The sequence below is a fragment of the Heloderma suspectum genome, chromosome Z, assembly GCF_057233095.1.
Source record: "Heloderma suspectum isolate Gila_16-S chromosome Z, 16-S_ref, whole genome shotgun sequence".
Taxonomy (NCBI): Eukaryota; Metazoa; Chordata; class Lepidosauria; order Squamata; family Helodermatidae; genus Heloderma; species Heloderma suspectum.
The window spans coordinates 20,239,635-20,311,044 of NC_139476.1; the positions used below are offsets into that span (position 1 = coordinate 20,239,635).

Consider the following 71,410-nt stretch of genomic DNA (forward strand, 5'->3'; position numbering starts at 1 on the left):
CTGTTGCGGCCGTTGGGGTGGTCTGGGTCTTGGTGTCGAGATCTGGGGTTGGGGTATAGCGTGTCATTGGTTGGGAGTTGGGGCTCCGGGTTTGAGGGTAAGGGGGTCGGGGATTGGCAGGCAGGGCTTCTGTGTCTTGGCTCCAGAGTTGGGGGGTCTGGGCTTTGGGGATAGAGGGTCTAGTTTTGGTGGGTGGTGGTTCTGGGGTAGGGGTTTTGGGATCCATGGATGGGGAATGGGGGGCTGGTGTTGGGGGCTGGTGGCTGGTGTTGGCTTGTGGAGTTCTGGGGTTCAGAGATGCAGTGTGTGGTGTTTGTGGGTAGGTGGTCCAGGGTTGGGGTATTGGAGGGGGGTTCTGTGGTTGGTGGGGGTTGGGGGTTGGGCTTCTGAGGATGGGGGATGCGGGTCTGGGGTTTGGGCTTGTTGTATCTGGGATTGGGGAATGCGCTGTCCTTTGTTGGGGTTGGGGGCTTCGTTGTTGGGGTTCCGGAGTTCTGTGTTTGTGGTGGCTTCTGCCTCTAGGATTGATGATTAGGGGGTCCAGGGTTTTGGTTGGGGTCCGTGTTTTCCTTTTGTGGTGTCCGTGATTGGTCCTTGGTGTTCCGGGGTCCGGGGATGGGGTGTCCGGGGTCTGGGGTCCAGGGTTGGGATAGGGATTGTATGGCCCTGGATTAGTGGATTGGCGTCCAGGGTTGAAGTTCGTTAGGTCTGGGTTAGTGGATGGTGGGTCAGGGTTCAGGGGTTGGGGGTCCCAGGGTGGGTATTGGGGGTCCTGGCTCCTGGATTGAGGGTCGTGGGGTCCAGGGTTGGGGGATCACATTCTGTGGCTGAAGGGTTGGGCATCTGGGATTGGGTGGGCTCCGGTTTTGGAGGCTGGGTTGTCCAGTGGGAGCAGGTGGAGGGCCTGGGGCTTGTTTGTGCGGTTCCCACGGTAGGGGAACCTACCATGGGTCTGGGGATCTGTGTTCATGGTTCAGCAGGTGGTATGAGTGAAGTTGGTTGTTGGGTATCGAGTGTGGGTCTGGGGTTGAGATCCTGTGGTTGGGGGAATCTGGGGTTGGATGGTGGGTATCCTGGATATGCAGGTGGGGTCTGAGGTTATGGGGTGGGGGTTTAGGGTTTTCAGGATTGGGGGTCCATGGTTGGGGGATGGAGAACCCTGGTGGGAGTCAGGGGCTCTGGGGTTTGGTGATTGGGGCTGGGCAGGTGTGGGGTCCTGGGTTGGGGGATGGGGATCCAGTTTGGGCAGGTAGTGAGTCTGGCATTGGGGTTTGAGGAACCAGGTTTGGGGGATTGGGCGTCCAGAGGTGGGGGTTCAGGGCTCCTCGGTTGGTGGGTGTTGGGTCTGGGGTTCAGCATTGAGGGCCAGGGAAGTGGTGTGCGTGGTCAGGGGTTGGGCGTTGGGCGTCTGAGGGTGGAGTGCCTGTCTGGCATTTGGATGTTGGGTTTCTGGGGTCCAGGGTGGGGGTGCTGTGGGGTTCCTGCTTTGGCAGATGGGGGGTCTGTTCCTGGGGGTTCAGGGTTCTGGGGTTGTGGAATTGGGGGTCCAGGTTTTGGGGATCGGGGATCCAGGGTTGTTGTGGTGGGGGTGCAGGGTTGAAGGTTGGGGGCACTGTTCTGAAGTTCTGTTTTGGGGTGTCCGGGGTTGGGAGTGGTGGGTCATGGTGTTGGGGGTTGGGTTTTCAGGGATTGGTGGGTAGAGGTTCCAGGGTGGGTGGATTGGGGGTCTGGACTTCACACATGTGGCTCTGGTGGTTGGATGGGGAATCTGGGATTCAGGGGTGGGGGGTCTGGGTTTGGATTTTGAGGGGCTTGGGGGGGTTCTTGTTTCTGTGTTTGGGGGTTGGTGGGTTCAGGTTTGGGGGTTTGGTGGTCTGAGGTTGGGGATTGGGGTGTCTGATGTTTCTTTGTGGGGGTCCATTTTTTGGAGTTGGGCCTGGGGTTGGGGCTTGGGGGGTCTAGGGTTGGTGGGTGAGGTGTCCAGGGTTTGGTGGTGTACTGGTGGGGTGTCCAGGTTGTGGGGTTGCTTGTCTAGGGATGGGGGTCCAAGATTTGTGGGTGGGGGGTCTGGGTTTGGGATCTGTGGTCTTGGTTGGGATTGGGGGTTCCAGGGTTGGAGTGGTGGGGTTCTGGTTTGGACGATGTGGTGTAATCCTCTGGGGTTGAGGTTTGGGGGCCTGGGGGTGGGGTATTCCATCTCCACAATTGCAACTTAGAGTTTCTGGGGTTTGCCAGTGGTGTATCCAGTTTTTGAAGTTTCGAGTCCATTGGGTGGGCGGTCTGGAGTTGGGTGTTGTGGTAGCCAAATTTGGCGGTTGTGTTGTCGGGATTTGGCAGACAGGGGACTTGGGCTTTAGGTTTGGGGGTCTGGGGATGAGGGTTGGGGGTCCAAATTTTGGTGTGGGGGCTCTGAATTTGGGGGTTGTGTTGTCCAGGTTTAGTGGGTGGGTGGACCAGGCTTGCTGCTTGGGTTGCCTGGGGTTGGGTTTGGTATTCCAAGGGTAGGGGGTTGGGGATCCAGGTTTGGTTGTTGTGTTGTATTGCTTTGGGGGCTCCGGGACTGGGGATTGGGGGTTTGGGGGTTGGTAGGTTGGGGGTCCTGTGTCTGTGGTTGACGGTTGGTGGGGTCTAATTTTGGAGGATGGAGGGACTTGTTTTGTTGGGTATAGAATCATAGAATAGTAGGGTTGGAAGGGGCTTACAAGGCCATCGAGTCCAACCGCCTGCTCAATGCTGGAATCCAAGTCAGAGCATCCCTGACAGATGGCTGTCCAGCCTCATCTTGAAGGCCTCCGGTGTGGGAGAGCCCACCACCTCCCTAGGGAACTGGTTCCACTGCTGTATTTCTCTAACAATCAGGAAGTTTCTCCTGGAGTTCAGCTGGAAACTGGCTTCCTGCAGCTTGAGCCCATTCTTCCGTGTCCTGCACTCTGGGGTGATGGAGAAGAGATCCTGGCCTTCCTCTCTGGGACAACCTTTCAAGGACTTGAAGAGCGCTATCCTGTCTCCCCTCAGTCTTCTCTTCTCAAGGCTAAACAGGCCCAGTTCTTTCAGTCTCTCTTCATAGGGCTTTGTTTCCAGTCCCCTGATCATCTTTGTTGCCCTCCTCTGAACCCTCTCCAGTTTGTCTGCATCCTTCTTCAAGTGTGGTGCCCAGAACTGGACACAGTACTCCAGATGAGGCTGAACCAGTGCTGAGTAGAGGGGAACTAGTACTTCCCGGGATTTGGAAGCTATGCTTCTATGAATGCGGCCCCAAAGAGCATTGGCCTTTTTTGCAGCCACATCACATGGTTGGCTCATCTTCAGCTTGTGATCGACAACAAGGCCAAGATCCTTCTTGCTTGTAGTGTGGTTGAGCCACGTATCCCCCATCTTGTAACTGTGCATTTGGTTTCTTTTTCCTAGGTGCAGAACTTGGCATTGATCCCTATTCAATGTCATTCTGTTGTTTTCTGTGCAGCACTCCAGTCTATCCAGATCACTTTGAATTTTGTTTCTCTCTTCCAAAGTATTAGCTATCCCGCCCAATTTTGTGTCATCTGCAAATTGGATCAGCATTCCCTGCACCTCCTCCTCCAAGTCAATAATAAAACTGTGGAAGAGCACTGGGCCCAGGACTGAGCCCTGCGGTACCCCGCTCATTACCTCTCCCCAGTTTGAGAAGGTCCCATTGAGAAGCACTCTTGGAGCCCGATTCTGTAGCCAACTGTGGATCCACCGGATCATTGTTTCTTCTAGCCCACTTTGCGCTAGTTCGCTCATCAGGGGGCACTTTGTCGAAAGCTCTGCTGAAGCTGAGGTACATTATGCCCACAGCATTCCCACGGTTCACAAGGGAGGTGACTTGATCAAAAAAGAGATCAGATTAATCTGGCAGGACTTGTTCTTGACAAATCCATGTTGGCTTCGAGTCATCACGGCTTTGTTTTCAAGGTGCTTGCAGATGGATTGCTTTATCATCTGCTCCAGAATTTCCCCAGGGATTGATGTCAGATTGACTGGTTCATAGTTCCCAGGTTCCTCCTTTTTACCCTTTTTGAAGATGGGGACAACGTTAGCCCTCCTCCAATCAACTGGCACTTCCCCCGTCCTCCATGATTTCTCAAAGAGAATAGACAGCGGTTCTGAGCGTTCTTCTGCCAGTTCCTTTATTACTCTGGGATGCAGGTCATCTGGCCCTGGAGATTGGAACTCATTCCAAGTCATTCGGTGTTCCTTGACCATATGCCTGTCGATCTCAAGCTGCAATCCTGCCCCTTCAGCCTGTACTTCGCCTTTGCCAGGGGGGTCATAGACCCTCTTTTGGGAGAAGACTGAGCCAAAGTAGGAATTGAGCACCTCTGCCTTTTTCTTGTCATCTGTTATCATTTTGCCATCCTTATTTAGTAGTTGAACCATCATTTCTTTCCTCTGCCTTTTACTATGCACGCATCTGAAGAAAGCCTTTTTGTTGTTCTTCGCCTCCCTCGCTAACCTCAGCTCGTTCTCAGCTTTAGCCTTCCTGACGCCATCCCTGCAATTCTGTGCCACCTCCCTGTACTCTTCCTTTGTTGCTTGGCCTTCCTACCCCTTCCTATATGTGTCCTTTTTTTCAGGTCATTTCTAAGCTTCTTGTGAACCCACATTGGCTTCTTCTGTTGTCTTCCAACTTTTCTTCTTGTTGGAGTTGGTTGTAATTGAGCCTTGAGAATGACCTTTCTTTAAAACTCCCACCCATCTTGGACTCCTTTTCTCATTAGAGTCGCTTGCTATGGGACCTTACTTATTATTGTTCAGAGTTTATTAAAATGGGCTTTCCCAAAATCCAGGGTACGCATTTGGCTACACTCGGCTTCTGCTTCCTTTAGAACCATTCCCTGGCTGGAGAGATTGTCGTGGAATGTAACGAAGGCTCAGTCACCATGTCTTACACTTTACTGGCTTATACCTTATCAGCTTCAGCACGGCTTTCCTGGCTAGGAAATTGCCTGACAGCTTTAACGAAGCCAAGTTGATCACCTTCAGCATGCTGGTATTTTGCAGCGTTTGGATCTCTTTTGTGCTAGCCGATCTGAGCAAAGGCAAAACTGAAGTACTTTGGCCACATCATGAGAAGACAGGACACCCTGGAGAAGATGCTGATGCTAGGGACAGTGGAAAGCCAAAGGAAGAGGGGCCGACCAAGGGCCAGATGGATGGATGATATTCTGGGGGTGGCGGACTCGACCTTGGGGGAGCTGGGGGTGGCGACGGCCAACAGGAAGCTCTGGCGTGGGCTGGTCCATGAAGTCATGAAGAGTCGGAAGCGACTGACCGAATAAACAACAACCACCTGAGCACTAAGGGGAAATCCATGGTGGCTGTGGAGATCTTCTGTATCCTGGCCTCTGGGGCTGGTCTCCTGGGCTGCATCTTCCTTCCAAAATGCTACGTTATTGTGCTGAGATCTGATCTCAACAACAGAGATCAGTTCATAAGGAAAAAGAATGAGGGGGCTTTACACTTTGCCGTCTTCCCCGCTTAGTCAGTTGCCGATTGAACATTGGATTCTGATTTCCTAGCAAATCTGTCTATAGAGCGGAGCTGGATGAATGATTCAAGAGTTATCCCCTTTCCTGAAATGTCCTCCAAGCAAAAAGACAAACATGTGGAGGACGATATCATCAACAACATCCTTCTCATCAGCCTTGGGTTATGAGAAATCTCGGTGCCCATTCCTGGTCCAGAAGTTTGCCCTCCTAGTTCTCTGACAATCATAGAATCATGACCTCCAAGGTCCCTCCTGAGCCTATCTAGTCCAAACCCCACTCAATACAGGCTCTGCAATGATGTGTGCAGGGAATGCATCCCTCACATTTGGCTGTCCAGCTTCTGCTTCCGAACCTCCAGTGAAGGTGAGCCCACCAGCTCTGGAAGTAGTCGCTTCCGTTGCTGAACAAAGGACAACTGACACGAGAGTCAGTTGAAGCCCTACCCTGATGTAACAGAAGTTCTTAAAAAAACCCGGAAGAACCTGATGTCTTCATTTTTGTTTTAAAGGCAAAGATGTGTTCATTCAAGCAGGCCAAAGCTGCTGGTGGCAGTGACATTGAGAATCCTGACTTGGATTCCTGAATTGAGCAGGGGGTTGGACTCGATGGCCTTGCAGGCCCCTTCCAGCCCTACTCTTCTATGATTCTATAGGGATGCCCTGACTTGGATTCCTGCATTGAGCAGGGGGTTGGACTCGATGGCCTTGCAGGCCCCTTTCAACCCTACTATTCTCTGATTCTATGAAGGGAGCCTCACTGGCAGAGCGGACCCAGTGAGGTGGTCTTTCCCAAGTGCGTTCAAAAACCAGGAATCAGCAGTGTGTGTGTGTGTGTGTGTGTGTGTTGAGATTGCAAGATTGCAAGACTGCAAGTCTGGCTGACTGAGCTTGATGCTTCGGGGACACTATCTATGTTGCACAAAATGCTAGTTTCGCCCCCTGGAGGCTAGTCCAATTTGCCCCAAAGAGGAGAGTCAACTTCAGGCTGGGTCCAACTCGATTTTATTGTTTGCAAACAGTTCGACAAAGGAGCTCACGCTCAAAGCAGAGTCGACCCTGGGCAACCTCCGCGCTACAGTTTTATCACTTAGCTTGCATTCCTCAGCCAGCGTGTTACTTTTGATTGGTTGCCAGCGGTTTGCTTAGCAACCTTATCTTAGGGTTACTGTCTGCTCATTCCAGGCATGCGCAGCTCTTACAGTACTATGTGCTGCTTAAGACACATACAATGGCTTTTAGGTTACATTTTTACTACAATTCCCCCCTCAAAAGGCTTTTCTCAAATTTATACTCTCTTTGGTCCAGCGGTGGACTACGCACTTAAAGGCGCAAACTATTATTGCTGTGGCATTGACGGTTTTCTCTAAACAGCAAGTGAGGCCTGGGACGCCTTTGTTCTAGCTACTAGAATGCTGACAACAAAAACACTTTTTTTTTTGAACTTTTGGAACTCAGTATTGTTCCGTTCATCAGGAACCCTTGAGACGAGAGCACCCTCTTTCTGTAGAGCTACTTGAGTCCTTTCAGGGGTTCATTATTCCAACGGTGACCTTCAGGTGGGTCAGCTTCCGGTGTGACCCTCTCTGGTGCAGGTGATGCCTTTATTCAGTGTGATGAATCCACTTCTTTTCTTTGGCGACTTTCATAGCAATGGGAGTGGTAAGTAGGATCTGAAACAGACCCTTCTGCTTCTTGGTAGGTGGTTCATCTTTCTAGGACTGGATTAGCACCCAATCGCTGGGATTGAGATTATGCACTGGAGCGTCTAAAGGCCAGGATTGGTGCGGTGTCGCAAACCTGTGAAAACAAAACAGACTGCAAAGCAGTAACATAACCTTGAATCTTAAAACTTTTACTTTTAAATTCACATTTAAGCTATCAGCCATAGGTAATATTCGAGGTGGGCACTTATGGAACGTTTAAAAGGTGTCAATTTAATACTTCCCTTGGGGGCGCACCATACTCGAGTCAAGGTGATTGGCAAGGCCTGTGGCCTTTCAACTTAATCTTTCAACAAATTCTAATGAGCATTGTCTTTAAGGTGCGGTTCATCTTCTCAACTTGACTTGTAGATTGAGGTTTCCAAGGGGGGTGTAGCTTCTAGTTAGTTTGTTATGCCTGGGCCACTACTTGCGTCACTTGTCCAACAAAATGGGGCCCCTGATTTGATTCACTCTCTTTAGGTAACAAGAGCTTAGGGATTACTTTTTAACAGGATCTTGGCTACTGTCTGAGCGGTGCAGTCAATTGCTTTTATCATTACTAGCAGGTACCGATAGCCATGAGTCTGGGGCAACTCTGAAAAGTCAATTTGAAATCTCTGAAAAGGATAGTAAGCACATGGGCGACTTCTCATTTGAGCTGGGGGCTCAAACATCTTTGAATCATTTTTGAGGCACAAAGGGCAATCAGCCACTGTTCTCAGGTCTTGGTCTAACCTGAAGGAGGTGCTATTTGCCTCGGGCGCACCTAAAATTGGGGTGTTAAAGGGGGACGATCCCTTTATTAGCTAACCATAATTTTTGAACTTTTCAATGAGCGGCTTCAAGCCTGCACAGGTGGCTTTTTTCAGAGGATACTGCCTCACGCACACAGGGCTCTCCCTTTTTAAAGAAGATTTTAACTGGTGTCATGCGTTTGCTTGGGCAGGGGTTCTGTCTGCCCACACACATGGATCAACATTCTCTAAAATCTCAGTCTCTTTGGCCTCTGACACAATCTTGATTGCTTGAAAGGCCATTTGATAATTTGAGCCCTGCATTGCTGGCAGCTGTACTACAATCTGATTATCACTGAAGAAGATTTTAGCTTGCAGTTTTGTTAACAAGTCCCGCTCCATGAGGGCAACCAGGTATGCAGATGAAACTACAAAGGCATGTTCCAGTATGTTATTTCCAGTCTTCGTGAGGAGGGGCTTACACAGGGATCATAGAAAATGTGGCTCCAGTATCTACTAGGGCTTTACAGTCCTCGCCGCCAACCCTTACTTTTACCTTGGGATTCTCCCGAGCATTTGTTCGTAGGGTGGTGGCCCTTCAGCTAGACTCCCCCCCACTGGAGGACCCTGCCAGCATTTGGCAGCCTTCAGGGTGAGTCTCTTTTCTTTTTTCTTTCAGCTCTGGACAATCTTTCTTTTAATGTCTCTTCTCTCGGCAATACGCACATTTATTGAGCCTCGGTCGGCCCTTTCCTTTTCTGCCCCCCCCCCTCTGGTCGCTTCTGTGCTCTCAAGCTGCTGTTTATATCTCCGCCCATGGTGGCTGCCAGCATTGCCTTTTCCTTTTTCCAGGAATGGCACTTTTTTATGTGCTCTCATGTGCACCATAGCTCTAAAAACTTCATGATCTGGGGTCTGATAAGGCTAAAGCAGGCGGTGATATTAAGGCTTGCTTCAATTTAAGAAAAGCCTTTTTTTATTTTAATTGTCCACTTCTAGTGGGTAATATTTTTGTTAAAGCTTCATACGGGGGCTTCACCCCTTTTTATGGCTACTATAGCCTCCCTCTTGTAACAGGCACACTTATCTTTTGGCTTGCCTGTTCTGCAAATCATGTTTTAAATTCTCTGTGCCATGCACCAGTTTTAACTCTTTGTTTTCTCTGCAAGTTAGGCTGTTTGCCATTGCTTCGACAGAGACTTGCTTGCTTAGATCTTACTAATTTCAACGACACAAATTTGGAATAAGCTTTCTTTCTTTTTTTAAGCCTTTTTGTCTGTTACTTTCTTCTGCCTTCTTTTATACCTTTTTCATATCATTAAAATCTAACACCATGACTGGAAAACATTTGTTTTGTATAGTAGGGCATGGTGGAGCAGATCTAACCATTATACTGCTCCTCTGACTGCATGGTCAGGGCCCATCAAAATCAAGGGAAGGGCGTTCTCATATGTGGAAAGAGTTCCAAGCCACCATTTTTGCATCGGCAACTCCACACTGCATGAGTTTTGGCAGAGTGTCAGGTTTGCCTCTGAGCAAATGGAACGTCAGAACAGTTCAGATTTTGAGAAAGAGCTGGAACACATGGGGCAGGAACTTTCTTAGGCTTCAGAAACACAGCTGGGCTTAGAAGTATCACGGGAGAGTGGGGGACTCTCTCTCTCTCACCTCTTAAGTTAAGAGAATTTGCTGCCCCCTTTTTAAAGGGAAACTAACTTTCGTAGTTTCTCTTTGAACTTTTTGAAGGCTGTTTCCTTTGTAGTCTATGAATCTCTAGAAATTTGTGTCTGTATGCTTCATTTGGGTAAATGAAATCAAAGCCTTGGAAATCATAGAATCATAGAATAGTAGGGTTGGAAGGGGCTTACAAGGCCATCGAGTCCAACCCCTTGCTTACTGCAGGAATCCAAATCAGAGCATCCCTGACAGATGGCTGTCTAGCCTCGTCTTGAATGCCTCCAGGGTGGGAGAGCCCACCACCTCCCCAGGTAATTGGTTCCATTGTCTATTGCTCTAACAGTTAGGACGTTTCTCCTGATGTTCAGCCGGAATCCAGCTTCCTGTCACTTGAGCCCATTATTCCGTGTCCTGCACTCTGGGATTATTGAGAAGAGATCCTGGCCATCCTCTCTGGGACAACCTTTTAAGTACTTGAAGAGTGCTATCAGATCTCCTCTCAGTCTTCTCTTTTCAAGGCTAAATATACCCAGTTCTTTCAGTCAAATGCAGCTTTTTATCTGAGTGTTGAAATCACAAATCAAACTGTACACTGAGCTGATCACAAACAAACACACAATCTACAACAACGGGAGTTTAAGGCTATGACAAGCCTCACAGTACTTTTTACGGCAAGTCTTTAACTGGCCAAAGTTCCAGTCCATGTGCAGAGTGCCTCTAACAAAGAAGGCTTTGGGCCATAAAGAAGGGATGCGTTTTAACAAAAGCTCTGTGTCTCTTCATCAGTTCGAATGGGGAAGGTGTAACCTTACACCTCTTCTAGATTCCTCCACAGATAAGAACAGAGCAGTGCTGCTCAGCTTTCCAGCTGTGATGCTTTTTTTTTTTTTTTTGCAAATCTCACTCTTTTGTCAGGTCCTCACAGACACTTTCCAGCCTCTCTGCTTGCTAAGGCTAAACCAGCCGCGGCGAAGGGGGGTTAGGCAAGTCCCCCTTGGCTCTGCTCTGAGCAGGCTGACAGAGATAAGCTTACACAGACCCTGATATTTTAAGAACTTGCTCTGTCTTTGTTTCTTGATTTTGCCACAGTCTTTAAGTCATCAAACAAATCTCTTTCTTCAGAAGTTGCAAGTTTTTCAACTGCTTTTGCTTCTTCTAACAAACTTGGATACGGGGGCAGACAAACTGTCTCTGGCGGGCCCCCTCCCTCCCCCAACAACCTCTCCTCCCAACCTAACAGACCGAATCAGACAGGGGGGAGCTCAGGGCACCTTGGGCAGGGTCTCCCAGTCTTCAAGCTCCTTCCGTGGGGCTTGAATCGGGGGGAACAGGGGCTTTGGGCTTCACCTCGGAGCATACCATCATGACTTTACAATATTGAACTTTATATTCAACCTTTTCTCGCCTTCAGTGGATTTTGGTTGGCACTCATCCAAATACTGATAACCTCACCTTCCCTGAGGCAAATTTATCTCTTACTACTTGATTCAGACACCACCCGGGGTCTCTTGCCCCTGTGGTCCTTTGCCAGTAACACATTTACACATTTACACTTCTGTAACTAAGGGGGATTCTTTCCGCACCAATTCAACCACCCATCAATATAGGCGAATTGATCCCATTGCCCATTATTCACCACATTTTTATATACAGCATTTACAAGATTTACACCAAAGGATCCTATGTCTGGCCAACTAATTCCAAATGCTGGCCATTCCAATTGACAGAGTGTAACCAGCTTGCCTTTCGACATCTTAGTACACGGAGTCTGACAAACCTCAGACGCTTGACTTTGCTAAAGTTCTTTAGCATGCATCCCAAGGGAGTGGCAGAGCTTTCTAAACGGGAGCTACCCGCCTCCATTGTGCCTACCTCTATTTGAAACCATACACGGAGCCTGACAAACCTCCGACACTTACACGGAGTCTGACAAACCTCAGACGTTTACACAGAGTCTGACAAACCTCAGACGCTCCGAAGGCAACTCAAACAGAAAGACAGAAGGGAAATCAAGTACTTACTCTGCCCCACACCCTAGTGCCGTCTCTTCAGACCCATTCAGCCTGGTTGACTCAATCAATGGAGTCCACGCCTTTAACCTCCTGGGTGTCCTGACCCCCGTTCTCTGGTGCTGTGGCAGACCTCAAAGGCGGTCCGGCGCGCCCCACAGGCACCTTCGCCGGTTCTGTCGTTTGACCCCAGGGTGGTCCAAGGGACTCCTGACTGCTCGCCAGATTGTTGCACAAAATGCTAGTTTCGCCCCCTGGAGGCTAGTCCAATTTGCCCCAAAGAGGAGAGTCAACTTCAGGCTGGGTCCAACTCGATTTTATTGTTTGCAAACAGTTCGACAAAGGAGCTCACGCTCAAAGCAGAGTCGACCCTGGGCAACCTCCGCGCTACAGTTTTATCACTTAGCTTGCATTCCTCAGCCAGCGTGTTACTTTTGATTGGTTGCCAGCGGTTTGCTTAGCAACCTTATCTTAGGGTTACTGTCTGCTCATTCCAGGCATGCGCAGCTCTTACAGTACTATGTGCTGCTTAAGACACATACAATGGCTTTTAGGTTACATTTTTACTACATCTAGGCTGCTATACCACCCTGCCTGAATGGTATGTCAGCTGACCCCTGCCAGGGCCAATCTCTGCCCACCAGACTCTCGAAAATGAACTGTCAGAACAGGCTAGCAGATGGACTGTTCAACTAACCCCTGAAACATTAATCTCTCCTGCAATATAAACAGATATGTGGTGAAGCTCATGCACACAATTCACATACTGTGGCAACGGAAACTACCAGGGAGCATCACTCTGCCCCACCCGGCTCCTCCCTTTCCACAGTCTGGCCTGACGAATATTGAAAGACACTCAGACTCCATCTTGGATTCAGGTGCAATGCTCCACACAGGCCCAAGGCCAGAACCTGACAGCTCAGGTCCAATCTCTGAGACCATCGGCCCCAGAGAGAGGCAAAAAGTGGCACAGGCGTCTTTCTCCTCCCTCCATGATGCGAAGGGAGCTCGGCGCTCAGGGACTGTGGTTAGTTTGCTACCCCCTGGAATTGTAAAAATGACAGTAATTCTCGAGGAACCCCCCATGGATTTCCATCCAGCAAGTCAATAACAAAGACATCCAGGAGACAGCACGCTCAATATAAAGACGCGCTGGAACCTTCCGTGTGGGGCTGGGGTGGGATCTGATCACTTGGGCGCTGAGCATTTCTTGTGGAGATCTAATCCCCATGCCGGGGACTGAATAGTCGACTGTCTTTCAGGTCCTGTGTGTTGCTCACCTAGCAGGGAAAGTCTCTCTGTGCCACTGATGGTTCGGCTTCATCTGCTGCTGTTTTGGATGGTGCCTTCGGCCACCCAGAGGATGCTGAGGACCACCTGCCTCTTGACCAGGGCCAATGAACTGCACGCCTGTTCCAGCCCAGGAGACCTCGTTGTCGGTGGGAATTTACCGGTTGGCGTGAATTATTATGAGGAGACACAGGACTTCCGTAGTTTAACCCCTCCAGACATGCGCACAATTTATCTGTAAGTTTCCACAAGAGGGATCTGGGACAGATGCTTGCCGCTTTGTTTTCAGATTCAAGGGTTCCTTCCAGGCCTATCCAAATTCGCCTCCAATGTGTAAAGAGAGCCAGAGACTTGAGGGATCTACTCTGGCTTCAAAGCAACTTAGTCCGCTGACTTATACTGAGTCATACAATGGAACCAATGACCTAGGGAGGCGGTGGGCTCTCCCACACTGGAGGCCTTCAAGACGAGGCTGGACAGCCATCTGTCAGGGATGCTCTGACTTGGATTCCTGCATTGAGCAGGGGGTTGGACTCGATGGCCTTGTAGGCCCCTTCCAGCCCTACTATTCTATTATTCTATAGGGATGCCCTGACTTGGATTCCTGCATTGAGCAGGGGGTTGGACTCGATGGCCTTGTAGGCCCCTTCCAGCCCTACTATTCTATGATTCTATACTGAGTTATACTCTGGGCATTTCTACCCGAGCTTTTCTTGTGCACTTCTGATGGCCACTCAGGGTTTCTTGTTGGTCCTTGATATGACGTCATCAACCCCTAGGGCCCCTCCCATGCTTTCTTGCCATTACAGTGGCATGATGCCCATCGGGGATCGCGCAATAAGAGATTTTATCGCTCCTTGGAGCATGATAAATTTCTGGTGAATTAGGGGAACCCTGCTTTATCGCAGTGCCATCCAGTGGCTGCGTCATGAAACATATGGAATGTGCCCCCAAAGACACAAAAAACCTCGAAACCACCACATGCAAAGGAGGCGATCTTAATCCTGCAAGGAATCTGGAAGCAGAAGCCCCGGTCCGGGAGCGGGATTTGAACCTCATGTGGAGAAGCTCTGAGCCTCCTGTGGGCAGCTGGATGGCCAGTGTGTTAACAGAATGCTGAACTAGATGGACCTTGGTCTGATCCAGCAGGGCTCTTCCTATGTTCTTATGTAGACCCTTGGTCCCAATGTATTGTCAACACTGATGGGCAGCAGCAGCTCTCCAGGATTTCGGGGGGAGGTTTGCCTGCCTTTTGGGGAGAAGCCAGGGATCGATCCTGGGACCTCCTGCACGCCAAGAAGGCAAAACATATTCTCTGTTGCACAGCGCTATGGTCCCCTTCGGAGCCAGAGCATCGTTCCTCCCCCCCCCCCCCGGGACGACTCAGTGGTGCAATGGTAGTCTTGCAGGAACCCTGAGAACTCTCCTTTCCGGAGACAGAGAGAGCCAAGCCCTCCTGTCCCTTCTCCTGCTGCAGGGCGAGATGTGTGGGAAGGGTTGTGTGTGTGTGTGTGTGAGAGAGAGTTGGGACACGTGGACAGCATCCCCGTGGTGCCTCAGGCCTTCTGCAGGGTGGGCATAAGGTTGTGTAGGACGCATGATGTGTGTTGGTTTTCGAGCCCAGAAATAACGCCTCTGCTAACCAAAGGCTGACATGAGGAACGGTGCCTCAGTAGTGTATTTATTGCCAGGAATGAGCTTTCACCCCCCCACACACACACGGACACCCTTCAGACCTACTGAAATATCCCTTGCGTTCAACAATGGCGGACTGCTGAATTGAATGCGCAGCCTCAGAAGCTGCCTTCAGGCCAGCCGGACCTCATTCAGCCTCTCCAGCACTGAGTGATGGAGCTGCCCCGTGGGAAGGGTCCTGTCAGTTACTTTTTAACAAATCCTGCCTTATTGTGGTTGTAGTCGTGCCTTTTGGTCTTCCCCAGAAGCCCCACAAAGCAAAAGAAGGCAACGTCCCCAGCAACAGCTCCAAACCAACTCCCAGCTGCAAGAGACCCAGCAGAACTGCACTAAACAGCGAGATAACATTGTACGATATGTGTAAACCTATATCATAAATGGAGCACATCGAGTTATGAAGGGAGAGAATATTCCCAGTGCCTATATACCATTTATAACCACCTTAGGGATGTCATATCGCTCATGATCACATCAGTCGTACCGGTCCACGGAAGCCCGGTCTCTTCCCGTTTCGACGACTCATAGTCTTCATCAGGAGCTCCTACGGACAACTCCGAAGGTATGTCACAAACTCTGAGAGCAAACGCTGAGAAGTGATGTCCTCACAAGATCGTTTCACTTCCTGAATAAATGGGTTTTCAGTGGTGTCCTGGTCAACGACCCCTTCATGGATCACTGCCTTGTTGTGGCGAAGGGGCTTGCGTAACTCAGTGAAGCCATAAGCTATGCCGTGCAGGGCCACCCAAGACGGACAGGTCATGGTGGAGAAGTGATGTTCTCACAAGATCTTTCACTTCCTGAATAAATGGGTTTTCAGTGGTGTCCTGGTCAACGACCCCTTCATGGATCACTGCCTTGTTGTGGCGAAGGGGCTTGCGTAACTCAGTGAAGCCATAAGCTATGCCGTGCAGGGCCACCCAAGACGGACAGGTCATGGTGGAGAAGTGATGTTCTCACAAGATCTTTCACTTCCTGAATAAATGGGTTTTCAGTGGTGTCCTGGTCAACGACCCCTTCATGGATCACTGCCTTGTTGTGGCGAAGGGGCTTGCGTAACTCAGTGAAGCCATAAGCTATGCCGTGCAGGGCCACCCAAGACGGACAGGTCATGGTGGAGAAGTGATGTTCTCACAAGATCTTTCACTTCCTGAATAAATGGGTTTTCAGTGGTGTCCTGGTCAATGACCCCTTCATGGATCACTGCCTTGTTGTGGCAAAGGGGCTTGCGTAACTCAGTGAAGCCATAAGCTATGCCGTGTGGGGCCACCCAAGACGGACAGGCCATGGCGGAGAGTTCTGACAAAATGTGGTCCGCTGGAGAAGGAAATGGCAACCCACTCCAGTATTCCTGCCAAGAAAACCCCACGGAACGTATCACAAGGCTAAAAGAGATGACGCCGGAAGTTGAGCCCCTCAAGTCGGAAGGCATCCAATATCATAGAATCATAGAATAGTAGGGTTGGAAGGGGCCTACAAGGCCATCGAGTCCAACCCCCTGCTCATTTACCCAATATACTACTGGGGAAGAGCTAGGAATGGTGGAGAATTCTGCCACGGATTCCAGTGAGGCTGAATGCATTGGCATTCGGCCCCCCGGAATCCGTGGTGGAATGGCCTCCTGCCCCCCCCTGCCCTGCGGAACCCCCTAGGACGAAGCTTACCTGCAGCGGATGTGGCGGATGCAGCGGCGAGGTGGCGGCGGAAGGTGTGGCAGCAGGCGGCAGCAGAAGGTGTGGCGGTGGGGGCAGCAGGGGTGGCAGGGGCGGCGGCTGGTCTCCTGGCCGGCTGCTGCTGGGTGCAGCGAATGCAAATGGCAGCAGCTATGGTGGCCGCCATTTGCATTTGCTATTTTTAGCCATTCTAGCCTACGTAAATATTTATGTAGGCTAGAACGGCTAAAAATAGCCAACGCAAATGGCGGCTGCCGTAGCTGCCACCATTTGGGTACGCTTTTTTTTTACTTTGCTGTGGTAGGCTACGTAAATATTTACGTAGCCTATCACGGCAAAGTAAAAAAAACACGCATACCCTTCTGTTTCCTTCTCCAGTGGACCACATTTTGTCAGAACTCTCTGCCATGACCTGTCCGTCTTGGGTGGCCCTGCACGGCGTAGCTTATGGCTTCACTGAGTTGCGCAAGCCCCTTCGCCACAGCAAGGCAGTGATCCATGAAGGGGACCAGGACACCACTGAAAACCCATTTATTCAGGAAGTGAAATGATCTTGTAAGGACATCAGTTCTCGGTGTTGGCTCTCAGAGTTTGCGATGTACCTTCGGAGTTGTCCGTAGGAGCTCCTGATGAAGACTATGAGTCGTCGAAACGGGAAGAGACCGGGCTTCCGTGGACCGGTACGACTGATGTGATCATGAGGGATATGGTTGTTATGACATCCATAAGGTGGTTATAAATGGTATATAGGCACTGGGAATATTCTCTCCCTTTATAACTTGATGTGTACAATCAAGTGCTCCATTTATCATATAGGTTTATAAATATTGTACAACATTATCTCGCTATCATGGTTAAGTACAGGGAGGCAAACGGCGGTGGCTACAGCCGCCACCATTTGTGTCCCTGCTGCCCAGCAGCCGGATGTCCGGCTGCGGGTGGAGCCGGTCGGCGGCTCCACAGAATCCCTGCAGAGCAGAGCTGCCTGGGCAGGATTCCGGGGGGAGGGACGGAGCGCCTCCTCCCCTGTCGAGGATCCCGGGGGGAGGGACGGAGCGCCTCCCCCTCCACCGCGAAGCAGATCTGCGAAATGGTAAGTGACTTTCATACATCCCTAGGAAGAGCAGAGGGTATTTGCAAGTAGCGCCAGAAAGAGTGAAGTGGCTGGGCCAAAGCCGAAAGGACACTCAGCTGTGGATGTGTCTGGTCGTGAAAAGAAAATCCGATGCTGTAAAGAACAATATTGTTTCGGAACCTGGAATGTCAGATCAACGAATCAAGGTAAGCTGGAGGTGGTCAAACATGAGATGGCAAGATTGAACATCGACATCTTGGGAATCAGCGAACTAAAATGGACAAGCATGGGTGAATTTAATGCAGGTGACTATCATATCTACTACTGCGGGCAAGAATCCCCTAGAAGAAATGGAGTAGCACTCCTAGTCAACAAAAGGGTGGGAAAAGCAGTACTGGGGTACAATCTCGAAAACGACAGAATGATCTCAGTACGAATCCAAGGCAAACCATTCAACATCACAGTAATTCAAGTCTATGCCCCAACCACTGAGGCCGAAGAAGCTGAGGTTGATCAGTTCTATGAAGACCTACAACACCTTCTAGAACTAACACCAAAAAAAGATGTCCTCTTCATCATAGGGGATTGGAATGCTAAAGTAGGAAGTCAAGAAATCACCGGGATAACAGGCAGGCATGGCCTTGGTGTACAAAATGAAGCAGGACAAAGGCTAATAGAGTTTTGCCAAGAGAACACGCTGATCATAGCAAACACGCTTTTCCAACAGCACAAGAGGCGACTCTACACATGGACATCATCAGATGGTCAATATTGAAATCAGATTGATGATGTCCTTTGCAGCTAAAGATGGAGAAGTTCCATACAGTCAGTAAAAACAAGACCTGGAGCTGACTGTGGCTCAGATCATGAGCTGCTTCTTGCAAAATTTCAGCTGAAATTGAAGAACGTAGGGAAAACCACTAAACCATTCAGGTATGACCTCAATCATATCCCTGATGAATAGACAGTGGAGGTGAGGAATAGATTTCAGGGATTAGACCTGATAGACAGATTGCCTGAGGAACTATGGACGGAGGTCCGTAACATTGTTCAGGAGGCAGCAACTCAATCCGTCCCAAAGAAAAAGAAATGCAAGAAAGCCAAGTGGCTGTCTGAGGAGGCTTTACAAGTAGCTGAGGAAAGAAGGGAAGCGAAAAGCAAGGGAGAAAGGGGAAGATATACCCAACTGAATGCAGAGTTCCAGAGAATAGCAAGGAGAGACAAAAAGGCCTTCTTAAATAAATAATGCAAAGAAATTGAAGAAAACAACAGAATGGGAAAGACTAGAGATCTTTTCAAGAAAATCGGAGATCTCAAGGGAACGTTTTGTGCAAAGACGGGCATGATAAAGGACAAAGAAGGCAGGGACCAAACAGAAGCAGATGAGATTAAGAAGAGGTGGCAAGAATACACAGAAGAACTATACAGGAAAGATCTTAGTGTCCCTGATAGCCATGATAGTGCGGTCACTGAACTTGAGCCGGACATCCTCGAGAGTGAAGTCAAGTGGGCCTTAGGAAGCATTAGTAACAACAAAGCTAGCGGAGATGACAGTATTCCAGCCGAGCTATTTAAAATCCTAAAAGATGATGCTGTTGAAGTGCTGCATTCAATATGCCAACAAATTTGGAACACTCAACAATGGCCACAAGACTGGAAAAGGTCAGTTTACATTCCAATGCCAAAAAAGGGCAATGCCAAAGAGTGCTCAAACTACCATACAATTGCGCTCATTTCACATGCCAGCAAGGTTATGCTCAAAATCCTACAAGTTAGGCTTCAGCAGCATGCGAACCGAGAACTAATGGAAGTAAAAGCTGGGTTTCGAAGAGGCAGAGGAACTAGCGATCAAATCGCCAACATTCGCTGTATCATGGCGAAAGCAAGAGAATTCCAGAAAAACGTCTATTCCTGCTTCATTGACTATGCTAAAGCCTTTGATTGTGTGGATCACAACAAACTGTGGCAAATTCTTAAAGTGATGGGAGTACCAGACCACCTTACCTGTCTCCTCAGAAACCTGTACGAGGGTCAAGAAGCAACAGTAAGAACCGGACATGGAACAACCGATTGGTTCCAAATTGGGAAAGGAGTACGACAAGGCTGTATATTGTCGCCCTGCTTATTTAATTTATATGCAAAGTTCATCATGAGAAACGCCGGGTTGGATGAATCACAGGTCGGAATTAAGACTGCCGGGAGAATTCTCAACAACCTCCGATAGGCAGATGATACCACCCTAATGGCAGAAAGCGAAGAGAATCTAAAGAGCCTCTTGTTCAGGGTGAAAGTGGAGAGTGCAAAAGCTGTTTTGAAACTCAACGTTAAAAAAACGAAGATCATGGCATCTGGCCCCATCACTTCCTGGCATGTAGAAGGTGAAGAAATGAAAGCAGTGACATATTTTATTTTCTTGGGCTCCAAGATCACCGCAGATGGTGACTGTAGCCATGAAATTAAAAGACGCTTGCTCCTTGGGAGGAAAGCTATGGCAAACCTAGACAGCATAGTAAGAGCATAGTAAGAAGCAGAGACATCACCTTGCCGACAACGATTCGTATAATCAAAGCTATGGTTTTCCTGGTAGCAACGTATGGCTGTGAGAGCTGGACTATAAGGAAGGCTGAGCGCCGAAGAATTGATGCCTTCGAACTGTGGTGCTGGAGAAGACTCTTATGAGTCCCCTGGACTGCAAGGAGGTTAGATCACTCCATCCTAAAGGAAATCAACCCTGACTGCTCCTTGGAAGGACAGATACTGAAGCTGAAGCTCAAATATTTTGGCCACCTAATGTGGCGAGAAAACTCCCTGGAAAAGACCCTGATGCTGGGAAAGACTGAAGGCAAAAGGAGAAGGGGATGGCAGAGGATGAGGTGGCTAGACAGCATCACCAATGCAATGAATATGGACTTGAGCACACTCTGGGAGAGAGCGGAGGACAGGAAGGCCTGGTGTGCTATGGTCCATGGGGTCACGAAGAGTCGGACACGACTTAGCGACTGAACAACAACAACAACTGGCCAACGCGGCAAAGTAGCCAATTATAGGTACATCGTGAGTGAGGTGTTTAGATCAGCTGAGCTAAATGGCTTTCGCATCCTAAACACGTTCTTGGGAGAGCGCGAGTTGGAGAAAACCGGGATTTCTACATTCAATAAAACATTGAGTTGTACTCTGGAAGAATGATCCAACCCATGATTCTTATCCTTTTTAATTGCCTTCCTTTTTTATTAATGTTGTTACTACTGTCATTATAATGAGACTTTGATCAGTAACATTTTTGGCTGGCTAAATCCTGTTCTATGTTAACTGAAGGGCAATAGACGGTTCTTGGGAATGAATTGCACACTTGCTTCCTTGCTATACGACTGATCATAGAATAGTCATAGAATAGTAGGGTTGGAAGGGGCCTACAAGGCCATCGAGTCCAACCCCATCATATCATATGATGATATGATACTGAAATGTGAGGTTGATTACCTATGCTGTACTGAACTGTAATACTGGCAATGTTATAGGTATAATTTTTAAGTAGAATGAGATTTGACGTTTGTGTGTACTGGAGTTTAAATGTAATCCTTTTAAGTATCTATCTATCTATCTATCTATCTATCTATCTATTCCTTTTCCTTTTTTTCTTTCTTCTTCCCTTTCCTTCTTCTGAGTTTCCTTTTTTGTTATTGCTGTGTCCTCTTAAGAATACCCTATTGTTGGAAACTGTAGATAATGAGTAGATGGTTGGTATTGTTCATGTCATTTATAAAGATAAAAAATAGAATCATAGAATAGTAGGGTTGGAAGGGGCCTACAAGGCCATCGAGTCCAACCCCAATAGAATAGAAAGTTTCAAAAAAACATCTACCCACAATTTATTTATTTATTCATTCATTCATTCATTCATTCATTTCATTTCTATACCGCCCAATAGCTGAAGCTCCCTGGGTGGTTCAGTTCCTGCTATCTTTGGCGATGTTGCTTAATTTTTCACCTCTGAAGAAGTGTAAGTGTCAGGAAGTAAAAACTAATAATACTTATGCCGAAGTTTCCACCGTTCATTTCATACTGGAAAGGGTGGTCAACACAGCTCCTGAAAAAGACAATTTTTTGTCGCAATGTATGTTCCGTTGGAGGGATGCGTTGTTACGCTATTGATACGTTTGATACGATGTACGTGACTTGGAATTGATTGATATGTGTGAGATGGTCTGTATGCATTGGAGATATTTACTGCCTCCGTAATTTGGTGTGCATGGCCAGTTGTGCCCCGTTCGTCATATTCCTGTCTACAAACTTCCAGACATGTATTTATTGGCTGTGATATATTGCTCAAGTGCCGTTTCATAAGGTCCCTTCCCCCTTTTTGTTGAGATGTCGTTGGGGATCCTGTCCTTCCTGTTTGGCAGTCTTTCCTGCAAGCCCTACCTGGAAGGATTTGCATCCAGAAGGATGATGGAACAGAAATAATTAAAAGAAGTCATAAATACATCATCAGTGTGCTGAATGAGGTCTCTGATCCAGCAGGGCTTTTCTGAGGTTCCTATGAAATGCAGCTAGGAAGACCTTGTGTCCCGTTATGTGTCGACGGAACAATCTCAATTTGCCTGCGAATCCTCGGTGTGGATCGCTTTGCTCTAGAAGGTTTCATCTTTCATGAAGGAAGGTTGAACCATCTGGACTATTTCACCCTCCACTCCTTGTCTGTTCTGTTGGGCTCTTCACTCACATCCCAATGTCACTCCCATCGTTGCAGGATGATATTCAAGCACTACCCGCAAGTCCTGGCCTTGGCATTCACCATCCAGGAGATCAACAAGGATCCAGATCTCCTACCCAACCACACCCTTGGCTTCCGCGTCTATGACCACAGCGACATCGCCAGATGGATCTACCTGAACAGTCTGTCTCTGCTCTCCACACGGCGGCAAATGTTCCCTAATTACAAATGTCACAGACACGATCAACTGCTCTCCGTTATCGGGGGTCTTGACTCCAAATCCTCAAGGGAGATGGCATCCTTAATGGGCATCTTCAAGATCCCACAGGTAAGGGGATTCACTTGGGGATAGATGTGGGGACCTACACATCTCAAAATCAGTACGATGGAAAGGCCCATCTCTGACAACAGATTTTCCCATGCAGTGGCTGTGTTGCCTTGATTCTGGATGGCAGGAGAAGGGGGCTTCTGACCTCGGCTAACCTGCCATCTGATAACTTTCATGGTAGCCAGGAGTCCCATCTGCCGATTGCAAGAGCACTCCCAGCCAGCAATGGGTCTGTGAGGCCAGAAAAAGTTCTGGATTGGGAGAAATAGCCTTGCAACCCCTTGGAGACTCACAAACAGACAAGGTGCAAGAAGATGCCTTGATCTTGTTGCAATTGGAGCCTGAACCCCACAACAATATCAGCATTGTCAGTGTTTTGTGCACTGGGACACATTTGCAAATGAAAGCGCTGACGTTTCCGCCTTAGGAGGACAAGGGAAGGAGTTTGGAGAAATATACGGGGTTTCTGAATAAGGCCCACTAATGTTGTGACACATTTTCCATTGTGTGTGTCCGAATGGATTTTGACACACAATGGAACTGTTTTGACCAGACTCTTGTATTTGGGGATGGACCCTCCATCCCCAATACGCTTACCAAGAGTCCCATGTATTCACTATAGAGACAAGGGCCTGTTCATGGCTATGGCTAGAAAGTGTGTCAGGGTTCCCTGCATAGCAGCTCTGACTTTTGGGGTGACATCCACACTAGTGGGGAACCTGAAAGGCATCGTAGAGCTTCATTTGATATTTCAGCACCGAGGTTGGAAATGGATGTCTTCCTTCTGGGTAGCTCTTCATGCATAGGAAGTCCACCGTAGTAGTCCATGGAATGTTATGCCGTGAAAAATGTGTCTTCAAAGTGCCAGAACATTTTGCTGCTACAGACTAACAGGGAATTCCTTCCTTTTAGCTCAGTTATGGTTTGGGTGACCCTGTTCAGGGAGAACCAACAGAATTTCCTTCCTTCTCCCGGATCGATGCGAATGAAATCGCTCAATATGTGGGCTTGGTCCGGCTGCTCCTGCATTTCCACTGGAACTGGATTGGGCTGGTTGCCTTAACTGATGAGAGTGGTGAGAATTTCATCCAGATGCTGACCCCAATGCTCAAGCAGGAGGACATCTGTGTGGCCTTCACGGAAATGTTCAAGCCAACAGACCCCGTCCTTATACAACAAGCACTCTCTGGATCTATTCCTAGTTCTTGGTTTGAGCCGAAGGTGATTATTGTCTTTGGGGACAGCAGTGTTTTACACATCTTAAGAATCTTCTTGGTATGTCATGAAGAAGAGGCCGAGACCCCGTTTAGGAAGGTTTGAATCCTGACATCCCATTGGGAAAATTCTGCTAAAGGACGAAATTTAAACCGGGGCAAACTCTTCCATGGTGTTTTGCACTTCAGAGTCCACAGAAGGGATGTGCCAGTATTCAAGCATTTTCTCTGGGCTTTAGATCCACTCCAGTCACACGGAGACATCTTCCTCCATAAATGGTGGGAATACACATTTCGATGTCAGTTTCTGAAATCAGGCGAAATCTCTCTGAGGGGATGGAGGAACTGTACTGGGAAGGAGAACATACAGGACCTGCTGGGCCCAAGGTCTGAAACAACCATGTCCAGTCGCAGCTACAGCATCTACAATGCCGTCTATTCCATGGCACACACATTGCATTCTGTGTCCTCACTTGGATCCAAGCATGCAAGGACAAGGGAGGGCAAGAAGCTTCTGAATGTTCAACCATGGCAGGTAACGTCCTCCTTCAGAGTTGGCAATCTTATTAAAGGTTCCTCAGTGGTCTGATCCTGGAAGCCAAGGGTGAGCCTGGGAGAAGGGCTGTTGGTCCAGTCTCCAGTAGAGGCATTCCCCATAGATATTGTCCATGCCCATCTTTTCCCTTAAGGAGACCTACTAAGTGAGTCAAAAGCAGTGGAGACTTCTGGAGCTCCTGTGGTAAGCATGTATTTAGAACTGTGGATACTCAGGGAGAAGAATCAAGCCAGCCCAAATATGTAGCATTCTTCTCCCCCACTCACCAGAAACAAACCACAGGAAGCTCCCCCCGCCCCCGTTCATTCTTGCCAGGCAGGATGAGAAGCCCTCCGGTGTTGTCCACCTTGATGGTACCAGCTGCCTACCTCTGGCACACAGGCAAAGATATGAGGGTGGTTTGTCGCAAGTAGACGCCAAAGAAGAAAGCCCAAACCACTGGGCAAGGATCATAGAATCATAGAATAGTAGGGTTGGAAGGGGCCTACAAGGCCATCAAATACAAGGATATTTGAGCAGTTAGTGCCCAATGAACCTAATTCATCTTCAGTGTTAAACTAAACAATGGAGTCGAGGAAAAAAGACATCTCCTAACTTGGTGCCAGTGATGATACCTTAGAAGACACCAGAACCCGCTCAACTTTACCACATTTCCTAAATGTCTCGTCCATTTCAGATTCTTGCCTCTTTGAGGAACATCCAGTTTAACAACAGCGCTGGAGATGAAGTCTCTTTCTATAAGAAGGCCGAGAGATACGATATTGTGAACTGGATTTTCTTCCCAAATGAATCCTTTGCTCACATGAAAGTTGGGCAGGTGGATCTGGACGCTCCCCTTGGGGAAGACTTTGCCATTCACTCGGATGCAATCGTGTGGGCTACAGAGGTGAGGTTGAAGAGAATGTCTTGGGGGAACTAAAGAATGTAGTAGTGCTGTCACTGGAGAACAGAAGGTGTCTTTCTAGATGAGATCAAAGAGGGGTCCTTCTCCAGTGAGAGAACCATCTTTGCATGCAAAAGTCCCAGGTTCAGTCCTTGGCATCTCCAAGTAGGGCTGGGAAAGGGCCCCTGCCTGACACCCTGGAGAGGCACCTCCATTCAGTGTAGACGAAGGGTCTGACCCAGTAAAAGGCAGCTTCCCATGTTTTCGTTTCTCTGTGATAATATATATATTTATATCAGTGTCAGTTATGATGGTTCTAAGTAACCCGCAGACATCCAGAAAAGATGCAGAATTTCCAAATTGGTGATCCTATCCATTGTGTAATGGGAAATTCTATTGTGTAACTCCTTTAAGTCCTTTTTTAGGGCAATATCTAGAATCCTCGAATCATAGAATAGTAGGGTTGGAAGGGGCCCACAAGGCCATCGAGTCCAACCCCCTGCTCAGTGCAGGAATCCAAGTCAGAGCATCCCTGACAGATGGCTGTCCAGCCATTGAACGCCTCCAGTGTGGGAGAGCCCCCCACCTCCCTAGGTCATTGGTTCCATTGTCGTATTGCTCTAATAGTCAGGACGTTTTTCCTGATGATCAGCCGGAATCTGGCTTCCTGTCACTTGAGCCCATGATTCCATGTCCTGCAGTCTGGGACGATCCAGAAGAGATCCTGGCCTTCCTCTCTGTGACAACCTTTCAAGTCCTTGAAGAGCGCTATCTTATCTCCCCTCCATCTTCTCTTCTCAAGGCTAAACATGCCCAGTTCTTTCAGTCTCTCCTCGTAGGGCTTTGTTTCCAATCCCCTGATCATCTTCGTTGCCTCCTCTGAACCCTCTCCAGTTTGTCCACATGCTTCTTCAAGTGTGGTGCCCAGAACTGGACGCAGTACTCCAGATGAGGCCTAACCAGTGCTGAGTAGAGGAGAACTAGTACTTCTTGGGATTTGGAAGCGATGCTTCTATTAATGCAGCCCAAAAGAACATTGGCCATTTTTGCAGCCACATCTATCACTTGTACAACCTCAGGTATTTCTCTCTTCCCGTTCAGGTGTCTCCTTTTGCGAGGTGCGTGGAGAGGTGCTCTCCAGGACATCAGAGAAAAGTTCCAGAGGGGAAGCCAGTTTGCTGCTATGGATGTGACCGTTGTCCAGAAGGGACGATTTCTAACTGGACAGGTAGCTCGAGCATTCAGAGCCTTGTAAAAGTGCAGAGCAAACTGGGGTCCCCATGCAGTGGGAAGATCATGGAGAAGAGTTGGCCATTTAGCCTATGAACATTTTCTCCAATTTTTGGAGAACATTTTAGATCACAGAATTCGACGGCTTACTAGTTTGCAAGCTGTTCTTCAAATTCCTGAAGAAACCTCTTTAAATAAATGAGTCTGTTTCCCGCCTCCCAGCTGAGCAGAGCAGAGCAGAGCAAGCTGCTCCAGCTGGTCCAGGGACTACAGAAGCAGGCAAGCTCCCAGAGAGCGAGCGGACAGGGGGAGCAAACAGGAGTTGGCCAGGGGAGTTCGGCAGGGGAGGTCAAGGGGGAGGCCCCTAACATTTTTTTTTTTAAACTAACTTTTTCCCATTTATTTGTCTTGTAACACACACTTCCACACCAGTGGGACTCTGCTTTTAACCTCTACTGAGTAGAGGAGCAGGCACAGGCTAGTCTAGAACAATCACAAAGCTAGACACAAAAAGGGAAACGGGGCTATGGAAGGACAAGACTCTCCAGTGGTGGTGACCTGCAAGGTGTGTGCCATGTTTGTTTTCTTGCCTGAGAACAACATGGCCTACACCTGCAACAAGTGCAAGTTGATCACGCTGCTGGAGGAAAAATTAAGTGGACTGGAGCGGCGACTGTCAACCCTCCGGGGAATAAGAGAACACGAAGAGTTCTTGGACAGAATGGGGGAACTACAGCAGCAAAGGGCAGACCAGAAGCTTGAAGAGCAACAGCAAGAGGAGGCAGAAGTGGGAAATGCTGAGGAGAAGAAAAATGGAGTAGAGGATACTCCTTGGAAAACGGTGACAGTTAGGAGAAGAAGAACTAGACGCCACTCTGCACCAGTGGAAGCGGTGGAGCTGTGGAACCGATTCCAGGTACTTGCAGATGAGACTGGAGGACAGCCTGCAGAGGAAGAATCACAGGGGAACCTGCATGAGAGTGAGCAAGAGGCTAAAGGTCAGTCAAACAGAGGCGATGAAACCCAGGCCTACAAGAAGAAGAAGAGAAGAGTGGTAGTAGTGGGAGACTCCTTGCTGCGTGGGATCGAGACCCAAGTATGTCGCGAAGACCCGTGGACTCGCCAGGTATGTTGTCTCCCGGGAGGACAGATTAGAGACGTGACTGAAAGGTTGCCTGCACTCATAAAGCCCACTGACAGGTCTCCCTTTCTTCTCATCCATGTGGGAACAAATGATACCGCCAAGCGGAGCTACGAAGAGATCACGTCAGACTTTGAAGCTTTGGGAAGGAAACTCAAGAACTTTGGGGCCCAGATAGTTTTCTCATCCATCCTTCCAGTAGTTAGAAGAGGGATAGAAAGGGAACGAAAAATACTCCGGGTGAATGACTGGCTACGAAGGTGGTGCCGACGAGAGAGATTTGGATTCTGGGACCACGGGCTATACTTCCTGGAAGATGGGCTGTTGGCTAGGGATGGGTTGCACCTCACAAAGGCTGGGAAGAATGTGTTTGGCCACAGCATGAAGAACTTCATCAGGAGGGCTTTAAACTGAATCCTACGGGGAAGGGAGATGTAATGTTGGGGGTAACAATGGACGTAGGCGCATGCACTGCAATGGAGAGAACAGCACTGATAGCGCCCAATAATAGTCTTCAGACACATGTAGGAAGAAAGCCAGACTATGAAGCACATGGTCTTCGATGTCTATATACTAATGCCCAGAGTATGGGAAACAAACAGAACGAACTTGAACTCTTAATACAGGAGGGAAATTATGACTTGATAGGTATAACTGAGACTTGGTGGGATGACTCTCATGACTGGAATACAGCAGTTGAAGGATATAACTTGTTCAAAAAGAACAGGAGGAACAGAAAGGGAGGCGGGGTTGCACTGTATGTGAAAAATACATATCTCTGCACAGAAATACAGGAGGAGGAGCTTGGTAGCCCCATCGAGAGCATCTGGGTTGAAATAAATGGAGCAAAGAATAAAAGGAACCTGGTGGTCGGAGTCTACTACCGGCCACCCAATCAAGGAGAAGCCAAGGATGAAACTTTTGAAAAGCAAATAGCCAATGTTTTAAGGAATCATGATGTAGTAGTAATGGGGGACTTCAATTTCCCCGATATTTGTTGGGAGACAAATTCTGCAAAACATGGCCCCTCCAGGAAATTCCTGACTTGTGTGGCGGATAACTTCCTCCTACAGAAAGTAGAGGAAGGAACTAGAGGATCGGCTATCCTTGACTTGATCCTAACCAACAGAGATGACTTAGTGGATAAAGTAGCAGTTACAGGAACTCTGGGGGAAAGCGACCATGTTGTACTTGAGTTCTTGGTTCTAAGGGAAGCAAAAGCCGAGTGTACTCAAACGCGTACCCTGGATTTTAGGAAAGCTGATTTTAATAAACTCAGAACAATGATCAGTAAGGTCCCATGGCAAACAATGCTAGCGAGAAAAGGAGTCCAAGATGGGTGGGAACTTTTAAAAAAGGAAATTCTCAAGGCACAATCACAAACAATTCCAACAAGAAGAAAAGGTGGAAGACAACAGAAGAAGCCAATGTGGCTTCACAAAAAGCTTAGGGATGACCTGAAAACAAAAAAGGACACATATAGGAAGTGGAAAGAAGGCCAAGTAACAAAGGAAGAGTACAGGCAGGTAGCACAGAATTGCAGGGATGGCGTCAGGAAGGCTAAAGCGGAGAACGAGCTGAGGTTAGCGAGGGATGCTAAAAACAACAAAAAGGCTTTCTTCAGCTACGTGCATAGTAAAAGGCAGAGGAAAGAAATGGTTGTTCAGCTATTAAATAAGGATGGCAAAATGATAACAGATGACAAAGAAAAGGCAGAGGTGCTCAATTCCTACTTTGGCTCAGTCTTCTCCCAAAAGAGGGTCTCTGACCCCCCTGGCAAAGGCGAAGTACAGGCTGAAGGGGCAGGATTGCAGCTTGAGATCGACAGGCATATGGTCAAGGAACACCTCATTACTTTGAATGAGTTCAAATCTCCAGGGCCAGATGAACTGCATCCTAGAGTAATAAAGGAACTGGCAGAAGAACTCTCAGAACCGCTGTCTATTCTCTTTGAGAAATCATGGAGGACCGGGGAAGTGCCAGATGACTGGAGGAGGGCTAACGTTGTCCCTATCTTCAAAAAGGGCAAAAAGGAGGAACCTGGGAACTACAGACCAGTCAGTCTGACATCAATCCCTGGGAAAATTCTGGAGCAGATCATAAAGCAATCCATCTGGAAGCACCTTGACAACAATGCCGTGATGACTCGAGGCCAACATGGATTTGTCAAGAACAAGTCCTGCCAGACAAATCTGATCTCATTTTTTGATCAAGTCACCTCCCTTGTAGACCGTGGGAATGCTGTAGACATCATATACCTCGACTTCAGCAAAGCTTTCGACAAAGTGCCCCATGATATCCTGATGAGCAAACTAGCTCGAAGTGGGCTAGATGAAACAACGATCATGTGGATCCACAGTTGGCTACAGAATCGGACTCAAAGAGTGCTTATCAATGGGACCTTCTCAAGCTGGGGAGAGGTAACGAGTGGGGTACCGCAGGGCTCAGTCCTGGGCCCAGTGCTCTTCCACATTTTTATTAATGACTTGGAGGAGGAGGTGCAGGGAATGCTGATCAAATTTGCAGATGACACAAAATTGGGAGGGATAGCTAATACTTTGGAAGACAGAAACAAAATTCAAAGTGATCTGGATAGACTGGAGTGCTGGGCAGAAAACAACAGAATGGCATTTAATAGGGACAAATGCCAAGTTCTGCACCTAGGAAAAAGAAACCAAATGCACAGTTACAAGATGGGGGATACATGGCTCAACCACACTCCGAGCGAGAAGGATCTTGGAATTGTCGTCGATCACAAGCTGAATATGAGCCAACAATGTGATGTGGCTGCAAAAAAGGCAAATGCTATTTTGGGCTGCATTAATAGAAGCATCGCTTCCAAATCCCGGGAAGTACTAGTTCCCCTCTACTCAGCACTGGTTAGGCCTCATCTGGAGTACTGTGTCCAGTTCTGGGCACCACACTTTAAGAAGGATGCAGACAAGCTGGAGAGGGTTCAAAGGAGGGCAACAAAGATGATCAGGGGACTGGAAACAAAGCCCTATGAAGAGAGACTGAAAGAACTGGGCATGTTTAGCCTTGAGAAGAGAAGACTGAGGGGAGATATGATAGCACTCTTCAAGTACTTGAAAGGTTGTCACAGAGAAGAAGGCCAGGATCTCTTCTTGATCATCCCAGAGTGCAGGACACGGAATAATGGGCTCAAGTTACAGGAAGCCAGATTCCGGCTGAACATCAGGAAAAACTTCCTGAGTGTCAGAGCAATACGGCAATGGAACCAATTACCTGGGGAGGTGGTGGGCTCTCCCACACTGGAGGCCTTTAAGACGAGGCTGGACAGCCATTTGTCAGGGATGCTCTGACTTGGATTCCTGCATTGAGCAGGGGGTTGGACTCGATGGCCTTGTAGGCCCCTTCCAACCCTACTATTCTATGATTCTATGATTCTATAACGAAAAGAATAATTGCATTCGTAGATTTTGCACTGGCTCACCTTTCCACGCGTCATTTCGCAAGCACCATTTTCCCAACCTCTGTGATTTTGGCATGAGACGTGAAGCTGAACACTGACCAGTTGTTGTGGCACATGGAGCTTGGTACTCCGACGTCAACGAAATTGCTGTTTAATCTGTAGTGATTTTTTTTACCGATTCCCTAGTCTCTGCACCCACACATCTCCTCTGAAGAAAGTGTGCAATCTGAAGGAAATGACAGACATTTATTCATTTGTTTATAGCTGTGAGTTGCCTTAGGAGGGCTTCTTCCCTGAAAGACGGCCAATATTTTTAATAATTATAATTATAATTATACTTTTCCCCATTGAGAAGGCACTGCAGGTGACAGACTGTTATGAGATTCTTACACTTGCCTGTGTTTAATTTTAGTTACAGAATTTAGGTGTTTCTTCCTTACAAAATATTGGACATGGATCTGGTACAGCGAGTATCCTATGCAGGTGAAAAGGGGCCTGTTGTACCTTTCCTGGCTCTGGTCTCATGCAATATGTTGCTGAAGCCTAAAGAGAAAATACTGAAAAGGAAATTGCACCCTTAGGTATAGACCAAGCTAGGGAATGGATATCTCCATCTCCTTCTTTGTGGGCTGCATTGTCCCCACATAAACAACATCTATGTCATGTTTGAGAGACCTTTGCTTGTTCCAGATGCAGATCACTGTGACCCATGCCCAGAAGATCAACATCCGAACTGCAACCAAGACCGCTGTTTCCCCAAGACGATCCATTTCCTTTCCTATCACGAGACATTGGGGTTCATCTTAGCTTCTCTGGCTCTTTTCCTCTCTCTGTTTACAGCTCTGGTGTTGGCGACCTTCATTGTACACTGTGACACGCCAATCGTCAAAGCCAACAACCGAGACCTCACCTATGTCCTCCTCCTTTCTCTCCTGCTGTGTTTCTTCTGCTCCTTTCTGTTCATCGGTCGCCCCACGAAGGTCACGTGTCTTCTGCGTCAAACCGCTTTTGGCATCATCTTCTCTGTTGCTGTTTCTTCTGTGTTGGCAAAAACGGTCACCGTGGTTCTGGTCTTCATGGCCACCCAGCCAGGAAACATGGCCAGAAAACTCTTGGGGAGACAAGTGACAAACTCCATTGTGCTGGTCTGTCCTCTCATCCAAGCTGTGATCTGTACTGTCTGGCTGGGGACCTCTCCTCCATTCCCAAACTTAGACTTCCATTCCCTGGTGGGAGAGGTCATAGTGGGCTGCAATGAAGGCTCAGTCACCATGCTTTACACTGTCTTGGGCTACATGGGTTTCCTGGCCCTCAGTAGCTTCACGGTGGCTTTCCTAGCGAGGAAGTTGCCTGACAGCTTCAACGAAGCCACGTTTATCACCTTCAGCATGCTGGTGTTTTGCAGCGTGTGGGTCTCCTTTGTGCCCACCTACCTAAGCACCAAGGGGAAGTCCATGATGGCCGTGGAGGTCTTCTCCATCTTGGCCTCTGGGGCTGGTCTCCTGGGCTGCATCTTTCTCCCCAAATGCTACATTATTCTCCTGAGGCCCCATCTCAATTGTAAACATAGTCTGTTAAGGATAATGGATCTTTGATTATAATACCGTACAAGGGGAAACAGGTCCTTGCCAATTGATTGCCCTGTCCATCACAATTCACAACGCTATTCATCCTTACAGGAGCTATTGTGATCCTAACTTGTTTGTTTGTTTGTTTATTTATTTCATTTCTATACCGCCCAATAGCCGAAGCTTTATCAATAAGGCTGAGAACTTCATCTTTTGTCGCCACTCTTTGCCTCAGTTCCTCAGACACCCTTCCTCCAAACATCAGGTCAGGCACAGGGATCTGTCCTATATCTTCTGCAGTGAAGATGGAGGAGAAGAATTCATTCAGCTTCTCTGCCATCTCCTTGTCCTCCTTCAGTCCTCCTTCAACTCCGTTGTCATCCAATGGTCCAATGCCTCCCTAGACAAAATACTGAGGCAGATATAGCAACGTTGGAAGCTGCCTTCTAGCAAGTCCATCTAGCTCAAAAATGTCTCCCCTGACAAGCAGCTGCTCTCCAGGGTTTGAGACAAGGGTCTTTCCCAGCCATAGCTGGAGATGTTGGGCATTGAACCTGGGACTTTCAGCATGCAAAACAGGTGCTCTGTCACTGAGTGATGGCCCCATGAAAGGGAAAAGAAGAGATCCCCGTCCATTTGTGTATGTATTTATGTTATTCAATTGATGAGTCACCTTATAGCTGAAGCTCTCAGGGCGACAGGCATAATAAAAGCAAATATAACAAATCCTGTTCCCAAGGGACAGGATTTCCACATCATTCATTTCTCTGATGGCCCCAGAAGATTCAGTTCAATCCCACCTCTGCGGCCCACACCATCGCTTGTGAGCTAAGGTGGCAATCTTGGCCTGGGGGAGCCGTTTGCCCAGGTTTCCTAGGAGCAAATGGTTGTCCGTCAGCCTGGCTTTCCCAGGAGCAAATGGTTCATTTGGGAAGAAGAGCCAGTTCAGGATATCATCTCTCTTGCCATTTCCCATGGAAGTGACCTCACCTCCAGCGCTGCTGTGAAACCGGACATTCCTCAAGAAGGCAAGGATCTGAAATAGGAAAGCAGCTGAGCAGAGAGGGTGGCGGGTTGCGGCTGTGAGTGGGGTCTGGTGCCTTCTAACATCTTGTGATGGTCATCAAGGAAGGAGATGGTCTTGCAACAGACGGCCCGTGAACAGCATGCAGTCCACGCCACCACGAAGCTTAGTCAAAAGCCTCCGATGCTTCTTCCTGGGGCAATAACCATGTCAAGAAGCTTCCCCACTGGTTATTGGAGGTACGGGGGACAGCTGGCATCGACTTGCGACTCTCTCACATCTTTGGGTGGGGGCTGGAGGAGGTTCCCTCATACCAGCACAGAGACCAAGCTCTGCCATTTCCAGCTGGCTGGCAGGAAGGAGCGTGGGGAGTGCGCATCATTGGGCTCTGCGAGGGGGGCAGGGACACATCCTCTTTCATCGACGAGGACTGGGGCCTTGCTGGATCCCTCCCTCCTTATCAGCCATAGCCGTGAAGACAGAAGTAATACAGGAGCGCTATAACTCCCCACGACTCTTTCCTGACATCCCATTGCCCTTCAAGGGAAATCAGAGCCATGGAAGAATATCGTTGGGGAACGTCTTTGTTGGACGACGCTGGTTTGTTGGGTTGGGTCCCATTTTTATCCCTGTGCTGTTATGTTCCTAATTGTGGTTCTGATGCATTCGAAATGATTCTTTTAATTATGTTTCTATTCTAAATACTGTCTTTCCTTGGGAGTAGCAGCCTTGAGCACCATGTCCTGGTAGAAAGGTCGGGGATGAATTCAATCTATAAATGCTATGTATCCTAACCCCTTGAACCAACCCGAAGGTCTTTCTCCACCCGCCTTTCCTTCAACCTGCTTCTCTTCGCTTAAGCTCCCTCACCCCGCATACCAGGGGGCTGGCAGTGGTGCAGCAGGTAATTTTCGTCCCTGGTCCTGATGGCCTTACAGGGGTCCATCTTTACACCGCCATGGGCATTTCTTCAGCTCCGAAGCACACAATTCACGTTTCCTTCCTTCCCCACTGCCACTGCATGATTTCCAGCTCCTTCGACATCCCTGATATGTTACAGCAGAGCTTGGGAAGCTCTTCCAGGCCAAGCGCCAAATTCCGTTTCAGAGAAGCCCTTGGGGGCCTCACACCCATGGCCAATCGGGGCAAAATGGCGGCCATTTTTGCCAAAGTGGCAAAACAGAACAGAGTATCGACATTTTTTTTTCTTTTTAGCTTAAAGCCTTAAGTGATGCGGGGGGGGGGGGGGCTGGATGCCAGGATTATCTCCTCAGAGCTTGACCAATGCAAAAGGCTGTACTGAGACTCCTATTTTATAGGAGAAAACAGGGCTGATGTGTTCCATAAATAATATATGCTTTAAGAAATAGCAATAACCTCTGAGGGATGATGTAAGAAATATTAACAGTGTTTGAGAACGTCTGAGGACCTGCAAGATCTGTTTGAGAGAAACATGTCTGTGTGGAGGAAAAGAAGGGAGCTGGCATCCACGCCCCCCGCATCCTCTGTGTCAAAAGTGTCGAAGACAGGAGATATAGGGGAATTATTTACGCTAATAAAGACTTTATCTTTGCAATTTATGGAGCAGTCAAAAGGCTGGATTTAATCCAAAATTCCATCACTGCCCTGCAAGGAGTTGTCGATTTAATTAATGCGTCACGGCAAAAAAATGGAGACGGAAATTATTGAGCTTGAAAGCCGAGTGGCAGGAAATGAAACTACATCACACATTTGTTTTAAAAATATCTCTGATAGACTCTCTCAACTGGAAGCCCTCGCGAAAAGATCCAATGTACGGATTATTGGGATTAAAAATCTGCCTAATGATGTAAAATTGCCTATTTTTGTGGATAAACTTTTGCAGGCGATACTCGCTATTTCATCTGATTATTTACTTGATATTGAGCAGGCATTTCGTGTGCCAAATGCTAAAGGGACTGGCTATACGATCACAGTTCAATTTGCAAAAGTCTCCACAAAGAATTATATCCTGCGCTTGGCAAGGGAGGCTGGAAGCCTTTCCCGGAAACAAGTTGAAGTTATGCTATTCCCTGGCTACATCAAAGAGGTGGCGAATAAAAGAAGGCAATTTATCAAGGCAAAGAATATGGCAAAACAAATGAACTTACAATGTTACTTAAAATATCCTGCTACACTTTGTTTCATTTCTGAAGGTCAGATGAAGAAGTTTCTAAATCATGACAAGGCAGAGGCTTGGCTTAATGTAAAAACGCATGAGAATTCTGTTACAACCCCATGAACTGGAATCTTTAAACAAGCTTTGTTAACTGGTTGTGTTCAGTCTATATGACTCAGGCCAATTCAGAAGATAAATGACTATATTTGTATTGCTTTCTTCTCTTTTCTCTTTTATTTTTTCTTGCTTTTTATATTTTTCCTTTTAAAATAGATAATATATCTGGTATAAAATTTATTACTGATGGTTGAAGGTTTATATTAAGTTTTATTATTATATAATACTATACATATATACATACATTATTATTATTATTATTATTATTATTATTACTAATAATATAGGCTTCTAGGAATGAATTCTAGACCTGTTTCCTTGATATAAGATTGATGATATGATATAGAAATGTAAGGTTGTTTATGAAACTGTAAGATTGTTAAGGTTATAGATATGGTTTTTCAAATAGAATGACATCGGGGGCCGGGGGGTGTTGGAGTTTAAACTTGATTTTTTAAGGGGGAGGGAGAGGGAGAGGGGGAGGGAAGAGGAGGGATTCTTTTTCTTCACTTCCTTTCCTCCTCCCTTTCCCCCTTTTTCTCTTTTTTCTTCCTCTCTTCTTTCTTCTCTCTCTGTCATTGCGGCGTCCTCATCAGAATATTGCACTGTTGGGAAACTGAAGAACTGATTATGTTCCTGGCAATTTTGGTAATGTTTATTGCATTGAGAAAAAGAAAATACATACAAATATGTTCAAGGAAAAGAAAAGAAACGAAAAGGAAAGGGGGGAAAGAGTGGCCAACCCGGTAGAAGGGCATACTCTGCGCACGTCCCGTTTTGCACTGTGGAGGTACTGAAATCATAATGCCATCGGGCCGTGAGGAATGGCGTCCGCTTCCCCTGCCCTGAGGACAAGCGCCGTTTTGTTGGAGAAAGGTACAAATGATACAGAGGGCTGGGCCTGTCTCCATGTGCAGGCCCAGCCCTCTGCCTCCTGGCCATTATGTATTTATTTTTGTAAGAGAAGAAAAAGAAGATGGATGCAGCAGGAAGCACGGTCGGCCCCCTGCCCAAGTCGGCCCCGTCGCCTGCCACCCTTGGGTTGGTCGTGCCAGGAGCTGTCTGTGCCCACCGGGGCATTTGGGTGTGCATGGCGGTGTCCAGGTCGGCATGGTTGGGCACCTCCTGGCCACCCCCTGGTGTTGCTCCTCTCCCCCTCCCCATGGCAACCTGCCTGTTCACCCGCCTCCCACTCTGGCCCAGGCCATGGTGCTGGCGAGAAGGCGGTGCAGGAGATGCCGCGGCCGAGGTGCTGCCTGCCTGCCGAGCCAGCTGGGTGGGAAGTGAAGAGGAGCCAACGTGGCGGGTGGCAGTGAGAAGGGAGCCAGTGAGGGGGTCTTTCCCGAGGGCCTTCGACAGCCGGGCATCAGCACGGGGTGTGTGTGTGTCGAGAGGAACTTCCTGGAGCCCGGCCCTCCACCTTTGCTGGAGCGTCCTCCTTTGACGCAAGTATGGCTGGCTGAGCGGGATGCTTCCGGGGCGCCATTGAGGCTGCTGCACCACCCCTCCGGATCGGTCCGCCAGCTGACCCGCGCCAGGGCCAACCCCTCCCAACAGGCTCTAGGAGGCCTCCCTTCCGGAGCAACTTCTCCCCTGAGCGAGGACATTCGGGGCCGGTGTCAGCACCCTCGGGCAGTTTCCACGTCCAAGGGAACCCCAGAGGCCATGTAGCTGTTCCACGTTTGTTTCCCCAGTACATAGAAACGGACGCCGGAGGCATCGCAGATGAACAGACTGGCCCCAGGACAAGCATGTAGAAAAGAAAGGGAGGCGGAGGCTTTCTTTCACAAGGCATGGGGAAGGGACCCGCTCCGTCTGCTCTGAGAAGCCCCCCTTCTCGCGGCCGTCCATGTTGGGAGAGTGGGCAGGAGGTCAGCAGGTTTAGCAGGCCTACACCTGTGCTCCCTGTTTCTAGATTGAGGGATCCCAAAACACTGCACTCCTGGTTTTATATATATATATATATGAAAAAGCTAGACGAACAACCGAGTCTTTTCAATATCCGTATTTGGAGCTCAGCCTTTCGGCTTCCGCCCTCGTCAGCAGCTGTGCCGTTGAGCGGATGCCCGGAGTCCGGCATGCCTGGAGATGAACGTTCCTTCGGAGAAGAAGCAGAGGTGCGGCTGGTCTAACGCTCACGAATGGTCCTCCCTATCACGGCTCTTCAGACTACAAGCTCTCAGCTGAGAGACCCGGAAACTGTCATTCTCCAGCGCGTCGTTGTCCCATCTTTGTTCTCCTGGAAGCAACAGTACACCGGAGAGGCCACGTGCAGGAGAGCCGGAACGTCTTGCCACAGGCGGCTCCAGTTTTGGGGTAGGGATCAACGCTTTGCGGTTACGGAGCCTTGTTCTTGGGTCAGCTGTCGTTTCCTTTTCTTGTTTATTTCCATCGGCTGCATTAGTGGATGTGCACGTTCCCAAATGTCGGACGCGGTGAGTTAGGTTTGCAGCTGAGCCCTGGCAAGGAGTGGCTTATTCGAGGCAACGTGGTTCCTTGCAGGGTTCAGAGCGGGCCACCCCAGAGGGCCCCAGTAGAAGCACGGAGGTCTGAATTGGGCGGCCACCACTGATAAGCACTGAGGCCCGAAGAGGGCCAGTGAGACCAGACGCCTGCATGGCCCAGAGTTGCCCCCCTGGGATAATGGCCACAGCTCCACGCCTGAAACGTTTTCGGTTGGGGAAGCACCAAAGAGTCTCGTGATACCGTCAAGACTCACAAACCAACAAGTTGCCAACAGACGTCTTGTTGTTCCTGCTGCAAAGGACGAATACAGGTACTCCACAGCGGATTGGGTGAAGCCCCTCTGCCCCGCCACGCTATAGCATCCATGTTTTATGTCAACTGCTGTGGGCGGAACACATTTTGACTCCAGCGAGACATCGATTCTATATTTTTGCTTGTGTGTTGGCGGGATTTGTGTCCTGCTCCACATCCAGAGATCGCATCTGACAAAGCGGCCAAGGATATCCTGGTTAGGACATTCATGAAGTGGCACAGTGGATGCCGAGGTGGATCTGCAGCTTGGCTGGAGAACCATCTATGACGATGTGGATCTATGGCAAGGTGGATCCACAGCTTGGCTGGAGAACCATCTATGATGAGGTGGATCTATGACGAGGTGGATCCACAGCTTGGCTGGAGAACCATATATGACAAGGTGGATCTACGACGAGGTGGATCCACAGCTTGGCTGGGGAACCATCTATGATGAGGTGGGTCTATGATAAGGTGGATCCACAGCTGGCTGGAGAACCTTTCTCAGAATGTGCTCACCATGCCTCCTCCTCAAGCTGGAGGGAGGTAGCATGTGGGTGCCGCTGGTCCTTGTCCTGGGCCTTTCCTCCTCATCCTTTTTATTAATGTCTTGGAGGAAGAGGGAAGGGGTGCTTATCGTATTTGCAGGTCACAAAATGCAAATGCCTCAGGAGACAGAAGCATGATTCAAAATGCTCTCGCGAGGTTAGTGCTAAGTACTTCATGCAGGAAAAAGAAACTAAAGGCCCAGTGATACGAACTCGCAACCACAGCCATTAGATGGAGATACCTTTGGAAAAGTCCATATGGATGGGATCTTGGAGTTGTACTCAGTCACAAGCTGAACAGGAGTCCTCAGAGGGATGCAGCCGCAGAACGGCCCATGCAGTTTGAGGTTGCCTCAGCAGAAGAACCGTTCCACTCTAAGGGGAGGGATAGTTCCACTCTTCTCTGCTCTGGCCAGGCCTCACCTCACATCCGGAGTCCACTTTCAGAAGGGGGCAGACTGATTGGCACAAGTTCACAGCAGAGGAGCAGAGGTTATGGGATTTGGAGAAGCGAAGCAGACATCGGCCTCTTTTGGGGACGGGCTCTGAGACAGGCACCCCCCCAAGCCCGTGGGAAGGAGAGGAAGGAGCCACCAGCATGCAGGGCCTGCGAAGGCCTGGCCTCCGTGCTCTGAGGAGAGACAATTCCGAGGGCTGAGGGAGGCCAGCGTGGCTTTCCTGAGTTTCCTGAGTTTCCTGATAACCACTTAGGGATCGTATTATGGTTGCCGGTCTATAGTCGGTCACCAAGAAACCCAAGGAAAATGTCACTGGGCTCCTTTTTGTGGGCTGGTAACCTGAACAGGCAACGGAAGTAGGCACAAGAAAGCCTACTCATGAACATGACAAGCCTTTAAAGGGGGGGGGACGATCAGCCCCATGCCAGCAAGACGTAAACTGAATGGCCATAGGTGACCATTTTTTGGAACTGCCCAGAGAGCTTTGGCTATGGATAGGGGTGTACGAAACCCCGCCTACCTGGCTCCGCCGGGTTCCGCAGGTGGGAGGAGGAGATCCATTCCTCCCCCCCAGAATCCTGCCCGGCTGGCTCCGCTTCGTGGCCAGGCCAGAGAGCTGCCATCTGGGCCAACCCGTAGCAGGGCCTCCAGCCGCTGCCAGGCTGGTGTGGATGCAAATGGCGTCCTGTGTAGGGAACACCATTAGTGTCCCTATGCCGGCCCGTGATAGGCTACGTAAATATTTACGTAGCCTATCACAGCAAAAAAAAAAGGGAACGCAAATGGCGGCGGCTACGGCGGCCGCCATTTGCATTCCCCTTTTTATCTGTCTCCTTGCATTAGCCGTGATGGCTACGTAAGTATTTATGTAGCCTATCGCGGCCATTCGAGTAGCACTGGAATGGCCAACCAAGGTAGGCTCCGTTCCGGGCCTATTTTGCGGGGTTGGCTTCGTTCTGCCATGGATTTGGGGGGGGCGAATGCGCTGGCATTCGGCCTCACCAAGATCCGTGGTGGAATTCTCCGCCATGCCTAGCTATGGAGTGGCTTAGAAAAAGAAGGAAGGAAGGAAGGAAGCAGGCAAGCAAGGAAGGAAGGATGGAAGGAAGGAGGCAAGGAAGAAAGCAAGAAAGCAAGCAAGCAAGCAAGGAACGAAAGAACTGTCAGACCAGGCTAGCAGATGGACCATTCGACTAACCCCTGAAACGTTCCTCTCACCGGCAATATGAACAGCTCATGCACACAATCCACATACTGCAGCAACGGAAACTGTCAGTGTCTTTATCATGAAACAGATCGAACTTGCCCCCAAAGAAAGAAACCCTCGAAACAACCACATGTAAAGGAGCATATCGTAATCCCGCATGACTTTGCCACTCCCAGCTCCACAGCCATTGATGTGGCCTAAGAGTGTTGGAAGATGCTCAGACCCCACCTTGGATTCAGGTGCCAAACTCCACACAGGCCCCAGGCCAGAACCTGACAACTCAGGTCCAATCTCCGAGACCATCAGCCCCAGAGAGAGGCACAGACTTTTTCCTCCTTCCTCCCTGGTGTGAAGGGAGCTGGGCATTCGGGGACTGTGGTTATTTCACCACCCTGGAATTGTGGAAATGACAGTAATCCTTGAGGAACCCCCCATGGGTTTCCACCCAGCGAGGCAATGACAAAGACATCCAGGAGCAAGCATGCTCAATATGAAGACATGCTGCAACCGTCCGTGTGGGATCTGATCACTTGGGCGCTGAGCATTTCTTGCAAAGATCGGATTCCCGTGCCAGGGACTGAGTAGTCGGCTGTCTTTCAGGTTCTGTTCGTTGCCCACCCAGTGCAGAAAGTCTCTCTGTGCCGCTGATGGTTCGGCTTCATCTGCTGCTGTTTTGGATGGTGCCTTCGGCCACCCAGAGGACGCTGAGGACCACCTGCCTCTTGACCAGACCCGACGAGCTGCAAGCCTATTCCAGCCCAGGAGACCTCGTTGTCGGTGGGAATGTACCGGTTGGCGTGAATTATGATGAGGGGACGCAGGACCTCCGTAGTTTAACCCCTCCAGACATGCGCACCATCAATTTGTAAGTTTTCACAAGAGGGATCTGGGACAGATGTTGGCTGCTTTGCTTCCCGTTCTGAGGGCTCCTTCCAGGCCTATCCCAATTTGCCTCCAATGTGTAATGAGAACCAGAGACTTGAGGGAACTTCTCTGGCTTCAAAGCAACTGAGTCAGCTGCCTTATACCGAGTCATAGTGAGTTACAATTCGCCTCCAATGTGTAATGAGAACCAGGGTTCTCATTACACATTGAATTGTAGTCCGGAAGAAAGATCTAACCCACGATTCCTACTATCTTGGGCTATGTTGCTTAATTGACCGGTACACCTCTGAAGAAGTGTAAGTGTCAGGAAGTCAAAACAAATAATTATTATGCTGAGGTTTCCGCCACTCATTTCATACTTGAAAGGGTGGTCAACACAGCTCCTGAAGACGATTCTTCATTGCAATGTATGTTCCATTGGAGGGATGCGTCATTGTGCTGTTGATACGTTTGATACGATGTACGTGACTTGGAATTGGTTGATATGTGTGAGATGGTCTGTATGCACTGGAGACATTTACTGCCTCCGTAATGTGGTGTGCATGGCCAGTTGTGCCCCGTTCATCATATCCCTGTCTACAAACTTCCAGACATGTATTCATTGGCCATAATATATTGATCAAGTGCCGTTTCATAAGGTCCCTTCCCCCTTTTTGTTGAGTCGTCGTTGGGGATCCTGTCCTTCCTGTTTGGCAGTCTTTCCTGCAAGCCCTACCTGGAAGGATTTGCATCCAGAAGGATGATGGAACAGAAATAATTAAAAGAAGTCATAAATACATCATCAGTGTGCTGAATGAGGTCTCTGATCCAGCAGGGCTTTTCTGAGGTTCCTATGAAATGCAGCTAGGAAGACTTTGTGTCCTGTTATGTGTCGACGGAACAATCTCAATTTGTCTGTGAATCCTCGGTGTGGATCATTTTGGTCTAGAAGGTTTCATCTTTCATGAAGGAAGGTTGAACCATCCAGACTATTTCACCCTCCACTCCTCATCAGTTCTGTTGGGCTCTTCACTCAAATCCCAATGTCACTCCCATCATTGCATATTGTCCATGCCCATCTTTTCCCTTAAGGAGACCTACTAAGTGAGTCAAAAGCAGTGGAGACTTCTGGAGCACCTGTGATAAGCATGTATTTAGAAATTTGGATACTGAGGGGGAAGAATCAAGCCAGCCCAAATATGTAGCATTCTTCTCCCCCACTCACCAGAAACAAACCGCAGGAAGCTCCCCCCGCCCCCGTTCATTCTTGCCAGGCAGGATGAGAAGCCCTCCGGTGTTGTCCACCTTGATGGTACCAGCTGCCTACCTCTGGCACACAGGCAAAGATATGAGGGTGGTTTGTCGCAAGTAGACGCCAAAGAAGAAAGCCCAAACCACTGGGCAAGGATCATAGAATCATAGAATAGTAGGGTTGGAAGGGGCCTACAAGGCCATCAAATACAAGGATATTTGAGCAGTTAGTGCCCAATGAACCTAATTCATCTTCAGTGTTAAACTAAACAATGGAGTCGAGGAAAAAAGACATCTCCTAACTTGGTGCCAGTGATGATACCTTAGAAGACACCAGAACCCGCTCAACTTTACCACATTTCCTAAATGTCTCGTCCATTTCAGATTCTTGCCTCTTTGAGGAACATCCAGTTTAACAACAGCGCTGGAGATGAAGTCTCTTTCTATAAGAAGGCCGAGAGATACGATATTGTGAACTGGATTTTCTTCCCAAATGAATCCTTTGCTCACATGAAAGTTGGGCAGGTGGATCTGGACGCTCCCCTTGGGGAAGACTTTGCCATTCACTCGGATGCAATCGTGTGGGCTACAGAGGTGAGGTTGAAGAGAATGTCTTGGGGGAACTAAAGAATGTAGTAGTGCTGTCACTGGAGAACAGAAGGTGTCTTTCTAGATGAGATCAAAGAGGGGTCCTTCTCCAGTGAGAGAACCATCTTTGCATGCAAAAGTCCCAGGTTCAGTCCTTGGCATCTCCAAGTAGGGCTGGGAAAGGGCCCCTGCCTGACACCCTGGAGAGGCACCTCCATTCAGTGTAGACGAAGGGTCTGACCCAGTAAAAGGCAGCTTCCCATGTTTTCGTTTCTCTGTGATAATATATATATTTATATCAGTGTCAGTTATGATGGTTCTAAGTAACCCGCAGACATCCAGAAAAGATGCAGAATTTCCAAATTGGTGATCCTATCCATTGTGTAATGGGAAATTCTATTGTGTAACTCCTTTAAGTCCTTTTTTAGGGCAATATCTAGAATCCTCGAATCATAGAATAGTAGGGTTGGAAGGGGCCCACAAGGCCATCGAGTCCAACCCCCTGCTCAGTGCAGGAATCCAAGTCAGAGCATCCCTGACAGATGGCTGTCCAGCCATTGAACGCCTCCAGTGTGGGAGAGCCCCCCACCTCCCTAGGTCATTGGTTCCATTGTCGTATTGCTCTAATAGTCAGGACGTTTTTCCTGATGATCAGCCGGAATCTGGCTTCCTGTCACTTGAGCCCATGATTCCATGTCCTGCAGTCTGGGACGATCCAGAAGAGATCCTGGCCTTCCTCTCTGTGACAACCTTTCAAGTCCTTGAAGAGCGCTATCTTATCTCCCCTCCATCTTCTCTTCTCAAGGCTAAACATGCCCAGTTCTTTCAGTCTCTCCTCGTAGGGCTTTGTTTCCAATCCCCTGATCATCTTCGTTGCCTCCTCTGAACCCTCTCCAGTTTGTCCACATGCTTCTTCAAGTGTGGTGCCCAGAACTGGACACAGTACTCCAGATGAGGCCTAACCAGTGCTGAGCAGAGGGGAACTAGTACTTCCCAGGATTTGGAAGCGATGCTTCTATTAATGCAGCCCAAAAGAACATTGGCCATTTTTGCAGCCACATCTATCACTTGTACAACCTCAGGTATTTCTCTCTTCCCGTTCAGGTGTCTCCTTTTGCGAGGTGCGTGGAGAGGTGCTCTCCAGGACATCAGAGAAAAGTTCCAGAGGGGAAGCCAGTTTGCTGCTATGGATGTGACCGTTGTCCAGAAGGGACGATTTCTAACTGGACAGGTAGCTCGAGCATTCAGAGCCTTGTAAAAGTGCAGAGCAAACTGGGGTCCCCATGCAGTGGGAAGATCATGGAGAAGAGTTGGCCATTTAGCCTATGAACATTTTCTCCATTTTTGGAGAACATTTTAGATCACAGAATTCGACGGCTTACTAGTTTGCAAGCTGTTCTTCAAATTCCTGAAGAAACCTCTTTAAATAACGAAAAGAATAATTGAATTCGTAGATGTTTGCACTGGCTCACCTTTCCATGCGTCATTTCGCAAGCACCATTTCCCCAATTTTGGCATGAGACGTGAAGCTGAACGCTGACCAGTTGTTGTGGCACATGGAGCTTGGTACTCCGACGTCAACGAAATTGCTGTTTAATCGGTAGTGATTTTTTTTACCGATTCCCTAGTCTCTGCACCGACACATCTCCTCTGAAGAAAGTGTGCAATCTGAAGGAAATGACAGACAATTATTTATTTATTTGTCTATAGCTGTGAGTTGCCTTAGGAGGGCTTCTTCCCTGAAAGACGGCCAATATTTTTAATAATAATAATAATAATAATAATAATAATAATAATAATAATAATAATTTTCCCCACTGAGAAGGCACTGCAGGTAACAGGGTGTTATGATATTTTTACACTTGCCTGTGTTTAATTTTAGTTACAGAATTTAGGTGTTTCTTCCTTACAAAATATTGGACATGGATCTGGTACAGCGGGTATCCTATGCAGGTGAAAAGGGGCCTGTTGTACCTTTCCTGGCTCTGGTCTCATGCAATATGTTGCTGAAGCCTAAAGAGAAAATACTGAAAAGGAAATTGCACCCTTAGGTATAGACCAAGCTAGGGAATGGATATCTCCATCTCCTTCTCTGTGGGCTGCATTGTCCCCACATAAACAACACCTATGTCATGTTTGAGAGACCTTTGCTTGTTCCAGATGCAGTTCACTGTGACCCATGCCCAGAAGATCAACATCTGAACTGGAACCAAGACCGCTGTTTCCCCAAGACGATCCATTTCCTTTCCTATCACGAGACATTCGGGTTCATCTTAGCTTCTCTGGCTCTTTTCCTCTCTCTGTTTACAGCTCTGGTATTGGCGACCTTTGTTGTACACCGTGACACGCCAATCGTCAAAGCCAACAACCGAGACCTCACCTATGTCCTCCTCCTTTCTCTCCTGCTGTGTTTCTTCTGCTCCTTTCTGTTCATCGGTCGCCCCACGAAGGTCACGTGTCTTCTGCGTCAAACTGCTTTTGGCATCATCTTCTCTGTTGCTGTTTCTTCTGTGTTGGCAAAAATGGTCACCGTGGTTCTGGCCTTCATGGCCACCCAGCCAGGAAACATGGCCAGAAAACTCTTGGGGAGACAAGTGACAAACTCCATTGCGCTGGTCTGTCCTCTCATCCAAGCTGTGATCTGTGCTGTCTGGCTGGGGACCTCTCCTCCGTTCCCAAACTTAGACTTCCATTCCCTGGTGGGAGAGGTCATAGTGGGCTGCAATAAAGGCTCGGTCACCATGTTTTACACTGTCCTGGGTTACATGGGTTTTCCGGCGATCATCAGCTTCATGGTGGCTTTCCTAGCGAGGACGTTGCCCGACAGCTTCAACGAAGCCAAGTTGATCACCTTCAGCATGCTGGTGTTTTGCAGCGTGTGGGTCTCCTTTGTGCCCACCTACCTGAGCACCAAGGGGAAGTCCATGATGGCCGTGGAGGTCTTCTCCATCTTGGCCTCTGGAGCTGGTCTCCTGGGCTGCATCTTTCTCCCCAATTGTTACATTATTCTCCTGAGGCCCCATCTCAATTGTAAACATAGTCTATTCAGGAGAACGGATCTTTGATTATAATCCAGTACATTGGGAAACAGGTCCTTGCCAATTTGTTGCCCAGTCAATCACAAATCACAATCCTTACAGGAGCTATTGCAGTCCTAATTTGTTGCATTTAAATAGAAAACTATCCATGCAACTTCACAATCCGTGCAACTTCAGTTCAAGTGGTATTGTAGCATACTCTTGATGTGACTGACACTGGCGTTATATACTGAAATGTTTCACATCTGAAATTCTCTCTGTGTGCGTATTTAAAAATTAAAAAAAATAAATTTATAAATTTATAAATTTAGACACTTTATTATATATTTATAAACTGGATAAGAACATGAAGACATCAGAAGAGCCCTGCTGGATCAGACCAAGGGTCCATCTAGTCCAGCCTTCTGTTCATACAGCGGCCAGCCAGCTGCCAACCATGAACCTACAAGCAGGGCATGAGCGCAACAGCACCCTCCCACCCATGTTCCCCAGCTACTGGTGTACAGGTAGGGATGTCAAAGAATTCCGCCACAGACCCCAAGCTTTCCTCTGGAGTCCGTGGTGGAAAGGATCCCTTACCTCTACCTCCTGCTGGAATCCTCATCGGCTGGATCCCCCCCATGGCCGGCTCCATATCGTTGGCGATACGGCTGCCAGTGGTGTGCCATATCTCTGGCTGAGGGATCTCCGGATGCAAATGGTGTGGTGGATGCCATTTGCAGCCGTAAAGCCCTTAGTTTAACCTAATTGCAGCCATTCCACCCCCCATGCATAATTTAGCAGACCTCGATCATGTCTCCCCTGACCCTCCTTATTTCCGAGCTAAACAATCCCCGCTGTTGCAACCTTCCCTCATAGGGGAGATGCTCCGGCCCTTTGATCATTTCAGTTGCCCCTTTCTGCCCTTTGCCCAGCTCTACAATATCTTTTTTTAGGTGTGGTGACCAGAACTCGACACAGTATTCCAAGTGTGGCTGCACCGCAGATTTGTATAGGGGCAGTCTCATATTCGCAGTTTCATTCTCAATTCCTCTTGTAATTATGCCTCACATGGAGTTTGCCTTTTTTGCAGCGGCCGCACACTGGGTTGACATCTTCATCGAGCTGTCCACCACAGCCCCAAGATCTCTTTCTTCGTTGGGCACTACTAGCTCAGATCTCATCAGGCTATATTTGAAGTTGTGATTTTTTTGCCCCGACAGGCATCACTTTACACTTGTCCGCATTGAACCTCACTCGCCATTTAGATGCCCATTCTCCCAGTCTGGAGAGATCCTTTTGGAGCTCTTCACAATCCCTTTTTTGCTTTGGATACCCGACATAAATTGGTGTCATCGGCAAACTTCATCACCTCACTGCTCACTCCTCATTCCGGGTCATTTATGAACAGGCTGCAAATCATTGGTCCTAGTACAGATCCCTGTGGGACCCCACCATTGACTTCCCTCCATTGCAAGAATTTACTATTTATTCCTACTCTCTGCTTTCTGTTCTGGAGGGAGGGAGGGAGTGATCCTATGGCTGCTAGTCAGTGGCTAGAAAGCCATAGAATCATAGAATAGTAGTAGGGTTGAAAAGGGCCTACAAGGCCATCGAGTCCAACCCCCTGCTCAATTCAGGAATCCAAATCAGAGCATCACACCATAGGATATGTGGTTTTCCAGGAACTGACCTCGGAGCCCGCACTCCAAGGTCAGTTCCCAGATAACAAACCTCCCCCCCCTTCCACACTGCCTCGCAGGCAGCGTGGAACATCCCTGAGCTCCGCGGTCAGAAGAGGAGCACGGAGCAGCCAAAACAGGGCATTCCGGGGTGTGTTCTGGGGCAGGGAAGGCAGAAATGTTGGCATGACACATCCTATGTATCATCCAGCACCCTCCTCCCTTGCTCCGCCTTCCTGCAGCTAGACAGCTGAAATCAGCTGTCTAGCCGCAAATGCAGGGTGGGAGAAGTGTGGAGGGAATGATGCCCTCCGTGCTTCTCCTGCCCTGCACTGGATAGGTGGTTGCCTATCCAACCCCGTAGGATTGTGCCCTTAACCAGTTCCTGATCTGTCCTCTTATTCCAGGACTGCTACATTTGCTCAGGAGTCTTCGGTGAGGGACTTTGTCAAAAGCCTTTTGGAGGCCCAGGTAAACAATGTCTCCCGGATCACCCCTGTCTACATGTTTACTGACACTCTCAAGGAACTCCAAAAGGTTAGTGAGACAGGACTTAACCTTGTGGAAGCCGTGTTGATTCTTTTTCAGCAGGGCTTGTCCTTCGATATGCTTACTACTTTTATCTTTAATAATGCCTTCAACCAATCCACCCGGAATAGACGTCAAGCTAGCAGGCCTGGGATTTCCTGGATCCCCCCAGATCCCTTTTGGAAAATTGGTGTTACGTTGGCCATCTTCCAGTCCTCTGGTACAGAGGCTGATCTTAGGGACGTGCTGCATATTTTGGTCAGAAGATCAGTAATTTCATATTTGAGTTCTTGGAGACCTCTAGGATGGGTACCATCTCGGTCCGGTGATTCATTTGTTTTCCGTTTATCAATAAGGCTGAGAACGTCATCTCTTTTTGTCACTCTTTGCCTCAGTTCCTCAGACTCCCTTCCGGAAAACATCAGGTCAGGCACAGGTATCTGTCCTATATCTTCTGCAGTGAAGATGGATGACAAGAATTCATTCAGCTCCTCTGCAGTCATAGAATCATAGAATAGTAGGGTTGGAAGGGGCCTACAAGGCCATCGAGTCCAACCCCAGTCCCCTTGTCCTCCTTCAGTACTCTTTTAACTCCATCATCATCCAGCGGTCCAACTGCTTCCCTAGCTGATTTTCCAATATATTTAAAGAATTCTATATTTTTGACCTTGATGTTGTTAGCGATATGCTCTTCGAAATGCCTTTTTGCATCTCGTATTGTCTGCTTGCATCGCCTTTGTGCAAGCTTGTGCTCCCTTTCGTTTTCCTCACTTGGGCAAGACTTCCATTTTCTGAAGGAAGCTCTCTCCCGCCCAATTTTGTGTCATCTGCAAATTTGATCAGCATTCCCTGCACCTCCTCCTTCAAGTCATTCATAAAAATGTTGAAGAGCACTGGGCCCAGGACTGAGCCCTGGGGTACCCCACTTGTTACCTCACCCCAGTTTGAGAAGGTCCCATTGATAAGCACTCTTGCAGTCCGATTCTGTAGCCAACTGTGGATCCACCAGATCGTTGTTTCATCTAGCCCACTTTGAGCTAGTTTGCTCATCAGGATATCATGGGGCACTTTGTCGAAAGCTTTGCTGAAGTCGAGGTATATGATGTCTACAGCATTCCCACGATCCACAAGGGAGGTGACTTGATCAAAAAATGAGATCAGATTCGTCTGGCACGATTTGTTCTGGACAAATCCATGTTGGCTTCGAGTAATCACTACCTTGTTTTCAAGGTGCTTACAGATGGATTGCTTTATGAACTGCTCCAGAATTTTCCAGGGATTGATATCAGACGGACTGGTCTGTAGTTCCCAGGTTCCTCCTTTTTGCCCTTTTTGAAGATAGGGACAACATTAGTCCTCCTCCAGTCATCTGGCACTTCCCCCATCCTCCATGATTTCTCAAAGAGAATAGACAGTGGTTCTGAGAGTTCTTCTGCCAGTTCCTTTATTACTCTAGGATGCAGTTCATCTGGCCCTGGAGACTGGAACTCATTCAAAGTAATTAGGTGTTCCTTGACCATATGCCTATCGATCTCAAGCTGCAATCCTGCCCCTTCAGCCTGTACTTCGCCTTGGCCAGGGGGGTCATAGACCCTCTTTTGGGAGAAGACTGAGCCAAAGTAGGAATTGAGCACTCCTGCCTTTTCTTTGTCATCTGCTATCATTTTGCCATCCTTATTTAATAGCTGAACCACCATTTCTTTCCTCTGCCTTTTACTGTGCATGTAGCTGAAGAAAGACTTTTTGTTGCTTTTAGCCTCCCTCGCTAACCTCTGCTCGTTCTCAGCTTTAGCCTTCCTGACACCATCCCTGCAGTTCTCTGCTAACTGCCTGTACTCTTCCTTTGTTACTTGGCCTTCCTTCCACTTCCTTTTTTGTTTTCAGATCATCTCTAAGCTTTTTGTGAAGCCACATGGGCTTCTTCTGTTGTCTTCCACCTTTTCTTCTTGTTGGAATTGTTTGTAATTGTGCCTTGAGAATTTCCTTTTTTAAAAGCTCCCACCCATCTTGGACTCCTTTTCTCATTAGTGTCGCTCACCATGGGACCTTACTGATCATTGTTCTGAGTTTATTAAAATCAGCTTTCCTAAAATCCAGGGTACGCGAGCTGCACCATAAAGCTACCAGCATTGTGGCCCTGATGCACAATCTCTTCAGGGAAAGGGAAGCAGATGGTCTGTAAGCTTCTTCTGATGTGTTTTCAGTGGGGGGATGTCCCAAGAAAGAGCAGATGATGCGTGGACAAGGACTTCTCCTTTTGCGGCACCAAGGGGCACCAAGGTCCTTGCGGCACCAAGGACCAGCCCATCCCTGTGTCATTCAGAGGCACGGACCTGGATCGGAAAGAGAAGCAGAGTGCTGACCGTGCTCTCTGCAGATCCAATGGCACTGTGGATTTGACCTGGACATCCAACGGGGAGCAGGACTCTGTTGGGGGTGTCTGTTCTGAGGGTCTGTAGATGTGCGGAAATAGAACTCCTGTCAAGGAAGTGCCAGAAGTCTCCGGGGAGCTGAAGGAAGCTGAATCCTGGGAAAGCACTGGGAGCCCTGGAACCTCCGGCCACTCAGCTGTGGCATCATCATCTGAATCAGGTGAGGGGTTAAAGCGAAGCAGAGCATGGTGTGGGAGCCCCTCTTGAAAGACGAACTCAGGCGGCCGATTTCTCCCATGCCTGACCATTGGCTCATTCTGTTCAAGGGGGCTGAATCCCTTTCCCAAAAATCTCTCAGGGAGGGGTACATTCCAAGGGACTGCTGACCACTGCCCCAAATGGTGAGATGTTCTCAAAAAAGAACGTTCTAGATCTCACCTGGTGTCACCCACCCAGGTTGGCCATTGGCTCCTTCTGGGCATCAAGGAGGAAGGGGACCTCCTTGTCCAGGTGAGGCCTGCTGGCACAACAAGGTCCATCTGAGCTCTTGCTGTTCTGGCCTCATGCTCGGTCCAGCGTCTGAGTTTGTCCTCTGGTCCCAATTGCTCTTCTGACCCAACACCTGCCTGGTTCTCTGGTCCTGTTTTCTCCTCTGTTCTAGGATGCAGGCTGCTCCCCAACCTTGCCTGCCAGTTGACCTACAAACCCGATGGCTCTTTGGGCCTGGATCCCAGTTCTGACTGCCCTGTCCTGATAGGACAGCCCAACTAGACTTTGGGCTAGTTACTCCACCAGACTGGTCAGAAAGGCTGGGAGGGGCTTCTTTGTTGGGCAGTGTGGCTCATCCTAACACAGACCCTGCATCCCTTTCACCCCAAATAGGAGCCAAGGGATAGGAACCAATAGGGACCAATAGGAACCAGTAAGAACCATTTGCTTCAAAGGGAGCAAATGGCATCGAAGCTTCTGGGGCTTCCCAGAGGGGGAAGATCAGGGCAGGCAGCATGTCATCTTATTTTAGTCTTTCCCAACTGGATGACCTGCCAATGTGTTGGACTGCAAGTCCCATCAACCTCGGATAGCACATCTGGACAATGCCAGGAAGCATTTGACCAGGTAACCCTCCACAGCCTCACTTTCGATGTGCAGTTCTAGCACTCAGTGCAGAGGGAGGTTGGGGGAATGTTGGTACTGCCCCAACTCCCAGCATCCTCTGGAAGGTGTGTCGCAGATGAGATGTGAATGCCAGCCCTTGGCCTCTGCGTAGCTCATGGGGAAAGTCCCCAAAGGAGGAAGTCACCTGAGTTCACGGACAAGGGCTAATGTGACTTGCCAAAGTAGGATGGCCTCAGGATATCTGGTGGTGCCACCTGCCATCACTAGGAAGCATCTATGGGACCAACTCCACTTTGTTCATAGCTGGTGATTAAAAATCTTCTGCCACCTTTGGGTTTCTGGAAGATGCCAGTCCACACTGGGGCCAGGTCCAACCTTCGCAAGGTGAGGGTGGGGGCGCTGGGGATCAAACCTGGGGAATTCGGCATGTGAAGTTACATGCCCTTCCCTGCCCATCTGCTTCCCTGTTCTACCAACTCAGCCCCCCTGGCCTCCCTTCCTGTGTGACCTTCATAGCAGAGTAAATGGGGAAGGGGAATGGAGGCACGTTAAAGGTGTGTGTTCAGGGAGACCATGTGGGCCACTTAGGTGAGCTGGAAGGGGCCACAGTCACTCCTTTCCCCCATCTCTATCTCATCCATTGAAGGCAAAGACCAATCCACCAGGCTTTGGCACTGTCACAACCCAACTTCTCCATAGCTTTTGAAGGCCTCGATAGTCCCTGATCCTCACACATTTGGCATCTGCTCTTGGACAAGGCCCTGCACTTTCTGTAGTTCATAGAATCATAGAAGAGTAGGGTTGGAAGGGGCCTACAAGGCCATCGAGTCCAGCCCCCTTCTCAATGCAGGAGTCCAAGTCAAGCATCCCTGACAGATGGCTGATATGAGCCACCTTGGTTTCCTTGAAGAGGAAAAAGGCAGGATAAAAGCAGCATACTAAATAAATAATCTGCATGCTGCTGGGAATGGTGGGAACTGCAGTCCAACACATTTGGAAGGCCCCAGTATGGGGAAGGCTGGTATAGGCAGTGGTCTCTGCTGTCCCCGGGATTGCCGAGAAGGCAGAATGCCGGGTGTCCAAGATGGTGTAGAGGGGGGCCATCTGAGATGGGGTTTGGGCAACATGTCCTCCTGGGTCTGAAGGTTCCCCCAGATAACCTTCTCTCTCCAGGATCACATTCAGGGTGCAGTTCTAGCACTCAATCAGAACATCTGCCTGGAGATGGCAGGGGAAGGTCCATGCTGCCTCGACTGCTGAGATGTGACTCTTGGATTCAGGCGTTCGCCTTCACACAGGACCCTGACAATGAAAGTCAAATCCATCTACTCAAACAGGGAATGGGGACCAAGAAGGAGGCCTCCTTCACGGCCACCACCGCCACTTGGTAGGTGGGGATAACATGCTCTCGTCCTCACATCACTTGTGCTCTTGCTTGACCTGCCCTCCTTTGCAGCCCAAATTTCTCCTGGAATCCAGGAAGCCATCTGAGCTCCGGAGTGCCAGAGAGGATGCTCAGATGTGACACTGTGACTAGGGCCTCAGCTACACCAGCTGCCGCCTCTATCCCAACCATGGCACGTACCTTGAACTCCGTGATCTGATAATGCTGTTTGCTGATGGGGTGATGGAGACCCTGGTGAAACAGGGAGAGCCAAGACGAGTTAGTCAGTGCACACTTCTTCTATAAGTGCAGAGAAGTTACATGGGCACAGTGTACGAGTCTTCACCAACCCTAAATGGAGATGCTGCGGATGGAACCTGGGAGCTTCTGCATATAAAGAGCGTGCCCTGCCCCTGAACAATGTCCCTTTCCTGCCCATTTGTCTACTAGCTCTCCTCCTCCAGTATCTATCTCATTCATAGAATCAGTTGTAGAATAGTAGGGCTGGAAGGGGCCTACAAGGCCATCGAGTCCAACCCCCCGCTCAAGTCAGAGCATCCCTGACAGATGGCTGTCCAGCCTCGTCTTGAATGCCTCCAGTGTGGGAGAGCCCACCACCTCCCTAGGGAATTGGTTCCATATAGAAGCTACCAGCCATCACTTTTTAGTTACTGCACACCACAGAATAGCTGAGATTTTGCAAGCTTTTTTTTTAATGAATTACATAGGGCATATTTCATGATATGGGAGCTTTGGGGGGAAGGAGAAAGGGGGGAGAGAGCCTGGATGGAGGGAAGCCTCTCTCGTTGGTTGAGCAACTTATCCCAGTGTGATGATGTTCACTCCAAACCACCCACCCCACCAGACGTCTGTTCCTGTGAAGCGACTTAGGATGGTTCATGGAGCCCTGCATGGACCAAAGCCGATGCCATGAAAAATCCATAGAAGAGAATCATAGAATAGTAGGGTTGGAAGGGGCCTACAAGGCCATCGAGTCCAACCCCCTGCTCAGTGCAGGAATCCAAGTCAGAGCATCCCTGACAGATGGCTGTCCAGCCTCGTCTTGAAGGCCTCCAGTGTGGGAGAGCCCACCGCCTCCCTAGATCATTGGTTCCATTGTCGTATTGTCCATCCAGGTAGTCCTCCGTTCATTTCTCCTCCCCTCTTTGGGGGTTGGACTCGATGACCTTGTAGGCCCCTTCCAACCCTACTATTCTATGATTCTATGATTCTCCTGGTTAAAACCAAGTATAATACGGGGCAGGAAAGAGTTCATTTGCGGCCACTGCTATTAAAGAATTGGGAATCAGGAACGATCGCTGAGCTACTGTAGATCACTCAGAGATTTATCAGTGGATCTAAGCCTACCTTCCGTACCACTGTCCTAGATGAAGTCAGCTTGGGGGCAGGAGGGCATTTCTGAATCATTTTCCAGTTCTTTACATGAAACAAAGACATTACTTACTCTCCCTACCCTCTTTGCACTGAACAGCTCCCGGCCAATTGTCCAGCTCCAGGCCAATTGTCCTCCTAGTTAGCAAGGCTGCAGATCCATGATGGAAAACTGTACCTATCTGTATTGATCTCTATCTATCTGCATTGAACAGGGCGTTGGATTCGATGGCCTTGTAGGCCCCTTCCAACCCTACTATTCTATGATTCTATGGTGCTTTGCACTTCAGAGTCCATGGAAGGGCTGTGCCAGAATTCAAGCATTTCTTCCAGGCTTTAAATCCACTGCAACCACAAGGAGATGTATTTCTCTGTGACTGGTGGAATGGGCACGTGACCGTCAGTTTTTGAACTCATGCCAAACCCCTCAAAGGGCAAGGGGAACTGTACTGGGAAGGAAAAGTTAGAGGACCTGTCGGGCCTCACGTTCGAAATGACTATGACCAGCCAAAGCGACATCATCTACAATGCCGTCTCTTCTGTGGCACATGCCTCACGTGCCATTGGGATCCAAACATGCAATAACAGGGGAGTCCGAGAGGCTTCTGAATGCCCAGCCCTGGCAAATCTCATTAAGGTTTGGCAATAAGAAGTGCCCTGGAGATTTTCAGAGTCAGGTTTTGGAAGCAAAGAGTGAGTCTAAGAGCAGGGCTATTAGTCTATTCTAAGGAGCCCAATAAAGACGTTCCCCATAAATATTCTTCCGTGGCTGTGATTTCCCCTGAAGAACAACGGGACGTCAGGAAGGAGTAGTGGGGAGTTATAGCGCTCCTGTTTTACTTATGTACTGCGTTTACTACTATTTACAATAAGGAGGGAGGAATCCAGCAAGAACCCACAAAACACAGTCCTAGTCGATGAAACTGTATGTGTCCCTCTCCCGCTCACAGAGCTAAATGATGTGCACCTCCCTAACCCCCACGCTCCTTCATCCTGCCAGCCAGCTGGAAATGTCAGAGGTTGGTCTCTCTGCTGGTATGAGGCAACCTCCTCCAGCCCCCATCCAAAGATGCAGGAGAGTCTTGTCACAAGTAGATGCCAGCTGTCCCCCCTCCCCCCAATAACCAGTGGGGAAGCTTCTTGAAATGGCTATTGCCCCAAGAAGAAGCATCGGAGGCTTTCAACTAAGCTTCGTGGTGGCGTGGGCTGCATGCTGTTCATGGGCCGTCTGTTGCAAGACCATCCCCTTCCTTGACGACCATCACAAGATGTTAGGAGGCACCAGACCCCACTCACAGCCGCCAGCCGCCACCCTCTCTGCTCAGCGGCTCTTCCATTTCAGATCCTTGCCTCCTTGAGGAACGTCCAGCTTAACCACAGCGCTGGAGGTGAGGTCACATCCATGGGAAATGGCAAGAGATATGACATCCTGAACTGGCTCTTCTTCCCAAATGAACCATTTGCTCCCAGAAAAGTTGAGCAAATGGATCTGGCAGCTCCCCCAGTCAAAACGTCAGCGTTAACTCACAAGCGATGGTGTGGGCCACAGAGGTGGCATTGAACTGAATCTTCTGGGGTCATACGAGAAATAAATGATTTTGAAATTCTGTCCCTTGGGAACAGAATTTATTGTATTTGCTTTTATTATGCCTGTCGCCCTGAGAGCTCCAGCTATACGGTGACTCATAAATTGAATAACATAAATACATACACAAATGGACTGGAATCTCGTTTTTTCTCCTTCACGGACCATCACTCAGTGACAGAGCACCTGTTTTGCATGCCAAAAGTCACAGGTTCAATGCCCAACATAGAATCATAGAATAGTAAAGTTGGAAGGGGCCTACAAGGCCATCGAGTCCAACCCTCTGCTCAATGCAGGAATCCATCTCCAGCTATGGCTGGGAAAGATCCTTGTCTCAAACTCTGGAGAGCAGCTGCTTGTCAGGGGAGACATATTTGAGCTAGATGGACTTGATAGAAGGCAGCTTCCAACGTTGCTATATCTGCCTCAGTATTTTGTCTAGGGAGGCATTGGACCATTTGATGACAATGGAGTTGAAGGAGGACTGAAGGAGGACAAGGAGATGGCAGAGAAGCTGAATGTATTCTTCTCACCCATCTTCACTGCAGAAGATATAGGACAGATATCTATGCCTGACCTGATGTTTTGAAGAAGGGCATCTGAGGAACTGAAGCAAGGAGTGGTGACAAAAGATGAAGTTCTCATCCTTATTGATAAATGGAAAGCAAATAAATCACCGGGCCCAGATGGGATCCATCCTAGAGTTCTCCAAGAACTCAAATATGAAGTTGCTGAACAACCAAAATATGCAACGTGTCCCTAAGATCAGCATCTATACCAGGGGACTGGAAGATGGCCAACATAACACCAATTTTCAAAAAGGGATCTAGGGAGGATCCGGGAAATTACAGGCCCGTTAGCTTCACCCCTGTTCCTGGAAATTGATTGAAGGCACTATTAAAGATAAAATTAGTAAGCAGATAGAAGGACAGGCCCTACTGAAAAAGAATCAACATGGCTTCTGCGAAGGAAAGTCCTGCCTGACTAACCTTTTAGAACTCGTTGAGAGAGTCACTAAACCTGTGGACAGGGGATATCTGGTAGACATTGTTGACTTGGACTTCCAAAAGGCTTTGGGCAAAGTCCTTCACCAAAGACTCCTGAGCAAATTAGCAGTCATGGAATAAGTGGAGAGGTCCTCTCATGGATCAGTAACTGGTTAAAGAACAGAAAGCAGAGAGTAGGAATAAATGGTAAATTCTCGTAATGGAGGGAAGTAAACAGTGGGGTCCCACAGGGACCTGTATTAGGACCAATGCTTTTCAACCTGTTCATAAACGATCTGGAGTGAGGAGTGAGCAGTGAAGTGGCCAAGTTTGCCGATGGCACCAAAGTGTTTAGGGTGGTGAAAACAAAAGGGGATTGTGAAGGGCTCCAAAAGGATCTCTCCAAACTGGAGTACGGGCATCTCAATGGCAAATGATGTTCAATGTAAGCAAGTGTATAGTGATGCACCGCACAATTCACAGAATTATGTCTGGTGTACAAAATTATGCACAATGTGGTGAATGTGGATAGGGAGACATTTTTCTCCCTCTCCCATAATACTAGAACCCAGGGTCATCCTACGAATCTGATTGGAGGGAGATTCCGGACAGATAGAAGGAAATACTTCTTCACGCAGTGCATAGTTAAACGATGGACTTCACTGCCACAGGATGGAGTCATGGCCACCCATTTGGATGGCTGTAAAAGGGGGTGGGACAAATTCATGGAGGAGAAGGCGATCGATGGCTACTTGTCCTGATGGCTACATGCTACCTCCTGTACCAGCGGCGGTGAGCCTATTTACACCAGTTGCTGGGAACATGGGCGGGAGGGTGCTGTTGAGCTCATGCCCTGCTTGCGGGTTCCTGGTCAACAGCTGGTTGGCCCCTGTGTGAACAGAATGCTGGACTAGATGGACCCTTGGTCTGATCCAGCAGGGCTCTTCTGATGTCCTTATGTTCTGATCCAGTTTATGAATATATAATAAAGTGTCTAAATGTATAAATTTAAACATTGGCTTTTTTATTTTGAAATACGCACACACATACAAATTTTCAGATGTGAAGCATTTCGGTATATAAAACCAGTGTCACTCACGTATAAGAGTATGCTACAATACCACTCAAACTGAAGGTGCATGGATCATGAAGTTGCGTGGACAGTTTTATATTTAGATACAACCAATTAAGATCAGAATAGCTCCTGTAAGGATGAATAGCACTGTGAATTGTGATGGACAGGGCATCAATTGGCAAGGACCTGTTTCCCCTTGTACGGTATTATAATCAAACATCCGTTCTCCTTAACAGACTATGTTTACAATTGAGATGGGGCCTCAGGAGAATAATGTAGCATTTGGGGAGAAAGATGCAGCCCAGGAGACCAGCCCCAGAGGCCAAGATGGAGAAGACCTCCACGGCCACCATGGACTTCCCCTTGGTGCTCAGGTAGGTGGGCACAAAGGAGACCCACACGCTGCAAAACACCAGCATGCTGAAGGTGATCAACTTGGCTTCGTTGAAGCTGTCAGGCAACGTCCTCGCTAGGAAAGCCACCGTGAAGCTGATGATCGCCAGAAAGCCCATGTAACCCAGGACAGTGTAAAACATGGTGACCGAGCCTTCATTACATTCTACTATGGTTTCTCCGGCCAGGGAATGGAAGTCCAAGATTGGGAACGGGGGAGAGGTCCCCAGCCAGACAGCACAGATCACAGCTTGGATGAGAGGACAGACCAGCACAATGGAGTTTGTCACTTGTCTCCCCAAGAGTTTTCTGGCCATGTTTCCTGGCTTGGTGGCCATGAAGGCCAGAACCACGGTGACCGTTTTTGCCAACACAGAAGCAACAGCAACAGAGAAGATGATGCCAAAAGCGGTTTGACGCAGAAGACACGTGACCTTCGTGGGGCGACCGATGAACAGAAAGGAGCAGAAGAAACAGAGCAGGAGGGAGGTGAGCAGGACGTAGGTGAGGCCTCGGTTGTTGGCTTTGACGATTGGCGTGTTACGCTGTAGAACAAAGGTTGCCAACGCTAGAGATGTAATCAGAGAGAGGAAAAGAGCCAGAGAAGCTAAGATGAACCCCAATGTCTCGTGATAGGAAAGGAAATGGATCGTCTTGGGGAAACAGCGGTCTTGGTTCCAGTTCGGATGTTGATCTTCTGGGCATGGGTCACAGTGATCTGCATCTGGAACAAGCAAAGGTCTCTGAAACATGATATAGATATTCCTTATGTGGGGACAATGCAGCCCACAAAGAAGGAGATGGAGACATCCCTTCCCTAGCTTAGTCGATACCTAAGGGCGCAATGTCCTTTTCAGTATTTTCTCTGTAAGCTTCAGCAACATATTGCATGAGACCAGAGCCAGGAAAGGTACGACAGGCCCCTTTTCACCTGCATAGGATACCCGCTGTACCAGATCCATGTCCAATATTTTGTAAGGAAGGAACACCTAAATTCTGTAACTAAAATTAAACACAGGCAAGTGTAAGAATCTCATAACAGTCTGTCACCTGCAGTGCCTTCTCAGAGGGGAAAATTATAACTATTATTGCTGTTGTTTGTGGTTGTTATTATTATTATTAAAAAATATTGGCCACTTTTCAGGGAAGAAGCCCTCCTAAGGCAGCTCACAGCTATAAATACATAAGTAAATAAATATCTGTCATTTCCTTCAGATTGCACACTTTCTTCAGAGGAGATGTGGCGGTTCAGAGACTAGGGAATCGGTCCCCCAAATCACTACAGAGTCAACAGCAATTCCGTTGATGTCGGAGTACCAAGCTCCACGTGCCATAGCAACTGGCCAGTGTCCAGCTTCACGTCTCATGCCAGAATCACTGAGGTTGGAGAAACGGTGTTTGAAGCCGGGCGTGCGGAAAGGTGAGCCAATGCAAGCGTCTAAGAATGCAGTTATTCTTTTCGTTATTTCAATATAAGGTTCCTAAAGGAAATGGTGAATAGTTTGCAAACTAGCAAGCCGTCGAATGCTGTGATCAAAAGTGGTTTTTGTGGAGAAAACGTCCGTCGGCTAAATGGCCGACTCTTCTCCGGGATCTTCCCACTACATGGGGGCCCCAGTTTGCCCTGCACTTGTTCAAGGCTCTGAATGCCTGAGCTACCTGTCCAGTTGGAAATCGTCCCTTCTGGACAACGGTCACATCCGTAGCAGCAAACCGGCTTCCCCTCTGGAACTGTTCTCTGGTGTCCTGGAGAGCACCTCTCCACGCACCTCGCAAAAGGAGACACCTGAACGGGAAGAGAGAAATAGCTGAGGTTTTATATGCTGTGGATATCGCACGAAAAAGGACTTGGAGTTACACTGTAGAATTTCCCATCACACAACGGATAGGATCACCAATGTAGAAGGTCTGCATCTTTTCCGGATGTCTGAAGGTTCCTTAGAACCATCATAATGGACGCTGATATAAATATATATTCTCATACAGAAGCAAAGGCATGGGAAGCTGCCTTTTACTGAGTCCACCTGGCCCAGTACTGTCCGCCCTGAATGGAGATGCCTCTCCAGGGTTTCAGGCAGGGGCCTTTTTCCAGCCCTACCTGGAGATGCCAAGGGCCGAACCTCGGACTTTTGCATGCAAAGATGGTTCTTTCTCACTGGAGAAGGACCCCTGCCTGGACTCCATAGGCCTTTGGTTTCATCTCGGAAGGAAGAGACCTTCCATTCTCAAGTGAGACAAGTGCAACATCCTTTCGTCCCCCCATGACATTCACTTCAACCCCACCTCTGTAGCCCACACGATTGCATCCGAGTGAATGGCAAAGTCTTCCCCAAGGGGAGCGTCCAGATCCACCTGCCCAACTTTGGTGTGACCAAACGATTCATTCGGGGAAAATATCCAGTTCACAATATCGTATCTCTCGGCCTTCTGGCAGAAAGAGACTTCCTCTCCAGCGCTGTTGTTAAACCGGACGTCCCTCAGAGAGGCCAGAATCTGCAATGGAAATTTAGAAAATGGGGAGTGGGCTCTGGTGTCTTCTAACTGGCACCGAGTTAGGGGACGTCTTTTTTTCTCGACTCCGTTGTTCAGTTCGACACTGGAGATGGGTTCCTTGGCCACTGACTGCTCCGAGAGGCTTGCCCAGTGGTCTGGGCTTTCTTCTTTGGTGTCTACTTTGGTGACCACCCACCCTCATCTCTTTGCCTGTGTGCCAGAGGTAGGCGGCTGGTACCATCAAGGTGGACAACACCGGAGGGCTTCTCATCCTGCCTGGCAAGAATGAACATGCGGTGGCGGTGGGGTGGGGTGGGGGAGCTGTCTGCTGTTTGCTTGTAGGCGGGGGGAGAAGAATGCTACGTATTGGGGCTGAGGGCTGCTTGATCCTTCCTCCTCAGTGTCCACAGTTCTAAATCCATGCTTCTCACAGGAGCGCCAGAAGTCTCCACTGCGTTTGACTCACTTATGGCCGCAAATCCTGTGGTCCCCTGTCTCCTTCAGTGCTCGCACACACACAACAGGAGAAGCTTCGGTCTCACGCCTTCAATTCATTATGCTCAGGTTCATTACAGATGCAAATCCTCGAAGGCTCTCAGGCTACAAAGGCATGCCTCCAGGGGAGCCGAATGGGATCCCCCAACGTTGCCCACGGTTTGAAAGGGAGGCTGTCTGGCTAGGCTAACGCGGGGAGGGAGGTCCCTACCCCTCCTGCTGCATGCTGCTCCTCACGGGGGGGGGGGGCGAGGAGGGAGCTTCGTGGCTGGCCATCTGAAGGCTGGCAACCCGAGCAGCACGCCTGCCCATCTCCGAACTGGCCTGTGAAAAAGCCTCGCCCACGTCTGGCTGCTCCTCTCCTGAATCTGAGCTGCGAACTACCACCCTGTGCTCAGCATCAGTCCTGACAGTTATTACTTCTATTTCGGGGGAAATGATGGGCATGGAAGACCACCGAGGGGGAACCTATTTATTTAATTCACTGAAAACATTTCTATCCCGCCCTGTATCATTACGATCTCAGGGCGGCACGCTGACAAAATCACATCCTCCCAGAATGTCTCGACTGGAATCTTTCGACTGGACCAACAGCCCTTCTCCCAGGCTCACCCTTGGCTTCCAGGACCAGGCCGCCAAGGAACCTTTAATAGGATTGCCAACGTTACCTGCCATGGCTGAATATTCAGAAGCTTCTTGCCCTCCCTTGTCCTTGCATGCTTGGGTCCAGATGAGGACACAGCATGTAATGCGTGGGCCATGGAATAGATGGCATTGTAGATGCTGTAGCTGCGACTGGGCATGGTCATTTCAAACCTTGGGCCCAGCAGGTCCTGTATGTTCTCCTTCCCAGTACAGTTCCTCCATCCCCTCGGAGAGATTTCGCCTGATTTCAGAAACTGACAGTCAAAGGTGAATTCCCACCATTTGTGGAGGAAGATGTCTCCGTGTGGTTGGAGCGGAGCGAGAGCCCAGAGAAAATGCTTGAATTCCGGCACATCCCTTCGTCGGACTCTGAAGTGCAAAACCCCATGGAAGAGTTGGCCCTGGTTTAAATAGTGTGCTTCAGCAAAACTTTCCCAATGGGATGTCAGGATCCAAACCTTCCTAAACGGGGTCTCGGCCTCTTCTTCATGACATACCAAGAAGATTCTTAAGATGTGTAAAACACTGCTGTCCCCAAAGACAATAATCACCTTCGGCTCAAACCAAGAACTAGGAATAGATCCAGAGAGTGCTTGTTGTATAAGGACGGGGTCTGTTGGCTTGAACATTTCCGTGAAGGCCACACAGATGTCCTCCTGCTTGAGCATTGGGGTCAGCATCTGGATGAAATTCTCACCACTCTCATCAGTTAAGGCAACCAGCCCAATCCAGTTCCAGTGGAAATGCAGGAGCAGCCGGACCAAGCCCACATATTGAGCGATTTCATTCGCATCGATCCGGGAGAAGGAAGGAAATTCTGTTGGTTCTCCCTGAACAGGGCCAACCAAACCATAACCGAGCTGAAGGAAGGAATTCCCTGTTAGTCTGTAGCAGCAAAATGTTCTGGCACTTTGAAGACACATTTTCCATGGCATAACATTCCATGGACTACTACAGTGGACTTGCTATGCATGAACAGCTACCCAGAAGGAAGATACCCATTTCCAACCTCGGTGCTGAAATATCAAATGAAGCTCTACGATGCCTTTCAGGCTCCCCACTAGTGTGGATGTCACCCCAAAAGTCAGAGCTGCCATGCAGGGAACCCTGACACACTTTCTAGCCATAGCCATGAACAAGCCCTTGTCTCTATAGTGAATACATGGGACTCTTGGTAAGCGTATTGGGGATGGAGGGTCCATCCCCAAATACAAGAGTCTGGTCAAAACAGTTCCATTGTGTGTCAAAATCCATTCGGACACACACAATGGAAAATGTGTCACAACGTTAGTGGGCCTTATTCAGAAACCCCGTACGTTTCTCCAAACTCCTTCCCTTGTCCTCCTAAGGCGGAAACGTCAGCGCTTTCATTTGCGAATGTGTCCCAGTGCACAAAACACTGACAATGTTGATATTGTTGTGGGGTTCAGGCTCCAACTGCAACAAGATCAAGGCGACTTCTTGCACCTTGTCTGTTTGTGAGTCTCCAAGGGGTTGCAAGGCTATTTCTCCCAATCCAGAACTTTTTCTGGCCTCACAGACCCATTGCTGGCTGGGAGTGCTCTTGCAATCGGCAGATGGGACTCCTGGCTACCACGAAAGTCATCAGATGGCAGGTTAGCCGAGGTCAGAAGCCCCCTTCTCCTGCCATCCAGAATCAAGGCAACACAGCCACTGCATGGGAAAATCTGTTGTCAGAGATGGGCCTTTCCATTGTAGTGATTTTGAGATGTGCAGGTCCCCACATCTATCCCCAAGTGAATCCCCTTACCTGTGGGATCTTGAAGATGCCCATTAAGGATGCCATCTCCCTTGAGGATTTAGAGTCAAGACCCCCGATAACGGAGAGCAGTTGATCGTGTCTGTGACATTTGTAATTAGGGAACATTTGCCGCCGTGTGGAGAGCAGAGACAGACTGTTCAGGTAGATCCATCTGGCGATGTCGCTGTGGTCATAGACGCGGAAGCCAAGGGTGTGGTTGGGTAGGAGATCTGGATCCTTGTTGATCTCCTGGATGGTGAATGCCAAGGCCAGGACTTGCGGGTAGTGCTTGAATATCATCCTGCAACGATGGGAGTGACATTGGGATGTGAGTGAAGAGCCCAACAGAACAGACAAGGAGTGGAGGGTGAAATAGTCCAGATGGTTCAACCTTCCTTCATGAAAGATGAAACCTTCTAGAGCAAAGCGATCCACACCGAGGATTCGCAGGCAAATTGAGATTGTTCTGTCGACACATAACGGGACACAAAGTCTTCCTAGCTGCATTTCATAGGAACCTCAGAAAAGCCCTGCTGGATCAGAGACCTCATTCAGCACACTGATGATGTATTTATGACTTCTTTTAATTATTTCTGTTCCATCATCCTTCTGGATGCAAATCCTTCCAGGTGGGGCTCGCAGGAAAGACTGCCAAACCGGAAGGACAGGATCCCCAATGACAACTCAACGAAAAGGGGGAAGGGACCTTATGAAACGGCACTTGATCAATATATTACGTCCAATGAATACATGTCTGGAAGTCTGTAGACAGGAAGATGACGAACGGGGCACAACCGGCCATGCACACCACATTACGGAGGCAGTAAATGTCTCCAATGCATACAGACCATCTCACACATATCAACCAATTCCAAGTCACGTACATCGTATCAAACGTATCAACAGCACAACGACGCATCCCTCCAATGGAACATACATTGCAACGAAGAATCGTCTTCCTCAGGAGCTGTGTTGACCACCCTTTCAAGCATGAAATGAGTGGCGGAAACCTCAGCGTAAGTATTATTCGTTTTGACTTCCCGAAGCTTACACTTCTTCAGAGGTGTACCGGTCAATTAAGCAACATAGCCCAAGATAGTAGGAATCGTGGGTTAGATCATTCTTCTGGACTACAGTGCAATGTGTCATGAGAACCCTGGTTCTCATTACACATTGGAGGCGAATTTGTAACTCAGTATGACTCAGTATAAGGCAGCTGACTCAGTTGCTTTGAAGCCAGACTAGTTCCCTCAAGTCTCTGGCTCTCATTACATATTGGAGGTGAATTGGGATAGGCCTGGAAGGAGCCCTCGGATTGGGAAGCACAGCAGCCAACATCTGTCCCAGATCCCTGTTGTGGAAACTTACAAATTGATGGTGCGCATGTCTGGAGGGGTTAAACTACGGAAGTCCTGCATCCCTTCATCATAATTCACGCCAACCGGTACATTCCCACCGACAACGAGGTCTCCTGGGCTGGAATAGGCTTGCAGCTCATTGGGCCTGGTCAAGAGGCAGGCGGTCCTCAGCGTCCTCTGGGTGGCTGAAGGCACCATCCAAAACAGCAGCAGATGAAGCCAAACCATCAGTGGCACAGAGAGACTTTCCCTGCTAGGTGAGCAACACACAGGACCTGAAAGACAGCCGACTACTCAGTCCCCGGCATGGGAATCTGATCTTTGCAAGAAATGCCCAGCGCCCAAGTGATCAGATCCCACACGGACGGTTGCAGCATGTCTTTATATTGCGCATGCTTGCTCCTGGATGTCTTTGTCATTGCCTCGCTGGGTGGAAACCCATGGGGGGTTCCTCGAGGATTACTGTCATTTCCACAATTCCAGGGTGGTGAAATAACCACAGTCCCCAAACGCGCAACTCCCTTCACACCAGGGAGGGAGGAGGAAAAAGTCTGTGCCTCTCTCTCTGGGGCTGATGGTCTCGGAGATTGGACCCAAGTTGTCAGGTTCTGGTCTGGGGCTTGTGTGGAGCTTGGCACCTGAATCCAAGGTGGGGTCTGAGCATCTTCCAACATTCTGAGGCCACATCGATGGCTGGGGAGCTGGGAGTGGCAGAGTCATGCGGGATTAAGATCTGCTCCTTTGCATGTGGTGGTTTCGAGGGTTTCTTTCTTTGGGGGCAAGTGCGACATGTTTAATTATACAGCCACTGACAGTTTCCATTGCTGCAGTATGTGGATTGTGTGCATGAGGTGTCCATATTGCAGGTGAGAGGAACGTTTCAGGGGTTAGTCGAATGGTCCATCTGCTAGCCTGGTCTGACAGTTCTTTCATTCCTTGCTTGCTTGCCTCCTTCCTTCCTTCCTTCCTTCCTTCCTTCCTTCCTTCCTTCCTTCCTTCTATTTCTAAGCCACTCCATAGCTAGGCATGGCGGAGAATTCCACCACGGATCTCAGTGAGACCGAATGCCAGCGCATTTGCCCCCCCAAAATCCATGGCGGAACGAAGCCAACCCCGCGAAATGGGCCCGGAACGGAGCCTACCTTGGTTGGCCATTCCGGTGCTCCTCGAATGGCCGTGATATGCTATGTAAATACTTACGTAGCCATCACGGCTAATGCAGGGACACAGATAAAAAAGGGAACGCACATGGCGGCCGCTGTAGCTGCCGCCATTTGCATTCCCTTTTTTTTTTGCTGCGATTGGCTACATAAATACTTACGTAGCCTCTCACGGGCCGGCGTAGGGACACAAATGGTGTCCCCTACACAGGGCGCCATTTGCATCCACACCAGCCTGGCAGCGGCTGGAGGCCCAGCTATGGGTTGGCCCAGATGGCAGCTCCGTGGCCTGGCCATGAAGCGGAGCCAGCCGGGCAGGATTCCGGGGGGGAGGAACGGATCTCCTCCTCCCACCTGCAGAACCTGGTGGAGCCAGGTAGGTGGGGTTTCGTACACCCCTACCATAGCCAAAGCTCTCTGGGCAGTTCCCAAAAATGGTCACCGATGGCCATTCAGTTTACGTCTTGCTGGCGTGGGGCTGATCGTCCCCCCCCCTTTAAAGGCTTGTCATGTTCATGAGTAGGCTTTCTTGTGCCTACTTCCGTTGCCTGTTCAGGTTACCGGCCCACAAAAAGGAGCCCAGTGACATTTTCCTTGTCACTGGGAGGAAACCCGCCAATAAATAAGCTTTGGCTATTGGGCGGTATAGAAATAAATAAATAAATAACCACCCAGGGATTTGGAGAAGCGAAGCAGACATCGGCCTCTTTGGGGGGCGGGCTCTGAGACGGGCCCCACTCCGAGCCCGTGGGAAGGAGAGGAGAGAGCCACCAGCATGCAGGCCCTGTGAAGGCCTGGCCTCCGTGCTCTGAGGAGAGACAATTCCAAGGGCTGAGGGAGGCCAGCGCAGGTTTCCTGAGCTACTGCTGGCAGAAGGTTGGAGGTTTCAGAAGAAATTGAATGTATTTTTTTCTAAGCGGTTTATTTTATTCTGTTGGAGGGGGGCGGCTTTGCGATGCAACGGGGGCAGAATGACGTGCTGTGGGTGGCGTAATAGCGTCATCCCGCTGAATTGCCCCCTGAATTGCCCCTCCCCGTAATGTGGGGCCACCCCGAGGTGATATGAACACACGTTCCTGTTGAAAAAGAAAGGACGGCTGTGCGTGTCAACATGAATATACTGAGTGGGGAGTCTTTGTGGAGCAAATAGGGTGGAACGGTATGTCAGAGATGAAGCCATAGAGTTGCCTGCTCCCCCCACCCCATGATGTGTCGTCACCTCCTGTGATGAGATATCAGCACTTGGGAACATTCCCTCTCCGCAAACACGCCCGCCAGCACCAGCATTGACCACCCCTGTGGAGCAGACTCCCTGAACGTGGCCGCCTCCACTTGTGTTGGACTACACCTGCCATCAACCCCAGCCAGCACGGCCAGCACTGTCTCGTACTTTTGGCAGGGCAGGCGTTCCTGCGGAGGCCCCAGTCTCACTGATGCACCGAAGAGTCCGCTCCGGCACTGCAGAGCTCAGGTGGACCTCCAGGTCCCGAGGAGAGCTTCATGCTCGGAAGCGGGCTCGAGGGCGCATGTCTCACAACGAATGTGACTGAGCACAGGGGGTGCACAGATTCGCACCTACCAAGTGGCGGGGGGAGCAGTCAATCCCCCAACCTTCCCTTCCACACTTGCACCTTGCGTGAATGCACCCGGGGCGGAGAGCTCACATCCTCCCTTGGCCATTGGCTCCATGGTCGTAGAATCGTAGAATCATAGAATCGTAGAATCGTAGAATTGTAGCATCATGGAATAGTCAGGTTGGAAGGGGCCTACAAGGCCATCGAGTCCAACCCCCTGCTCAATGCAGGGATCCAAGTCAGAGCATCCCTGACAGATGGTCCATGAAGTTGTTCCTAATGTTCCGCTGAAAGTTTCCTTCCTGGAATGGACCCCTGTTATCTCATCTCCTAAAGCCATGGATGACGGAGAACACGTTGTAGCCCTCTTCTGTGTGGTGCCCGTGAGGTGCTTGTAAAGTCCGATAATGTCCCCCCTCAGCCGCCGCTTCTCAAGGCTCAGCAGACCAAGGTCTGGCGATCCGTCCTGGTAGGATCTCACTTCTCGTTCCCTGATAACCACTTAGGGATTGTATTATGGTTGCCAGTCTATAGTCGGTCACCAAGAAACCCATAACCTCTCCCCCTCTGCTGTGAACTTGTGCCAATCAGTCTGCCCCCTTCTGAAAGTGGACTCCAGATGTGAGGTGAGGCCTGACCAGAGCAGAGAAGAGAGGAACTATCCCTCCCCTTAGAGTGGAACGGTTCTTCTGCTGAGGCAACCTCAAACTGCATGGGCCGTTCTGCGGCTGCATCCCTCTGAGGACTCCTGTTCAGCTTGTGACTGAGTACATCTCCAAGATCCCATCCATATGGACTTTTCCAAAGGTATCTCCATGTAATGGCTGTGGTTGTGAGTTCGCATCACTGGGCCTTTAGTTTCTTTTTCCTGCATGAAGTTCTTAGCACTAACCTCGCAAGAGCATTTTGAATCATGCTCCTGTCTCCTGAGGTATTTGCATTTTGTGACCTGCAAATATGATAAGCACCCCTCGCCTCTCCCTCCGAGGCATTAATAAAAAGGATGAGGAGGAAAGGCCCAGGACAAGGACCAGCGGCACCCACATGCTACCTCCCTCCAGCTTGAGGAAGAGGCACGGTGAGCACATTGTGAGGAAGGTTCTCCAGCCAGCTGTGCATCCACCTTGCCACAGATCCACCTTGTCATAGATGGTTCTCCAGCCAAGCTGTGGATCCACCTCGTCGTAGATCCACCTCGTCATAGATGGTTCTCCAGCCAAGCTGTGGATCTACCTTGCCGTAGATCCACCTCGTCATAGATGGTTCTCCAGCCAAGCTGTGGATCCACCTTGCCATAGATCCACCTCATCACAGATGGTTCTCCTGCCAAGCTGTGGATCCACCTCATCATAGATCCACCTCATCATAGATGGTTCTCCAGCCAAGCTGTGGATCCACCTTGCCGTAGATCCACCTCGTCATAGATGGTTCTCCAGCCAAGCTGTGGATCCACCTTGCCATAGATCCACCTCATCACAGATGGTTCTCCTGCCAAGCTGTGGATCCACCTCGTCGTAGATCCACCTCATCATAGATGGTTCTCCAGCCAAGCTGTGGATCCACCTCGTTGTAGATCCACCTCGTCATAGATGGTTCTCAAGCCAAGCTGTGGATCCACCTCGCCGTAAATCCACCTCGTCATAGATGGTTCTCCAGCCAAGCTGTGGATCCACCTCACCGTAGATCCACCTCGTCATAGATGGTTCTCCAGCCAAGCTGTGGATCCACCTGACCGTAGATCCACCTCATCATAGATGGTTCTCCAGCCAAGCTGTGGATCCACCTCGTCATAGATCCACCTCGTCATAGATGGTTCTCCAGCCAAGCTGTGGATCCACCTTGCCATAGATCCACATCGTCATAGATGGTTCTCCAGCCAAGCTGCAGATCCATCTCGGCATCCACCGTGCCACTTCACAAATGTCCTAACCAGGATATCCTTGGCCGCTTTGTCAGATGCGATCTCTGGATGTGGAGCAGGACACAAATCCCGCCAACACACAAGCAAAAATATAGAATCGACGTCTCGCTGGAGTCAAAATGTGTTCCGCCCACAGCAGTTGACATAAAACATGGATGCTATAGCGTGGCGGGGCAGAGGGGCTTCACCCAATCCGCTGTGGAGTACCTGTGTTTGTCCTTTGCAGCAGGAACAACAAGACGTCTGTTGGCAACTTGTTGGTTTGTGAGTCTTGACGGTATCACGAGACTCTTTGGTGCTTCCCCAACCGAAAACGTTTCAGGCGTGGAGCTGTGGCCATTATCCCAGGGGGGCAACTCTGGGCTATGCAGGCGTCTGGTCTCACTGGCCCTCTTCGGGCCTCAGTGCTTATCAGTGGTGGCCGCCCAATTCAGACCTCCGTGCTTCTACTGGGGCCCTCTGGGGTGGCCCGCTCTGAACCCTGCAAGGAACCACGTTGCCTCGAATAAGCCACTCCTTGCCAGGGCTCAGCTGCAAACCTAACTCACCGCGTCCGACATTTGGGAACGTGCACATCCACTAATGCAGCCGATGGAAATAAACAAGAAAAGGAAACGACAGCTGACCCAAGAACAAGGCTCCGTAACCGCAAAGCGTTGATCCCTACCCCAAAACTGGAGCCGCCTGTGGCAAGACGTTCCGGCTCTCCTGCACGTGGCCTCTCCGGTGTACTGTTGCTTCCAGGAGAACAAAGATGGGACAACGACGCGCTGGAGAATGACAGTTTCCGGGTCTCTCAGCTGAGAGCTTGTAGTCTGAAGAGCCGTGATAGGGAGGACCATTCGTGAGCGTTAGACCAGCCGCACCTCTGCTTCTTCTCCGAAGGAACGTTCATCTCCAGGCATGCCGGACTCCGGGCATCCGCTCAACGGCACAGCTGCTGACGAGGGCGGAAGCCGAAAGGCTGAGCTCCAAATACGGATATTGAAAAGACTCGGTTGTTCGTCTAGCTTTTTCATATATATATATATATATATAAAACCAGGAGTGCAGTGTTTTGGGATCCCTCAATCTAGAAACAGGGAGCAC

The 71,410-nt window shown here is 49.2% G+C and overlaps 1 protein-coding gene across 2 annotated transcripts; it reads left to right on the forward strand.

The window, feature by feature from the left end:
* The first annotated feature begins 6,499 nt into the window (after positions 1-6,499).
* Positions 6,500-26,563, forward strand: LOC146333883 (vomeronasal type-2 receptor 26-like). Of its 2 annotated transcripts, XR_014786490.1 has the most exons (5): positions 6,500-7,068; positions 12,898-13,162; positions 22,116-22,407; positions 23,320-25,063; positions 26,162-26,563. XR_014786490.1 is itself a non-coding variant. In XM_084825966.1 (4 exons), exons 2-4 carry the CDS (start codon positions 12,945-12,947, stop codon positions 23,725-23,727), a joined length of 918 nt encoding a protein of 305 aa, XP_084682092.1. In that variant the 5' UTR covers positions 6,500-7,068; positions 12,898-12,944; the 3' UTR covers positions 23,728-25,498. The 2 variants fall into 2 exon arrangements, 1 of the variants encoding a protein (XP_084682092.1); XM_084825966.1 differs by lacking the exon at positions 26,162-26,563 and having other exon boundaries at positions 23,320-25,498.
* Positions 26,564-71,410: the final 44,847 nt, after the last annotated feature.

Excerpts from the sequence above, each read along its gene's own strand:
- LOC146333883 (XM_084825966.1), top strand. The coding sequence starts at position 12,945 with ATGGTTCGGCTTCATCTGCTGCTGTTTTGGATGGTGCCTTCGGCCACC. Across the intron at positions 13,163-22,115 it reads GACATGCGCACAATTTATCT|GATGATATTCAAGCACTACC; the intron begins GTAAGTTTCCAC and ends CCATCGTTGCAG. Across the intron at positions 22,408-23,319 it reads GCATCTTCAAGATCCCACAG|CTCAGTTATGGTTTGGGTGA; the intron begins GTAAGGGGATTC and ends CCTTCCTTTTAG.